This window comes from Dipodomys merriami, unplaced genomic scaffold, assembly GCF_024711535.1.
Source record: "Dipodomys merriami isolate MVZ:Mamm:240054 unplaced genomic scaffold, mDipMer1.0.p SCAF_73, whole genome shotgun sequence".
Classification (NCBI taxonomy): Eukaryota; Metazoa; Chordata; class Mammalia; order Rodentia; family Heteromyidae; genus Dipodomys; species Dipodomys merriami.
Window position 1 is genome coordinate 2,101,275 of NW_027206324.1, and position 72,089 is coordinate 2,173,363.

Consider the following 72,089-nt stretch of genomic DNA (forward strand, 5'->3'; position numbering starts at 1 on the left):
ACACACATCCTAACCCTAATCTCCAACCTAATCCGATCCCTAACCCTAACGCTAACACTCACCCTAACCCTAACCTCCAACCTAACGCTAACGCTCACCCTAACCCTAACGTGAACCCTCACCCTAACCCTAACACTCAACCCAACCATTACCTTCACCCTAACCCTAAACCTCACCCTAACCCTAACTCTCACGCTCACAGTCACCCTCAGCCTAACCCTAAACTTAAGCCTAACGCCATCCCAAACCCTCACACACATCCTCACACTAAACCTAACCCTACGACTCACCCTCACCCTCAACCTCACCCTAACGCTAACCCAAACCCTCAAATTAACCCTCACCCTCACACTAACCCTAACCCTCACCCTCACCCTGAACATCACCCTAACCCTAATACTCACCCTTTCCCTCACCCTAGCCCTAACCCTCATACTAACCCTAAACCTCACCCTAACCCTAAACCTCAACCTAACCCTAACCCTAACCCTAACACTAAGACTAAACCTAACATAAACCCTCAAAGTAACCCTAAACCTCACCCTAACCCTAACCCTCACACTAACCCTAACCCTCACCCTAACCCTAACACTAAACCTACCCTTCACCCTACCCCTCACTCTAACCCTAAACCCAACCCTAACCCTCACACTCACCGTCACCCTAACACTCACCCAACCCTAACACTCAACCAAACCCTAACCCTCATACTCTCCCGAACCCTAAGCCTCACACTATCACTCACACTCATCCTCAACCTAAACCTCACTCTAACCCTAACCCTCACCCTAACCTCATCCTTACCCTCAACCTAACCCTCACCCTCAACCTAACACTAACCGTAACCCTAACACTAAACCTCACCCTAATCCTCACCCTAACCCTATGCCTAACCCTCACCATCACGCTAACCTTTAACATTACCCTCAGCCTAAACCTCACACAAACCCTAACACTCAACCTAACCCTAACTCTAACCGTCACCCTCACCCTCACGCTCACCCTCAGCCTAACTGTAAACCTAACCCTACTCCTAATACTAACATTCACCTTCACCCTCACACTAACCCTAATCCTAAACCTAACCCTAAGTCTAAGCCTCACACTCACCCTCACAGTCACCCTGACCCTAAGCCTCACTTTCACACTCACACTCACCCTCACCCTAACCCTAACCATAACTCTAAGCCTAAACCTCACCCTAACCCTAACCCTAACACTCACCCTCAATCTAACCTTTAACCTTACCCACACCCTAACCCTCACACTAACCCTAACCCTCACCCTAACCCTAACCCTCACCCTAACCCTCACCCTCACCATAGACCTCACCCTAACCCTAATCCTAACCCTAAACCTCACCCTAAACCTAACCCTCAACCTAACCCTAACCCTCACCCTCATCTAACCCTCACCCTAACCCAACCCTTACCCTCACCTTAACCCTCACCTTAACCCTAACCCTGACACTAAACAAACCCTAACACTCATCCTAACCCTCACACTAACCCTAATGCTAACCCTAATCCTAACCATAACCCTCACCCTAAACCTAAAGCTCAACCTAACCCTAACCCTCACACTCATCTAACCCTCACCCTAACCCAACCCTAACCCTCATCCTAACCCTCACCCTAACCCTAACCCTCACCCTAACCTAACCCTAACACTCACCCTAACCCTCACACTAGACCTAATGCTAACCGTAACCTTCACCCTCACACTAACCCTTCAACCTAACCCTTAAACTCACAGTAACCCTAACCCTAACACTAACCCTCAACCTCACCCTAAACCTCAGCCAAACCCTAACCCTCACCCCAACACTTACCCTCACCCTAACTCTCATCCTAACGCTAACCCTAACGCTAAACCTCACTTCACCCGCAACCTCACCTTAACCGTAACCCTAACACTAAACCTAACAATAACCCTCACACTAACCCTAACCCTCACACTAACCTTCACCCTCAACCTCACCCTCAACCTCATCCTCATCTTAACGCTAACCATAACCCTAACCCTGAACCTCACCCTAACCCTCACCCTAACCCTAAACCTAACCCTCACCCTCTCCCTAACCTTTAGCCTTAACCTCACCCTAACCCTCACACTAAACCTAACCCTCACCCTAACCCTAACCCTAACCGTCACCCTCATCCTCACTCTCACCCTCAGCCTAAATTTAAACCTAACGCTACTCCTAACACTAACCCTCAAATTCACCCTCACACTAACCCTAACCCTAACCCTAAGCCTAATCCTCACACTCACCCTCACCCACAACCTAAGCCTCACTGTCACATTCACGCTCATCCTCACCCTAACCCTAACCCTAACCCTCACGCTAAGCATATCTCTCACCCTAACCATAAACCTCACAATCACCCTCACCCTCACCTCACCCTAACCCTAAACCTAAACCTAACCCTCACTCTAAACATCACCCTAACCCTAATGCTAACTCTAACCCTCACACTCACCCTTAACCTCACGCTAACCCTTACTCTCAACTTTAATCTAAACCTAACCCTAACCCTCACTCTGACCGTAACCCTCACCCTAAACCTAATCCTAACCCTAGCCCTCACCCTCACACTCAACCTAACCCTACCCCTAACGCTAACCCTCACCCTAAACCTAAACTCCAACCTAACCCTAACCCTAACCCTACCACTAAGCCTCACCCTAAACCTAACCCTCATCCTAACCCTAACCCTCAACCTCACAGTCACCCTCAGCCTAACCCTAAAGCTAAGCCTAACCCTATCCCTAATCCTCACACTCACCATCACCCTAAACCTAACCCTAAGTCTTACCCTCACCCTCAACCTCACCCTAACCCTAACCCAATCCCTCAACTGAACCCTTACCCTCACCCTAACACTCACCCTAACCCTAACTCTCACACTCACCATAACCCTCACCTTAAACCTTACCCTCACCCTAACCCTGATCCCAACCCTCACCCTATCCCTAATCCTAACCCTCAACCTAACACTTACACTCACTCTAACACTAAGCCTAACCCTAACACTAACTCTCACACTAACCCTCACCCTAAATATCACCCTATCATTAACCCTAACCCTCACCCTCACCCTCAGCCTAACCCTCAGCCTAAAGCCTATCCCTAACCCTGACCCTCAGAGTCACCCTCACACTAACCCTAACCCTAAGCATCACCCTCACCCTCAAACTCAACCTAAACCTAACGCAAACCCTCAAACCAACCCTCACCCTCACCATAAACATCACCATAACACTAACACTCACCCTAATCCGCACCATAAACCTAACCCTCACCCTAACGCTAACCGTCACCTTCACCCTAACACTAATCCTCAAACTAACCCTCAACCTCACCCTCACCCTAAACCTAACCCTAATGCTCACACTCAACATAACCCTAACCCTCACTCTCCCCCTCACCCTCAGCTTAACCTTAAGCCTAACAATAACCCAAACCCTAACCCTCACACTCACCCTCACCCTAAACCTAAGCCTAACCCTAATCCTAACCCTCTCACTCACCCTCACACTCACCCTAACCCTAACCCAAACTCTCAACCTAAACATCACCCTAAACCTAACCTTCACACTAACCCTTAGCCTAACCCTCACCCTAACCTTAACCCTCACCCTCACCCTCACCCACAGGATCACCCTTAACCTAATCCTAACCCTAGCCCTCCCTCTCCCCCTCAACATAACCCTACCCCTAACGCTAACCCTCACCCTAAACCTAACCTCCAACCTAACCCTAACCCTAACCCTAACGCTAACCCTCAACCTAACCCTAACCCTCAACAAAACCCTAACCCTCACGCTCACAGTCACCTTCAGCCTAACTCTAAACCTAAGCCTAACCCTATCCCTAATCCTCACACTCACCATCACCCTAAACCTAACCCTGAGTCTCACCCTCACCCTCAACCTCACCCTAACCCTAAAACAAACCCTCAACTGAATCCTCACCCTCACCCTCACCCTCACCCTAACCCTAACCCTAACCCTCACACTCACCATAACCCTCACCCTAAACCTTACCCTCACCCTAACTGACATCACAACCCTCACCCAATCCCTAACCCTAACCCTCAACCTAACCCTTACACTCACTCTAACACTAAGCCTAACCCTAACACTAACTCTCACACTAATCCTCACCCTAAATATCACCCTATCATTAACCCTAATCCTAAAACTAACCTTCACCCTCAACCTAACCAACAGCTTAAGCCTAACCCTAACCTTAACCCTCAGAGTCACCCTCAAACTTACCCTAACCCTAAGCCTCACCTTCACCCCCAACCTCAACCTAAAACTATTGCAAACCCTCAAACCAACCCTCACCCTCACCATAAACATCAGAGTAACCCTAACACTCACCCTAATCTGCACCATAACCCTAACCCTCACCCTAACACTAACCCTCACCGTCACCCTAACCCGAACCATCACCACAACCTTAACCCTCACCCTCATCTAAACTTCACCCTAACCCAAACCCTAACCCTCAAACACACCCTCACCCTAAACCTAACCCTAATGCTCACACTCAACATAACCCTAACCCTCACACTCACCCTCATCCTCAGCTTAAACCTAAGCCTAACAATAACCCTAACCCTAACCCTCACACTCACCCTCACCCTAAACCTAATCCTAACCCTAAACCTAACCCTCTCACTCACCCTCACCCTCAACCTAACCCTAACCCTCAACCTAAACATCACCTTAAACCTAACCCTCACCCTAACCCTTAGCCTAACCCTCACCCTAACCCTAAACCTCACCCTCACCCTCACCCTCAGGCTCACCTTAAACCTAATCCTAACCCTCACCCTCAATCTCAAGCTCAACCTAACCCTACCTCTAACGCTAACCCTCACCCTAACCTAACCTCCAACCTAACCCTAACCCTAAACCTAACGCTAACCCTCACCCAAACCCTAACACTCACCCCAACACTTACCTCACCCTAACCCCAACCCTAATGCTCACCATAATACTAACACTCAAGCTCACAGTCACCCTCAGCCTAACCCGAAACTAAGCCTAACCCTATCCCAAAACCTCACACTCAACCTCACCCTAACACTAATCCAAACCCTCAACTGAACCCTCACCCTCACCCTCACCCTAAGCCTCACCCTCACCCTAAACATCACCCTCAACCAAACCATCACCCTTACCCTCAACTTAGCCCTAAACCTCATACTAACCCTAAACCTCACCCTAAACCTGACCTTCAACCTAACCCTTACCCTCACCCTAACACTAAGTCTAAACCTAACATGAACCCTCACAGTAACCCTAAACCTCACCCTAAACCTAACCCTCACACTATCCCTAACCCTCACCCCAACCCTAACCCTAACCCTCACCCTAACTCTAAACATCACCCTCACCCTCAACTTCAGCCTAACCCTCAGCCTAAAGCCTAACCCTAACCCTCACAGTCACCCTCACCCTTACCCTAACTCTAAGCCTCACCCTCACCATCAACCTCACCCTAAACCTAATGCAAACCCTCAAACCAAACTCACGCTTACCCTAAACATCACCCTCACCCTAACCCTCACCCTAATCTGCACCAGAACCCTAACCCTCACCATAACGCTAATCCTCACCCTCACCCTAACCCTAACCCTCACCCTAACCCTAACCCTCACCCTCATCTAACCCTCACCCTAACCCAAACCCTAACCCTCACCCTAACCCTCAACCTCACCCTCACCCTAAACCTAACCCTAATGCTCACACTCAACATAACCCTAACCCTCACCCTCAGCTTAAACCTAAGCCTAACAATAACCCGAAACCTAACCCTCCCACTCACCCTCACCCTAAAACTAACCCTGACACTAATCCTAACCCTCTCACTCACCCTCACACTCACCCTAACCCTAACCCAAACCCTCAACCTAAACATCACCCTAAACCTAACACTCACCCTAACCCTTAGCTTAACCCTCACCTTAACCCTAACCCTCACCCTCACCCTCACCCTCAGGCTCACCTTAAACCTAATCCTAACCCTCACCCTCACGCTCAACCTAACCCTTATCCTAACGCTAACCCTCACCCTAACATTAACCTCCAACCTAACACTAACCCTAAACCTAACGCTAACACTCACCCAAACCCTAACACTCACCCGAACACTTACCCTCACCCGAACCCCAACCCTAATGCTCACCATAACCCTAAACCTCAGGCTCATAGTCACCCTCAGCCTAACCCTAAACCTAAGCCTAACCCTATCCCTAAACCTCACACTCACCCTCACCCTAAACCTAACCCTAAGTCTCAATCTCACCCTAACCCTAACCAAAACCCTCAACCTAAACATCACCCTAAACCTAACCCTCACCCTAAACCTTAGCCTAACCCTCACCCTAACCCTAACCCTCACCCTCACCCTCACCCACAGGCTCACCCTAAATGTAATCCTAACCCTAACCCTCACCCTCAACCTAACCCTCACTCTAACTCTAACCCTCAACCGAAGCCTAACCCTCACGCTCACAGTCACCCTCAGCCTAACCCTAAACCTAAGCCTGACCCTATCCCTAATCCTCACATTCACCGTCACCCTAAACCTAACCCTAAGTCTCACCTTCACCCTCAACCTCACCCTAACCCAAACCCACAACTGAACCCTCTCCTTCACCCTCACCCTAATACTCACCCTCACCTTAAACATCACCCTAAACCTAACCCTCACCATTGCCCTCACCCTAGCCCTAACCCACATATTACCCCTAAACCTCACCATAAACCTAACCCTCAACCTAACCCTTATTCTTACCCTAACACTAAGCCTAAACCTAACATGAAACCTCACAGTAATAGTAAACCTCACCCTAACCCTAACCCTCACCCTAAACCTAACACTACCCCTCACCCTAACCCTCACTCTGACCCTAAACCAAACCCTAACCCTCAACCTCACCATCATCCTAACACTCACCCAATCTTAACCCTCACCCAAACCCTAACCCTCATACTCTCCCGAACCCTAAGCCTCACTCTAACCGTTACCCTCATCCTCACCCTAACCCTCACCCTAACCCTAACCCTATCAGTCACGCTCACCCTCACCCTCACACTCAGCCTAACTCTAAACCTATACCTCACCCAAACCCTCAACTTAAACCTAAACCTAACCCTCACCTTCACCCTAACCCTAACCCTCACTGACAACCTAGCATTCACCCTAAACCTAATCCAAACCCTAACCCTCACCATAACACTCACCCTTACCCTCACCCTAAACCTCACCCTCACCCTAACCCTAACCGTAACCCTACCCCTAATCCTCACCCTAACCCTAACCCTAACCCTCACCCTAACCTTTAACCTTACCCTCACCCTAACCCTCACACTAACTCTAACCCTCAACCTAACCCTAACCCTAACCATCACCCTCACGCTCACCCTCAGCCTAACTTTAAACATAACCCTACTCCTAACACTAACCTTCACCTTTACCCTCACACTAACCCTAACCCTAAACCTAAACCTAATCCTAACCCTCACACTCACCCTCTCCCTCACCCTAAGCCTCACTGTCACCCTCACGCTCACCTTCACCCTAAACCTAACCCTCACTTAAAACCTATCCCTCACCCTAACAATAAACCTCACAATCACCCTCACTCTCACCTCACCCTAAACCTAAACCTAACCCTAACCCTCACCCTAAACCTACCCTAACCCTTATGTAACTCTAACCCTCTCACGCTAAACCTCACGCTAACACTTACTCTCAGCATAAATCTAACCCTACCCCTAACCCTCGCACTGACCCTATCCCTTACCCTAACCCTAACCCTAACCATAACCTTCACCCTAACCCTCACCTTAACCCTCACCCTAAACCTAACCCTCATCCTAAACCTCACCCTAACCCTAACTCTATCCCTAACCCTAAAGCTAACCCTAATGCTCAATCTAACTGTAACCGTACCCCTCAAACTAACTCTCATCCTAAACTTAACCCTAACCCAAACCCTTACGTTAACACTAACCCTAACACTCAACCTAACCCTAATCCTCACCCACACCCTCAGCCACATCCTCAGCCTAAACCTAACCCTAACCCTAACCCTAACCTTAATCCTCACCCGCATCCTATCTCTAACCCTAACCTTCACTCTCACCCTCACCCCCACCCTCACCATAACCCTAACCCGAACCCTAAACCGAACCCTCACCCTAACCCTCATCCTAACCTTCTCCCTAACCCTCATCCTAACCCTAACCCTAACCCTTACCGTAACCCTAAACCTCATCCTAAACCTCACCCTAACCCTAAACCTATCCCTAACCCTAACGCTAACCCTAACGCTCACACTAACTGTAACCGTACCCCTCAACCTAACCCTCATCCTAAACTTAAGCCTAACCCAAACCCTCACGCTAACCTTAACCCTAACACTCACCCTAACTCTAATCCTCACCCACACCCTCACCATCACCCTCAGCCTTACCCTCAGCCTAAGCCTAAACCTAACCCTAACACTAACACTCACCCTCACACAAACCCTACCCTAAGCCTCACCATCACCCTCAACCTCACCCTTACCAAAACCCTAACCCTCACACTATCCCTAACCCTCACCCTAATGCTGACCCTCAACCTAAACCTTACACTCACCCTAACACTAAGCGAAACCCTAACACTAATTCTGACAATAACCCTCACCCTAAACATCACCCTATCCCTAACCCTAACCCTAACCCTCACCCTAACCCTAACCCTCACACTCACCCCCACCCTCAGCCTAACCCAAAGCCTAAGCCTAACCCTAACGCTAACCCTCAAACTCACCCTCACACTAACCCTAAGCCTAATTCTCACCCTCACCCTCAACCTCACCCTAACTCTAACCCATACCCTCAAACCAACCCTCACCCTCAACCTCAGCCTAACCCTCACCCTAAACATCACCCTAACCCTAAACCTCACCCTAATCCTCACCCTTACCCTAACCATCACCCTAACCCTAACCCTCACCCTAAACCTAAACCTCAATCTAAACATTACCCTCAACCTAACACTAAGCCTAACCCTAACACTAACCCTCACTAACCCTAAACCTCACCCTAACCCTAATCCTCACCCTAACATAACCCTAACACTCACCCTAACCCTCAACCTATCCCTTAATCGCACCCTAAACCTAACCCTAACACTAACCCTCAACCTCACCCTCAACCTCACCCTAACCCTAACCCTCACCCCAACACTTACCTTCACCAAAACCCTCACTCTAACGCTAACCGTAACGCTTAACCTCACCTCACCCGCAACCTCACCTTAACCGTAAACCTAACCCTAACCCTAACAATTACCCTAACCCTAACCCTAAACCTAATCCTTACCCTAACCCACACCATCACCCTCACCTTCACCCTAAACCGAACCCTAATCCTCTCCATAAACCTAAACCTATCCCTAAACCTAACCCTCACACTCACCCTAACCCTCACCCTAAAACTTACCCTCACCCTAACCCTCAGCCTAACCCTAAACCTAACTCTAACCCTCACCTTATCCTTCACCCTAAACCCAACCGTAACGTTAACCCTCAAACTAACCCTGAACCTCACCATAACCCTAACCCTGCCCCTCATCGTAACCATCATCCTAACCCTCACCCTAACCCTAAATCTAACCCTAAAACTTACCCACACCCTAACACTCACCCTCACACTCACCCTAAGCCTCACCCTCACACCCACCCTAACCATCACCCTATCCCTAACCCTCACCCTAACCCTAAGATTAACACTCACCCTAATCATAACCCTCACCCTCACCCTCACCCTCAGCCTAAACCTAACCCTAATCCTAACCCTAAATCTAACCCTCACCCTAACACTTACCCTAACAATCACCCTAACCCTAACCCTAATGCTCACACTCAACATAACGCTAAGCCTCATACTCACCCTCACCCTTAGCTTAATCCTAAGCCTAACAATAAAGCTAACTCTAACCCTTACACTCACCCTCACCCTAAAACTAATCCTAACCCTAAACCTAACCCTTAAGCTCACCCGCACCATAACACTCACCCTAACCCTCACCTTAACACTCACCCTCACCCTAACCATCAACCTATCCCCAACGGTCACCCTCACCCTAAGCCTAAGCCTCAGAGTAACCCTAACCCTCACCCTCACCCTCACCCTCAGCCTAACCCGAACCCTAATCCTAACCCTAACCCTCACCTTAACCCTCACCCTAACTCTAAACCTAAAACTCACACTCACCCTAACCCTAACTCTCACACTCACCCTCACCCTCAGCCTAAACCTAAGCCTAATATTTACACTAACCCTAACCCTCACACTCACCCTCACCCTGAACCTATCCCAAACCTTCAACCAAAACCTCACCCTCACTCTCACCCTAAACATCACCCTCACCCTAAACATCACACTAAACCTAAGCCTCACCGTAAGCCTTAGTCTAACCCTCACCCTAACCCTCACAGTCACCCTCAGGCTCACCCTAACCCCAATCCTAATCCTAACCCTCACACTCAACCTTATCCTCACCCTCACCCGAACTTTAACCCTAAAAATAACCCTAACCCTAACCCTGAACCTAACTCTCAACCTAACCATAAACCTCACGCTAACCCTCACCCTCACCCTCACCCTCATCTTAAACCTAAGCCTAACCCTAACCCTCACCCTTACACTCACCTTAACACTAGTCCTAACCCTAAACCTCACCCTAACAGTAAACCTAACCCTCACCCTTTCTTTATCCTCACCCTAAACCTAACCCTCACATTAACCTTTATGCTCACCCTAACCCTAACCCTACCCTTCACCCTAACCCTCACCCTAATTCTAACCTTAACCACTAACCTAACCCTCACTCTAACCCTAACCCTAACCCTCACTCTCACCCTAACTCTCACCTAATCCTCACCCTAACCCTAACCTCTACCTAACCAAGACCCTCACCCTCAACCTCGCCCTCATCTTTAACCTAACACTCACCCTCACACTACCCCTCACCCTAACCCTACCCCTAATCCTAAACCTCAAATTCACCCTCACCCTCACCCGCAGCCTAACCCTAACTCTAAAGCTAATACTAAACATAACCCTCAGCATAACCCTAACCCTCACCCTAAACCCTTACCCTCACCCTCACCCTAACCCTAACTGTAACCCTCACAATAAACCTAACCCTCACCCTAAACCTAACCCTAACCCTCACCCTAACCCTAACCATCATCCTAATCTAGCCATCACCCTAACCCTCACCCACACCCTAAACCTGACCCTAACCCCACCCTCAAATTAACACTAAGGCTAACTCTCACCCTAAACCTAACCCTTACCCTAAAATTAACCCTCACCCTATCCCTCAACCTAACCCTAACCCTAAGCATCACCCTCACTCTCACCTTAAACAGAACCCTAATCCTAACCCTCAACCTAAACCTAACCCTCACCCTAACCCTAACCCTCACCCTAAAAGTTACAATCACCCTAACAGTTACCCTAACCCTAACACTAAACCTCACACTAACCCTAACAATCACCCTAAGCCTAACATTAACCCTAACCCTAATCCTCACCCTCACCCGAAACCTAACCCTAACCCTAACCCACACCCTCACCCTCACCCTCATCCTCACCCTCACCCTAAATCTGACCCTAAAAATAACCCTAACCCTAACCCTAAACCTAACCCTCACCCTAACCCTAACCCTCACTCTAACCCTCATCCTCACCATCACCCTAACCTTAACCCTAAGCCTAACCCTCACCCTCACCCTCACCCTCACTTAATACTCAGCCTAACCCTAACCATTATCTAAAAAGGCCCTCACCCTCACCTTCACCCTAACCCTCACCCTCACCCTAGCACTCACCCTAAACGTAACCCTACCCGTAAACCTCACCCGCACTATCACCTTCATGCTCAGCCTTACCCTAACCCTATCCCTAATCCTAACCCTAACCATCAACCCATCATAACCCTCACCATAACTCTTACCCCCACCCTCACCATATGCCTAACTGTAACGCTCTCACGAAACCTAAAACTAACCCTAAACCTAACCCTACCCCTCACCCCAAACCTCAACCTAAACCTAACCCTGACCCTCACACTAATGCTAACCCTAACCCTCACCTTAGCCCTCACCCTAATCCTAACCATCATCCTAAACCTCACGCTCACACCACCCACAAACTAACCCTAACCTTAAACCTCACCCTAAGCCTAACCCTCACCCTAACCCTAACCCGCACCCTAGCCCTCACCCTAAACTTAACCCTAACCCTCCCCGTCACCCTAACCCTAAACCTAACCCTAACCCTCACCCTAACCCTCACCCTAACACTAACCCTAACCCTAACCCTCACCTTTACCTTAACCCTCACCCTAACCCTTAACCTCATCCTCACCCTAAACCTCACACTAAACCTAACCCTCACCCTAACTCTAACCCTAACCGTCACCCTCACCCTCACTCTCAGGCTAACCCTAACCCTAACCCTCACCCTCACCCTCACCCTCACCCAAACCCTACTAATAACTCTAACACTCACCCTAACCCTCACGCTATCACTTAAACACACCATAAACCTAAACCTGACCCTAACCCTCACCCTCACCATAAACCTCACCTTAACCCTAACAGTAACCCAAACACGAAACCCTTAACCTAACCCTAAACTGAACCCGAACCCTCACCAGAAACCTTAAACCTAAACCTAAACCAAACCCTCAAGCTAACAGTCACCCTAAACCTAACCCTATCCCTAACCCTACCCCTCAATCTAAACCGCACCCTAAACCATATCCTCACCCTCACCCTGACCCTAACCCTAACGCTAACCCTCACAATAAATCTAACCTCACTCTAAACCTAAACTTTCCCCTCACCCTAAGCCTCATCCTAACCCTAAACCAAACCCACAACCTCTCCCTAACCCTAATCCTAACCCTAACTCTCAACTTCACCCTCACCCTCAGCCTAACCCTAACCCTCACACTAAACCTAACCGTCAAGCCAACCGTCAACCTAATCCTCACACTAACCCTAACCCTAACCTGTACACTAACCCTAAACCTAAACCTCAACAAAACCCACAGTTACCCTAAACCTAGACCTTACCTAAACCCTTACCCTCACCCTAACCCTAACCCTCACCCTCAACCTAACTCTAACCCTCACCCTAAACCTAACCCTCACCTTAATACTAAGCCTAAACCTAACACCAACACTCACACTAATCCTAACCCTCAGCCTAAACCTAACCCTCAACCTAAACCTAACCCTAACCCAAATCCTCACCCTCACCTTATCCCTCACACTAACCCTTTTCCTAACCCTAACTCTAACCCTCACACTAACACTAACCCTCTCCCGTTCCTTAACCCTCACCCTCACCAAAAACCTCACCCTTACCCTTACATTACCCTCACCCTAACCCTCACACTAACCCAAAACCTCACCCTAAACTAACCAAAACACTCACACTAAACCTCACCCTAACCCTAATGCTAACCCTAACACTCACCCTCACCCTAAACCTCAACCTAAACCTTCACTTCAACCTAACAGTAACCCTAACCCTCAACCTCACCCTAAGCCTAACAATAACCCTAACCCTTACCCTCACCCTAACCGTAAACCTAAGCTAACCCTTAACGTCACCCTAACCCTCACACTCACCCTAACCCTAATCTAAACCCTAACCTAACCTCAACCTAAACCTTCACCTCAACCTAACACTAACCCTAACCCTCAACCCCAACCTAAACCTCATCTTAACCCTATCCCTAATCTTCACACTAACCCTAACCCTCACCCTAACCTTAACCCTACCCCTCACCCTAAACCTCATCCTAAACCTAACCCTAAACCTAACCCTAACCCTAAACCTCACACTAACCCTAACCCTCACCCTCACCCTCACCCTCAACGTAACCATAAACCTAACCCTAAACCTAAAAATAACCCTATTCCTAGCCCTTATCCTAACCCTCACCTTCACCCTTATCCTAACCCTCACCTTCACCCTCACCCTAACCCTAACCCTCAACCTTAACCTAACCATCAACCTCACCGTAACCCTAAACCTAACCCTAAAACTTAGTCTCATATTAACACTAACCCTAAACCTAAAACTAGCCATTACACTAACCCTAATCCTCAGCCTAACCCTAACCCTCAACCTATCCCTGTCCCTAACCCTAACACTCACCCTCACCCTAGCCCTCACCCTAAACCTAATCCTAATCCTAACCCTCACCCTAAACCTAACCCTCACCCTATTCCCAACCCTCAATCTCACCCTCACCCTAACCCTAACCCCAAACCAAACACTCACCCTAACCCTCACCCTTATTGTAAACCTAAACCTAACCCTCACCCTAACCCACAAGCTTACCATAATCCTAACCCTCACACTTAACATTACTCTGACCCTCAACCTAACCCTCACCCTAACCCTAACCCTCACAGTAATCTTACGCTAACCCTCACACTAACCATAATGCTAACCCTAACTCTCACTCTGACCCTAAACCTCACCATAACCCGAAACCTCACCCTAAACCTATCCTTATCCCTAACCCTCAACCTAACCTTTACCCTCAAACTAACACTAACACTAAGCCTCACACTAACAATAAACCTCACCCTAACTCTAACCTCACCCTAACCCTAACCCTCACCCTAACAGTAACCCTAACCCTCACCCTCACCCTAACCTTTAACCTTACCCTCACCCTAATCCTCACAACAACCCTAACCCTAAGACTAACCGTTACCCTCTCCCTCACGCTCACACTCAGCCTAAATTTAAACCTAACCCTACTCTTAACCCTAACCCTCACCTTCACCCTCACACTAACCCTAACCCTAAAGCTAACTCTAAGCCTAACCCTCACAATCACCCTCACCCTCACCCTAAGCCTCACTGTCACCCTCACGCTCACCCACACCCTAAACCAAAGCCTAACCCTCACCCTAAACCTATCGCTCACCCTAACCATAAACCTCACAATGACCCTCACCCTCACCTCACCCTAACCATAAACCTAACCCTAACACTCACCCTAAACCTCACCCTAACCCTAATGCTAACTCTAACCCTCACACTCACCCTAAACCTCATGCTAACCCTTACGCTCACCGTAAAGCTAACCCTGACCCTACCCCTCACCCTAATCCTAACCCTAACCCTAATCCTAACCCTCATCCTAAACCTCACCCTAAACCTAAACCTATCACTAACCCTAACGCTAACCCTAGCGCTCACCCTAACCCTAACCCTAACCTAATCCTAACACGAACCCTCACCCTAAACCTCACCCTTAACCTTAAACTAACCCTCATACAAACCATCACCCTAATTCTAACCCTCACCTTAACCTACCCCTAAACCTCACCCTAAAACTCACCTTCACCCTATCCCTATTCCTCACCCTAACCCTCACACTCACACTCAACCCCACCCTATTCCTAACCCTAAACCTCACCCTCACCCACACCCAAAACCTCACCCTCACCCTCACACGAACCCTAACCGTAACCAACACCCTAACCCTAACGCTAAACCTAGCCCTCACCCGAACCCTAAACCTAACCCTCACCCTCACACTCACCCTAACCCTAAACCTAAACCTAACCCTCACGCTAACTCTAACCCTAACCCTAATGGTAACCATAACCCTCACCCTCACCCTAACCCTCACCTTAACACTTTCCCTCTCCCTAACCCTCATCTTAACCCTCACCCGAACCCTAACCCTAACCATCACCCTAAACATAATCCTCAACCCCACCCTCACCCTAAGCCTAACTCTAAGACTAAGACTAACCCTAACCCTACCCCTCAGCCTAATGCTCACCCTAACCCTAATCCTAACTCTAATACTCACCCTATCCCTAACCCTAACCATAACCCTCACCCTCACCCTAGACCTGACCCTAACCCCAAACCTAACCCTCACCATAACCCTAACACTAATGCTAACCATAAACCTCACCATCAATCTAACCCTCACCCTAACCCTTACCGTCCGCCTAACCCTAACACTCACCCTCACCCTAACCCTCACACTAATCCTTACCCTCAACCTAACCCTAAACCTAACCCTCATACTAACCCTTACCCTCACCTAACCCCACACTTAATCCTCAGCCTAAACCTCTCCCTCACCCTAAACCAAATCCTCACCCTAACCCTCACCCTAACCCTAATCCTAAAACTCACACTCACCCTCACCCTCACCATCACCCTCAGCATAACACTAACCATAACCCTAATCCTAACCCTAAACCTCACCCTCACCCTAAAAGTCACCCTAATTCTTACCTTCACACTAATCCTAACCCTAACCCTAACCCTAACACTCACACTAAACCTAACCCTCACCCTAATCATAACCCTACCCCTTACCCTAACCCTCACCCTAAACCTAAACCTATCCCTAACCCTAACCTTCACCCTAACCCTCACCCTCACGCTAACCCTAACCCTAACACTCAACCTTACCCTAAAGCTCACCTTAAGCCTTAACCTCATCCTCACCCTAAACCTCACACAAAACCAAACCCTCAACCTTACTCTAACCCTAACAGTTACCCTCACCCTTACCCTCACACGAACACTAACCCTAACCCTCACCCTAACCCTAAAACTCACCCTAAACCTAACCCTAACCCTCACCCTCAAGATCACCTTAAACCTAACCCTAACCCTCACCCTAAACTTCACTCTAACCCTAATGCTAAATCTAACACTCACCCTGACACTCACACTATCACTTACCAACACGATAAACCTAAATCTAATCCTAACCCTCACCCTCACCGTAACCCTCAACCTAACCCTAACCCTAACCCGAAACCCTCACCCTAACCCTCACCCTAACTCTAACACTAATCCTAACCCTAACCCTAACCCTAATGCAAACCATTACCCTAACCCTAACCTAACACTCAGCCTACCCCTAAACCTAACCCTGACCCTCACCCTAACCCTTAACTTCACCCTAACTCTAACCCTCACCCTAAGCCTTACCCTCACCCTAACACTAAGCCTAACCCTAACACCAACCCTCCCAATAACCCTACCCTCAGCCTAAGCCTAAGCCTCACCCTAAACCTAACCCTACCCCTAAACCTCACCCTCACCTTAGCCCTCACACTAACCCTATTGCTAACATTAACCCTCACCCTAACACTAACCCTCACAATAAACTTCCTCCTAACACTAACCCTGAGCCGAACACTGAGCCTCACCATAACCATAACCCTAACACTAATCCTAAACTCCACCCCAACCCTAACCCTCACCCTAACCCTAACCCTAAACCTCACCATAACCCTCACCCTCACCTTAACCCTAACCAAAACCCTAACCCTCAACCTAACCCTAACCCTAACCCTCACCCTAACCGTCACACTAACCCTATCCCTCACCCTAACCCTAACCCTACCCCTCACCCTAAACTTCCTCCTAACACTAACCCTAACCCTAAACATAAACCTCACCCTAATCGTAACCATATCCCTCACCTTCAACCTCACCCTAAACTGAACTGTAACCCTAACAATAACCCTAACCCTAACACTAATCTTAACCCTCACCCTCACCCTAACACTAACCCTAACCCAAACCCTCACCCTCACCCTAACTCTCAGCCTCACCCTCAACCTCACCTTCACCTTAACCCTCACCCTCACCCTAGCCCTCACCCTAACTCTAACCCTAACCCTAAACCTCACCCGCATCATCACCCTAACCCTCAGTCTAAACCTAACCCTATCCCTAATCATAACCCTCACCCTCACCCTCAACCTAACCCTCACCCTAACCCTTACCCTCACCCTCACCCTAACCTTAACCGTAAACCTCAAATTAAAGCTAACCCTCACCCTAACCCCCACCCTAAACATAACCCTAACCCTCATCATAACCCTAAAGTTCACCCTCAACCTAGCCCTCACCCTAACCCCAAGCCTCACCCTAAAACTCACCCTCACACCAGCCTCAAACTAAACCTAACCCTAACCCTCACCCTATCCCTAACCCTCACCCTAACCCTAACCCTCAGCCTAGCCTTCACCCTAACCCTAAATAACCCTCACCATCACCCTCATCCTCACCCTCAGCATAACACTAATCCTATCCATATTCCTAAATCTAAACCTCACCCTCACCCTAACCACCAAGATAATTCTTACCCACAAACTAATCCTAACCCTAACCCTAACCCTAACTCTCACACTAAACCTAACCCTCACCCTAACTGTAACCCTACACGTTAGCCTAACTGTCACCTTAACCCTAACCCTAAACCTCAAACTAAACCTCACCCTAAACCTCACAGTCACCCTAAACCTGACCCTAACCCTAATGCTAACCCTAACCATAACCCTCACCCTCACCCTAACCCTCACCCTACACCTCACTCTAATCCTAACCCTAACCCTCAGCCTAACCCACACCCTAACAATAAACAAAACCCTCACCATAAACCTCAAACTAACCCTAATACTAACGTCCACCCTAACCCTAACGTTCACCCTAACCCTAACCCTAACCCTAGCCCTCACGCTCACCCTCACCCTCTCCGTAACCCTAAGCCTAACCCAAACCCTCACCTTAACCCTAACCCTAACCCTAATACTAACCTCCACCCTAACCCTAAAGTTCACCCTAACCCTAATCCTAACCCTAAGCCTCACGCTCACACTCACCCTCTCCTTAACCCTAAGCCTAACCCTAACCGTCACCCTAACCCTCCCCTTAACACTAAACCTAACCCTAAACCTCACTCTAATAGTAACCCTAAACCTCACCATCACCCTAACTCTCAACCTTACTTTATCCTCATCCTAACCCTAACCCTCACATTAACCCTAATACTCACCCTAACCTTAACCCTACCCCTAACCCTAACCCTCACCCTAACTTTTAGCCTAACCCTAACCAGCTCCTAACCCTCACCCTCACCTAACCCGGTTATGGTTAATAACCCTCAACCTCATCCTAACCCTCACCATCACCTGAACCTGCACCCTCACCCTAACCCTCACCCAATCCTCACCCTAACCCTAACATTACCTAACCAAGACCCTCACCCTCACACTCACCTTCACCCTAACCCTCACCCACACCCTAGCCCTCACCCTAACCGTAACCCTAACCCAAAAATTCACCCGCACCCTCATCCTCACCCTCAGCCTAACCCTAACACTATCCCTATTCCTATCCCTAACCCTCGCCCTCACCCTAACCTTCACCATAACCCCTAACCTCACCCTCACCGTAACCCTAACAGTAACCCTCACACTAAACCTAACCTCACCCTAAACCTAACCCTACCCCTCATCATAACACTTACACTAAACCTAACTCAAACCCTCACCCTAACCCTAACCCTCACACTCACCCAGGCCCTCAATCTAACCCTTTCCCTCACCCTAAACCTCACCCTCATATCACCCTCAAATTAACCCTAACCCTAAACCGCACCCTAACCCTAAATCTCACCCTAACCCTAATCCTCACCCTAACCCTCAACCTAACCCTAACCCTAAAACTCACACTCACCCTCACCCTCACCATCACCCTCAGAGTAACACTAACCATAACCCTAATCCTAACCCTAAACCTCACCCTCACCCTAAACGTCACCCTAATTCTTACCTTCACACTAATCCTAACCTTAACCATAACCCTAATACTTACACTAAACCTAACCCTCACCCTAACCATAACCATACCCATTACCCTAACCCTCACCCTAACCGTAACCCTATCCCTATCCCTAACCCTAACCCTCACCCTAACACTAACGCTAACCCTCACCCTTACCCTAAACCTCAAAATAAGCCTTAACCTCATCCTCACCCTAAACCTCATACTAAACCTAACCCTCAGCCTAACTCTAACCCTAACCGTCACCCTCACCCTTACCCTTGCCCTCATGCTAACACTAACCCTAACCCTCACCCTAACCCTAAAACCAACCCTAACCCTAACCGTAACCCTCACCCTCAAGCTCACCTTAACCCTAACCATATCCCTCACCCTAAACTTCACTCTAACCCTAATGCTAACTCTAACACTCACCCTAACACTCACACTATCACTTACCCACACGATAAACCTAAAACTAACCCTAACCGTCACCCTCACCTTAACCTTCAACCTAACCCTAACCCTCACCCTAACCCGAAAGCCTCACCCTAACCCTAACCATAACTCTTACACTAATCCTAAACCTAACCCTCACCCTAACGCTAACCCTTACCCTAACCCTAACCCTAACTCTCACCTAAACCTCAGCCTAACCATAACCCTAACCCTGACCCTCACCCTAACCCTAACCCTCACCTGAAACCTAACCCTCACTCTAACCCTTATCCTCAACCTAACACTAAGCCTAACCCTAACACCAACCCTCCCACTAACCCTAACCCTCAGCCTAAGCCTAAACCTCACCCTAAACCTAACCCTAACCCTAACCCTCACCCTCACCTTAGCCCTCACACCAATCCCATTGCTAAACCTAACCCTCACCCTAACTCTAACCTTAACCCTAAACTTCAACCTAAGCCGAACCCTCACTTTAACCCTAACCAATACCCTAACCCTCACCCTATCCCTAACCCTACCCCTCACCCTAAACTTCCTCCTAACACTAACCTAACCCTAGCCCTAAACCTCACCCTAACCGTAAACATATCCCTCACGTTCACCTTCACCCTAAACTGAACTGTAACCCTCACTCTAACCCTAACAATAACTCTAACCCTAACCCTAATCTTAACCCTCACCCTCACCCTAACACTAACCCTAACCCAAATCCTCACCCTCACCCTAACCCTCAGCCTCACCCTCAACCTCACCTTCAACCTAAACCTCACCCTCACACTAGCGCTCATCCTAACCCTAACCCTAACACTAAACCTCACCTGCACCCTCACCCTCACCCTCAGCCTAAACCTAACCCTATCTCTAATCATAACCCTAACCCTCACCCTCACCCTAACCCACACCATAACACTTACCCTAACACTCACCCTAACCTTAACCGTAAACCTTACACTAAAGCTAACCCTCACCCTAACCCTCACCCTAAACATAACCCTAACCCTCATCATAACCCTAAAGTTCACCCTCAACCTAGCCCTCACCCTAACCACAAGCCTCAGCCTAAACCTCACCCTCAGACCAGCCCCAAACTCAACCTAACCCTAACTCTCACCCTAACCCTAACCCTAAACCTAACTCTCACCCTCACCCTCATCCTCACCCTCAGCGTAACTCTAATCCTATCCATATTCCTAAACCTAAACCTCACCCTCACCCTAAACATCACCCTAATTCTTACCCTCACACAAATCCTAACCCTAACCCTAACCATAACTCTCACACTAAACCTAACCCTCACACTAACTGTAACCCTAACCCTCACCTTAACCCTAAAACAAATCCTCACCCTAAACCTCACAGTCACCCTAAACCTGACCCTAACCCTAATCCTAACGCTAACCCTCACCCTAACCCTAACCCTCACTCTGACCCTAACCCTCACCCTAAACCTCATCCTAATCCTAACACTATCCCTCAGCCTATCCCACACCCTAACACTAACCCTAAACCTAACCCTCACCCTAAACATCATCCTTACCCTAATCCTAACCCTCACCCTAAACCTAACCCTAACACTCACACAAAAACTCAACCTCACCCACACTCTAACCCTAACCCTCACCCTAACCCTCACCATCACCATAACCTTCACTCTTACCGTAACCCTCAATCTCACCCTAACACTCGCCCTTACCCTTATTCTTCCTCTCACCCTAACCCTCACCCTAACCCTAACCCTCACCCTAACCTAACCTGAACCCTCACCCTAGCCCTCAACCTAAAGCTAATGCTAACCCTAACACTCACCCTAACCGTAACCCTTAACCTCACCCTAAACCTAACCCTAAAACTAACCCTCACTCTCACCCTAAACCTCACCCTAAGCCTAACCCTCACCCAAACACTTACCCTCACCCTAACAGTAACCCTGACGCTAAACCTCACCTCACCCGCAAACTCACCGTAACCGTAACCCTAAACCTAACCCTAACAATAACACTAACCCTCACCCTAACCTTAACCTCACACTCACCCTAACCCTCACCCTAAAACCTATCTTCACCCTAACCCTCACCCTAACTCTAAACCTAACCCTAAACCTCACCCTAACCCAAACACTAACCGTAACCATTAAACTAACCCTGAACTTCACCCTAACCCTAACCCTGCCCCTCATCCTAACCATCATCCTAACCCTAACTCTAAACCCTCACCCTGACCCTAAACTTAATCCTAAACCTCACCAACACCCTAAGAGTCACGCTCACCGTCACCCTCACCCTAACCCTCAATCTCACCCTAAACATCAACCTATACCTAACCCTCACCCTAACCCTAAGCCTAACACTCACCCTAACCCTAACCCCCACGCGCATCTAACCCTCAGCCTATCCCTAACCCTAACCCTAACGCTCACACTCACCCTAACCCTAACCCTCAAACTCACCCTCACCCTCAGCTTAAACCTAAGCCTAACAATAACCCTAACCATAACCCTCACAATCACCCTCATCCTAAGCCTAAGCCTAACCCTAAACCTAACACTCAAACTTACCCTCACCCTAACCCTAACCCAAACCCTCAACCGAACCCTCACCCTCAACCTAAACATCACCCTAAACCTAACCCTCAAACTAACCTTTAGCTTAACCCTCAATCTAACCTTAACCCTCACACTCAACCTCACCCTCAGGCTCACCCTAACCCTAATCCTCACCCTAACCCTAACCCTCACCCTCAACCTCAACCTAAACCTATTTCTAACACTCACCCTCACCCTATCCCTAACCCTAACCCTAACCCTCACATAACCCTAACCCTAACCTTCAACGTCACCCTAACCCTCACCATTACCCGAACCTGAACCCTAACCCTAAACCTCACACACACCCTAACGCTCAAGCTCACCCTCACCCTAAACCTCAACTAATCGTCACACTAACCCTCACCCTAATCCTAACCCTAAACCTCACCCTAACCCTAAGCTTAACCATAAACCTAACCCTCACCCTAACACTCACCCTAAACCTAACCCTCACCCTAACCCTAAAACTCACCCTAATCCTGACCCTAACCCTCACTCTCACACTCACCCTCACCCTAACCCTCACCCTAACCCTAATGCTAACTCTAACACTCACCCTAACCCTCATGCTATCACTTACCCACACCCCAAACCTAAGCCTAACCTTAAACCTCACCCTCACACTAAACCTCACCCTAAGCCTAAACCTAATCCTAACCGTCACCCTCACCCTATCCCTAACCCTAACCCTCACATAACCCTAACCCTAACCTTCAACATCACCCTAACCCTCACCATTACCCGAACCCGAACCCTAACCCTAACCCTCACCCACACCCTAACGCTCAAGCTCACCCTCACCCTAAACCTCATCTAATCGTCACCCTAACCTAACCATTACCTAACCAAGACCCTCAGCCTAACCCTCAACTTCACCCTAACCCTCACCCTCACCCTAGACCTCACCCTAACCATAAACAAAACCCTAACCCTAAACCTTACCCTCACCCTCAGGCTCACCCTCAGCCTAAACCTAACCCTATCCCTAATCATAACCCTAACCCTCACCCTCAATCTAAGCCTCACCATAACCTTTACCCCCACCCTCACCCTCGCCCTAAAGGTAACCCTCACACTAAACCTAAACCTCATCCTAAACTTAACCCTACCCCTCACCCTAAACATAACCCTAACCCTAAAGCTCACCCTCACACTAGACCTCACCCTAACCCTAATACTAACCCTAACCCTTATCCTCACCCTAAACCTCACACTAGCCCTAACCCAAATCCTCAGTCTAACCCTAACCCTAACCCTTACCCTAACCCTCAACTTCAGGCTAACCCTCTTACCGTCATTCTCATCCTAACCCTCACCCTAAACCTAACCTAATCCATCACTATAACCCTAACCCCCACCCTCACCATCACCCTCATCGTAACCCTATGCCTAAGCCTAACCCTAACCCTTTCCCTCACCCTCACCCTAGCCCTCACCCGAACCCTAATCTAACCCTAACCCTAACCCTAACTCTCACCCTAACCCTAAGGCTAAACATCACCCTAAGCCTAATCCTCTCCCCAACGATCACCCTCAACCTTACCCTAAGCCTAAGCCTAATACTAATCCTAACCCTCACACTCACCCTCTCCCTAAACCTAATCCTAACCCTAACCCTACCCTAAACCTCAACCTAACCCTCACCCTAAACCTAACGCTAACACTAACACTAGCACTAACCCTAACAGTGACCATATCCCTCAGCCTCAACCTAACTCTAACTCTAAACCTCACCCTCACCCTATCCCTAATCCTAACCTTATCCTTAAACCTCACAATAACCCTAACCCTAAATCTCACCCTCACCCTCACCCAAACCGTAACTCTAACCCTAACCCTAACATTAACACTAATCCTAACCCTAAAACTAACCCTAACCCTAACGCTAAACTTTACCCTCAGCCTCACCCTAATTGCAAATGTAAACCTAACCATAACACTTACAATGATCCTAACCCTGATCCTAACCATCACCCTCACCCTAACCCTAATCCTCACCCTAACCCAGACCCTAACCATAACCCTGACCCTCACTGTAACCCTCACCATCATCTTAAGCCTCACCCTCACCCTAACCCTTAACCTCACCCTAATCCTAACACTAAGCCTAAACAAAAACTCACCCTAACCCTCACCCTCAACCTAACTGTAACCCAAAACCTAACGATCAACCTAACCCTCACCCTAACCCTAACCCTAAACCTAACCCTAAACCTTACATTAACCCTAACTCTCACCCTAACCCTAACCCTGACACTTATCTTAACCCTCAGCCTCAGCCTAACCCTAATCCTCATCCTCACCCTAAACCTCACACTAACCCTAACACTAATCCTCAATCTAACCCTCACCCTAACCATAACCCGAACCCTTACCCTAAACCTCACCCTAACCATAACCCTAACACTAACTCTAACTCTAAAACTAATCCTAAATCTAAACCTCATCCTAACCCTAACCCTAACCCTCAGCCTCACCATCACCCTCTGCCTAACCCTCAGCCTAATGCTAACCCTAACCCTAACCCTCATAATCACCCGCACCCTCACCCTCACCATAACTCTAAACCTAACCCTGTCCCTAAACCTAACCCTAAACCTCAACCTAAACCTCACCCTCACCCTAACGCTAACACTAACCCTAACCCTAAACCTCACAGTAACCATCCCCCTAACCCTAACCCTAACAATAACACTAACCCTAACACTAACCCTATTCCTAACCCTAAGCATAACTTAACTGTAACCATAACACTAACAATCACCCTGACCCTAACCCTAACCCTAACCCTAACCCTCAACTCACCCTCACCGTAACCCAAATCATAAACCTAACCCTATCCCTAACACTAAACCTCAACCTAACCCTCAGCCTAGCCCTCACCCTAAACCTAATCCTAACCTTAAACCTCATCCTAACACTCACACTAACCCTAACCCTAATCTGAACCCTAACCTGAACCCTAACACTGACCCTCATGCTCGGCCTAAGCCCAAGCCTAAGCCTAATCCTACCCCTAAACCTAACCCTCACCCTAACACAAACCCTAACACTACCCCTAATCTCACCCTCACCATAACCCTAACTCAAACCCTAACCCTAAACTGAACCTCATCCTAACCATAACTCTAACACTCAACCTCACACTAACCATAAACCTCACCCTAACCCTAACATTTAACCTCACCCTAACACTAACGGAAACGCTAACACTAACGCTCACACTAACCCAAACATCACCCTAACCCCAAACCTCACCCTAACACTAACCCTAACCCTCAACCTCACCCTAGCCCTCACCCGGACCCTAAACCTAATTCTCACCATAAACTTCACACTAACCCTAACTCTAATACTCAATCTAACTCTCACCCTCAACCTAACCCTAATCCTAACCCTCACCATTACCGTAAACCTCACCCTAAGCCTAATCCTCAACTTTACCCTTAGCATCATACCCACCATAACCCTCACCCTAAACTTAACCCTCATCCTAACCCTAACTCAACCCCTAAACCTCACCCTCACCTTAATCCTAATTCCAACCCTAACCCTAACGCTAAATCTAACCCTCACCTTCCCCCTAACCATAACCCTCACCCTAAACCTAACCCTCACCCTAACATTTACCCTCACCCTAACCCTAACCCTCACACTAATCCAAACCCTCACCCTAATCCTAAACCTCACCCTAACCCTAACTCTAACCCTCAACCTCACACTAGCCCTCACCCTAACCCTAATTCTAACCCTCAACCTCACCATAACCATAAACCTCATCCTCACCATAACCCTCACACTAACCCTAACCCTAACCCTAATCCTCAGTCTAACCCTAAACCTAAATCTAACACTAACACTTACCCTAACCCTAACCCTAAACATAACCCTCACCCTTATCTTAACCCTCACCCTCAGCCTAAACCTCACCTTTACACTTACCATCATCCTCACCGAAACCCTCACCCTAAACATAAACCTCATCCTAACACTCACCCTAACCGAAAACCTAACGATCACACTAACTCTAACCCTCACCCTCAACCTCACAGTCAGCCAAAACCCTAAGCCTAAGCTTAAACCTCACCCTAAATCTCACCCTCACCCTAGCCCTCACCCTAACCCTAATCCTAACCCTAACCCTCATCCTAACCCTCACCCTAACCCTAACCCTAACCATAACCCTAACCCTAATCCTCACCCCCACCCTCCCGCTCAACCTAAACCTAAGCCTAAGCTTAACCCTAACCCTAACCCTCACACTCACCCTCACCCTAAACCTAATCCTAACTCTTACCCTAACCCTAATCATAAACCTCAAAGTAACCTGCACCCTAATCTTAACCCTAACACTAACCCTAACCCTAACCCTAACCCTGGACATAAATCTCCCCCAAACCCTAAATCTAACCCTAAAACTAACCGTCACCCTAACCCAAATCCTAACCCTAACCCTCAACCTAACCCTAACCCTCACCCTCACTGTAAATATAACACTCATCCTAACCCTCACCCAAACTCTAACCCTAACCCTAAACCTCACCCAAACACTAACAATAACCCTCACCCTCACCCTAGCTCTCACAATAACACTAATCCTAACCCTAATCCTCATACTAACCCTGACCCTAATCCTAAACCTAACCCTCACACTAATCCTAAGCCTAACCCTAACCCTCAACCAAAACCTAACACTCATGCTCACCATAACCCTAACCCTAAAACTCACCTTAACCCTAAACCTAACCCGAACCCTAATTCTCACCCAGACCCTAACCCTAACCCTAACCCTAAACCTAAACCTAACCCTAATCCTAACCCTACCCCTAACTCTAACACTAACCCTAACCTTAACCCTCATCCTCAGCCTCACCCTAAAACTAACCCTAACACTAACTCTTACACTAACCCTAACCCTAAGTCTCACCATAAATCTAACACTAAAAACCTAACCCTAAATCTAACACTAACCCTCACCCTCACCCTCTCAGTAACCGTAACCCTAACCCTCACCCTAACAATAACCTTAACCCTAACCCTATTCCTAACTCTCACCCTCACCCTAAACCTAATCCTAACACTAACCCTCACCCTAACCCTAATCCTCACCCTTACCATAACACTAACCCTTATCCTAACCCTCACCCTAAACCTAAACCTCACCCTAACACTAACCCTGACCCTCAACCTAACCCTAGCCCCCACCCTAACCCTAATCTTAACCCTAATCCTCATCCTAAACCTCACCCTAACCCTAACCCTAAACCTCACCCTAATCCTAAGCCTAACCCTAACCCTCAACCTAACCCTAACCCTCAGCTCAACTTAACCCTAACCCTAACCCTCACCCTAACCCTAAATTTAACCTGAACACTAACTCTCACCCTAATCCTAACCCTAACCCTCACCCTAACCCTTAAACTCACCCCAGTGTAACCCTAAGCCTAACCCTAAACCTTACGCTAACCATCACACTCACCCTAAACCTTACACTAATACTATTCCTAAAGCTAACCCTAAACCTCACCCTCAGCGTCAAATTAACCCTAACTCTTACCCTAAACCTCACCCAAACCCTAACACTAAACCTAACCCTAACCATAAACCACACCCTAAACCTCACCCTAAACATAACCCTCAACCTAGCCCTCACCCTAACCCTAATCCTAACCCTAAACTCAATCTAACCCTCACCATAACCCTAACACTAACCCTCACCCTAACCCTAATCCTCACCCTCAGCCTAACCCTAAGCCTAACCCTAAACCTAAACTTAACCCTCACACTCACCCGCACACTCACCCTAAATCTAAAATTAACCCTAACCCTAACCCTCACCCTAAAGTTCCCCTAACCCTATATCTAACCCTAAAACTCACCCTCACCCTAAACCAAACCCTAACCGTAACCCTAAACCCCACCCTAACCCTAACCCTAACCCTAACCCTAACCATCACCCTAAACCTAATCCTCACCCAACCCACACCCTCAGCCTAACCCTAAGCCTAAGTCTAACTCTAACCCTAACCCTCACACTCACCCTCACCTTAACCCTTAATCTAACCCTAACACAATCCCTAAACCTCACCCTAACCCTAACCCTAACCCTCACCCTCACACTCACAGTAACCTTAACCATGAACCTAACCGTAAAAATAAGCCTAACCCTAATCCAAACCCTCACCCTAACCATAACCCTCAACCTAAACCATTCCCTCACCCTAACACTTACCCTCACACTAACAGTAACCCTAACCCTAACCCTCACACTAACCCTAACCCTAACCTTAAACCTCAATCTAAACCTCACTCTCAACCTAACACTAACACTAACCCTAAGCCTCACCCTAACCCTAATCCTCACCCTAACCTTAACTCTACTCCTAAACCTCACCCTCACTCTACCCCTAACTCTAACCCTAACCCTAACACTGAACCTCACCCTAAACCTAACCCTAACCTTCACCCTGAACCTCATGCTCAGCCTAAGCCTAAGCCTAAGCCTAACACTTACCCCACCCCTCACCCTCACCCTAGCCCTCACCCTAACTCTAATCCTAAGCCTAACCCTCATCCTAAACCTCTCTGTAACCCTAACCCTAACCATCACCCTAACCCTAACCCTCACACTCACCCTCCCCTAACCCTAATCTTAATCTTAAGCCTAACCCTAACCTTAAACCTCAACCTAAACCTCATCCTAACCTTAACCTTAACACTAACTCTAAACCTAACCCTCTACCTAACCCTCCAAATAACCCTAAATCGAACCCTAAACCTCACCCTCACCCTAACCCTAATCCTAACCTGAACCCTAAATTTCACCATAACCATAATCCTAACCCTCACACTCACCCTCACCATAACTCTAACCCTAACCCTAAAAATAACGCTAATCCTAACCCTAAACTTAACCCTAACACTAACCCTAAAACTAATGCTAGCACTCACCCTCACCCTAATACTAATCCTAACCCTCACCCTCACTCTACCACTAACCCTCACCCTGATCATTACCTTAACCCTCATCCTAACCCTCACCCTAACCCTAACCCTAAACCTTATCCTAACACTAACCCCAACCCTCAACTTCAACCTCAGCCTCACCCTTACCCTAACTCTAAAACTAAACCTCACCCTCACCCTAAACCTTACCCTAATCCTAATCCTAACCCTAAGCCTAGCCCTAACATTCACCCTAACCCTAAACTTCACCCTCACCTTCATGCTCAGTGTAATCCTTATCCTAAACCTAACCCTAACCCTAGCCCTCACACTCACCCTAACCTTTACAGTAATCCTAATCCTAATCCTAATCTTAAACCTAAGCCTAAACCTCACCCACTCAGCCTCACCCTAACCCTAACCCTACCCTCAACCTCACCCTCAGCCTAACTCTAAGCCTAACACCAAACCTAACCCTAAACCACGCCCTCACCCTCACCCTAATCCTAAACCTAAACCTAACCCTAGCCCTAACCCTCCTCCTATGTCTCACCATAACCCTAACCCTAACACTAATAGGAACACTAACCCTTAACCTCATCCTAAACCTAACCATACTCCTCACCCTCACCATTATTCTAACCCTAAACCTAATGATAACACTAACCCTAACCCTCACCCTCAGTTTCACCCTAACCCTAACCCTCACACTCAAACTCACCCTCAGCCTAACCCTAAGCCTAACCTCAACCCTAACCCTAAACCACACCCTCACACTCACCGTAACCCTAATCCTAACCCTAACCCTAACCCTAACCCTCCTGCTGACTCTCACGCTAGCACTAACCCTAACCCTAACCCTAACCCTAACCCTAACACTCACCCTAACCCTAATTCTAACCCTAACCATAACACTAAAAACCTCACCCTAACCATCATCCTCACCCTCACTGTAACCCTAACCCTAACCCTAACAATAACATTAACACTAACCCTAATCCTACCCCTCTCCTTCACCCTCACCGTAACCATAACCCTAACCCTAACAACAACATTAACCCTAATCCTAATCCTAAACCTCACTCTCACCCTAAACCTAATCCTAACCCTAACCCTCAACTTAACTCTAACCATAACCCTTACCGTAACCCTAACCCTCATCCGAACCCTCATGCTAAACCTAAACCTAACCTGAAACCTCACCCTATAACTAACCCTAACCCTCACCCTCACCCTAGCCCTCACCCTAACTCCAATCCTAACCCTCACCCTAACCCTAACCCTCACCCTAACCCTAATCCTAAACCTCACCCTAACCCTAAACCTAACCCTAACCCTCAACCTAACCCTAACCCTAAACCTCAACCTAAACCTAACCCTATACCTCACCCTAACACTAAACTTAAACTGAACCCTAACTCTCACCATAAAACTAACCCTAACCCTCACCCAAACACTAACTCACAACCGCACCCTCACCTTCAGTGTAACCCTAAGCCAAGCCCTAATCTTAACCCTAACCCTCACACTCACCCTAAACCTAACCCTAATCCTAAGCCTAACCCTAACTCTAACCCTCACCCTCAGCCTCACCTTAACCCTAACTCTAAACCTATACCTCAACCTCCCCTAAACCTAATCCTAAACCTCACCCTAACCCTAAGCCTAAACCTCACTCTCACCCTAGCCCTCACCCTAACCCTAATCCTAAAACTAACCCTCATCTTAACCCTCCCCATAACCCTAACCCTAACCCTCACCCTAAACCTAATCCTCACCCACACCATTACCCTCAGACTAACTCTAATCCTATCCCTAACCCTAACACTCACACTAACCCTAAACCTAAACCTCACTCTAACCCTAAAACTCTCATTCACCCTCACCCTCAGCCGAACTCTAAGCCTAATCCTTACTCAAACCCTAACCCTCACACTCACCCTAAGCCTAACCCTAACCCTAACCCTAACCCTAACCCTAAACCTTACCCTAACACTAACCCTAACCCTCAAACACACCCTCACTCTAAACCTACCCTTCACCCTAACCCTCACTCTAACCCTGACCCCAACCCTCACCATAACCCTAACCCTCACCTCACCCTCACCATAACTCTAATCCTAACCTTAACCCTAACCTTCACCATCAGTCTAATCCTAAGCCTAAGCCTAAAACTAACACTAACCCTCACACTCACCTTAACCTTTACCGTAATCCTAATCCTAATCCTAAGCCTAACCCTCACCCTCACCCTAACCCTCTCCCTCACCCTCACTCTCACCCTAACCTAACACTAACACTAACCCTAAGCCTCACCCTGAGCCTCACCCTAACCCTAACTAAAACTAAACCTTAAGCCTAAGCATAACATTCACCCTAACCCTAAACTTCACCCTCACCTTCACCATCAGTCTAATCCTAAGCCTAAGCCTAACCCTAACACTAACCCTCACACTCACCCTAACCTTTACCTTAATCCTAATCCTAATCCTAAGCCTAACCCTTACCCTCACCCTAACCCTCTCCCTCACCCTCACTCTCACCCTAACCTTACACTAACACTAACCCTTACCCTCACCCTCAGCCTCACCCTAACCCTAACTAAAACTAAACCTTAACCTCACCCTAACCCAAACCCTAAACATAACCCTAAACCTCACCCTAACCCTAAACCTAAACCTCACCCTCACCCTAGCCCTTACCCTAACACTAATCCTATCCCTAATCCTCATCCTTACCCTCCCCCTAACCCTAACGCTAACCCTCACTCTAACCCTAATTCTAACCCTAACCCTAACACTAAAAACCTCACTCTAACCCTAACCTTAACCCTCATCCTCACCCTCACCATAACTGTAACCCTAACGCTAACAATAACATTAACCCTAACCTTAATCCTAACACTCACACTCACCCTCACCTTAACCGGTACCATAACCCTAACAATAACATTAACCCTAATCCACATACTAAACCTCACCGTCACCCTAACTCTAATCCTAACCCTAAACCTCACTTTAACCCTAACCATTACCCTTACTGTAACCCTAACACTCATCCTAATCCTCACCCTAAACCTAACCCTAAACCTCACCCTAACCCTAAACCTAACCCTAACCCTCAACCTAACCCTAACCCTAAAGCAAAATGTAACCCTAACCCTAACCCTCACCCTAACCTTAAACTTAACTTGAACCCTAACTCTCACCCTAAATGTAACCCTAACCCTCACTCAAACACTAACCCTTACCCTCATCCTCACCCTCAGTGTAACCCTAAGCCGAACGCTAAACCTAACCCTAACCCTCACACTCACACTAACCCTTACCCTAATCCTAATCCTAACCCTAACTCTAAGCCTCACACTCAGCCTCACCTTAAACCTAACTCTAAACCTAAACCTCAACCTCACCCTAACCCTAACCCAAAACCTCACCCTATCCCTAACCCGAAACCTCACCCTCACCTAGCCCTCACCCTAACCCTAATCCTAACCCTAACCATCATCCTAACTCTCCCCATAACCCTAACGATAACGCTCACCCTAAACCGAACCCTCACCCACACCATCAGCCTCAGCCTAACCCTAATCCTATCCCTAACCCTAACCCTCACAATCAACCTAACCATAAACCTAAACCATACTCTAACCCTAACCCTCACCCTCACCCTCATCCTCAGCCGAAGACTTAACCTAATCCTAATCCTAACCTTAACCCTCTCACTCACCCTAACACTTACCCTAATCCTAATCCTAATCCTAACCCTAACCATCACCCTCAACCTAACCCTCAACTTAAGCCTAACACTAACATTAATCCTAACCCCAACCCTTGACCTAACCCTCCAACAAACCCTAAATATAACCCTTAACCTCACCCTCACCCTAACCCTAAACCTAACCCTAACCCTAAACCTCACCCTAACCCTAACCCTAACCCTCACCCTCACCGTCACCGTCACCATAACTCAAACGCTTACCCTAAAAATAACACTAATCCTAACCCTAAACCTAACCCTAACCCTAATGCTAACACTCACCCTCACCCTAACCCTAATCCTAACCCTCACCTTAATGTAACCCTCAACCTCACTATAACCCTAACCCTCATCCTAACCCTCACCCTAACCCTAAACCTAACCCTAAACCTTACCCTAACACTAAACCTAATCCTCACCCTAGCACTCACCCTAACCCTAATCTTAAACCTAATCCTCATCCTAACCCTCACCCTAACCCTAACGCTAAACCTCAACCTAACCCTAACGCTCACGCTCACCGTAACCCTAACCGTAACTTTCACCCTAACCCTAAACTTAACAGAACCCTAACTCTCACACTAACCCTATCACTTACCCTCACCCTAACCCTAACCCTCACCCTCAGCCTAACCATAAGCTGAACCCTAACCCTAACCCTAACCCTCACATTCACCCTAACCCTTACCCTAATCCTAATCCTAACCCTAAGCATAACCCTCACCATCACCCTAAACCTCACCCTTACCCTAGCAATAACACTAACCTTAACCCTAACCCTCAACCTCAGCCTCACCCTTACCCTAACTCTAACCTTAAATCTCACCCTCACCCTAACCCTATCCCTAACCCTAAACCTCACAATAACCCTAACACTAAACCTCACCCTCACTCTAGGCCTCACCCTAACCCTAATCCTAACCCTCATCCTAAACCTCACCCTAACACTAACCCTAACACTCACCCTAACCCTAATCCTAACCCTATCCTTCACTCTACCCCTAACCCTCACCCTGACCGTAATCCTAACCCTCATCCTAACCCTCACCCTAACCCTAACCCTAAACCTTACCCTAACACTAACCCTAACCCTCACCTTCAACCTCAGCCTCCCCCTTAACTTAATTCTAAAACTAAACCTCACGCTCACCATAACCCTTACCCTAATCCTAATCCTAACCCTAAGCCTAACCCTAACACTCACCCTAACCCCAAACTACAACCTCACCTTCACCCTCAGTCTAATCCTAAGCCTAAGCCTAACCCTAACCCTAACCCTCACACTCATCCTAACCTTTACCATAATCCTAATCCTAACCCTAAGCCTAAAACTCAACCTCACCCTAAACCTCACCCTCACCCTAACCCTAACACTAACCTTAACCCTAACCCTCACCCTCAGCCTCATGCTAAAACTAATTCTAACACTAAACCTTACTCTCACCCTAACCCAAACCATAAACTTAACCCTAAACCTCACCCTAACCCTAACCCTAAACCTCACCCTCAACCTAGCCCTTACCCTAACCATAATCCTAATCCTCATCCTATCCCTCCCCTTAACCCTAACCCTAACCATCAGCCTAACCCTAATTCTAACCCTAACCCTAACATTAAAAACCTCACCCTAACCCTAACCCTAACCCTCATCCTCACCCTCACCGTAACTGTAACCCTAACTCAAACAATAACCCTAACACTAACCCTAATCCTAACCCTACTCTTCACCTTAACACTCATCTTAAACTTAACCCTAACCCTAACCCTCACCCTCATGCTAGCCCTCACCCTAACCCTAATTCTAACCCTAACCCTCATTCTCAATCTAAACCTCACACTATCCCTAAACCTAATCCTCAATCTAACCCTAACCCTAACCCTTACCCTAACACTCACCCTAGCCCTAAGCCTAACCCTTACCATAACCCTCACCCTCAGTCTCACCCTCACCTTTGCTCTTACTGTCACTCTCATCCTAAACCTCACCCTAAACCGAACCCTCATCCTAACCCTCACCCTAACCCTAACCCTATCCATCACCATAACCTTAAGCCCCACCCTCAGCATCACCCTAATCCTAACCATATGCCTAAGCCTAACCCTAACCCTAACCCTCACCCTAAACCTAGCCCTCACCATCACAGTAACCCTAACCCTAACCCTAAGCCTCACCCTAAACCTAAACCTAACGTTAACCCTGACACTAACACTCCCCCTAATCCTTAACCTCACCCTAACCCTAAGCCTAACCTTCACACTAAACCTAATCCTCACCCTAAACCTAACCATACCCCTCAGCCTAACCCTCAACCTAACCCTAAACCTAAGCCAAACCCTCAACCTAAGCCTAACCTTAACCCTAACCCTAAACCTCATACTAACCCTAACACTCACCCTCAACCTCACCCTCACCCTCACCCTAACCCTAACCCTCACACTAACCCTCACCCTCACATTAACCCTAACCCTAACCCACACCCTCACCCTCACGCTAATCCTAACCCTAACACTATACCTAAACCTAACGGTAACCCTCACCCTCACCCTAAACCTAACCCTAACACTAATCCTAACCCTAACAATAACCCTGACCCTAACTCTAATCCTAACACAAACCCACACCTTAACCCTAACCCTAACCCTAAACCTCACCCTAAACCTAACCCTCACCCTCACTATAACACTAACCCTAACTGTAACCCTCACCCTCACCCTAACCCTAACCCTAATCCTAATCCTAAAACTCACCCTCACCTTAACCCTTACTCTAAACCAAACCCTCACCATAACCCTAACCCTCACCCTCAGCGTAAACCTAACCCTAACCCTAAACCTAACTCTCAACCTAACCATAACCCTAACCTTAATCCTAAACTCCACCCTAACCCTAACCCTCACCCTTACCCTAAACCTCATCCTAACCCTCACCCTCACCTTAACACTAACCAAAACCCTAACGCTCAACCTAACCCTCACCTTAACCCTAACCCTAACCCTCACTCTAACCGTCACACTAACCCTAACCCTCACCTTAACCCTAACCCTACCACTCACCATAAACTTCATCTTAACACTAACCCTAACCCTAAACCTAAACCTCACCCTAACCCTAACCATAACCCTAACGTTCACCCTCACCCTAAACTGAACTGTAACCCTCACTCTAACCCTAACAATAACCCTAAACCTAATCTTAAACCTCAACCTCACCCTAAGCCTAACCCTAAACCAAACCCTCACCCTCACCCTAACGCTCAGCCTCATCCTCAACCTCACCTTCAACCTAACCCTGACCCTCACCCTAGCCCTCACCCTCACCCTAACCCTAACCCTAACCCTAAACCTCACCCGCACCCTCACTCTCACCCTCAGCCTAAACCTAACCCTATCTCTCGTCATAACCCTAAACTTCACCTTCACCCGAAACCTCACCATAACCCTTACCCGCAACCTCAACCTAACCTTAACCGTAAACCTCACACTAAACCTAACCCTCACCCTAAACCTAACGCTAATCCTCATCATAACCCTAAAGTTCACCCTCAACCTAGCCCTCACCCTAACCCAAAGCCTCACTCTAAACCTCACCCTCACACCACCCTCAAACTAAACCTAACCCTTACCCTCACCCTAACCCTAGCCCTCACCCTAACCGTTAATAACCCTCACCCTAGCCCTCACCCTAACCCTAAACCTAACGCTCACCCTCACCCTCATCCTCACCCTCAGTGTAACATTAACCCTATCCCTATTCCTAAACCTAAACCTCACCATCACCCTAACCATCACCCTAATTCTTTCCCTCACTCTAATCCTAACCTTAACCCTAACCTTTACTCTCACACTAAACCTAAACCTCACCCTAACCGTAACCCTACCCCTTACCCTAGCCCTCACCTTCACCCTAAACATAACCCTCACTCTAAACTTCACCCTAAACCTCACAGTCACCCTAACTATGACCCTAACCCTAATCCTAACCCTAAGTCTCACTCTAAACCTAACCCTCCCCCTCCCCCTAACCCTCACCCTAAACCTCACCCTAATCTTAACCTTAACCTTCAGCCTAACCCAAAACCTAACCCTCACCCTAACCCTAATCCTAACCTCCACTCTAACCCTAACATTCACCCTAACCCTAAACCTAACCTTAAACCTCACACTCACCCTCACCCTCTCCTTAACCATAAGCCTAACCCTAACCCTCACCCTCAACCTTACCTTAACACTAAACCAAACCCTAACCCTCACTCAAACAGTAACCATAAACCTCACCCTCACCCTAACCTTAACCCTTACTTTATCCTCACCCTAACCCTAACCCACACATTAACCCTAATACTAACCATAACCGTAACACTACCAGTAACCCTAAACCTCACCCTAATTTTAACCCTAACCCTAACCCTCACCCTAAACCTCACCCTCATACCACCCTCAAACTCACCCTAAACCTAACCATAACTCTAAACTTAACCCTCACCCTAACCCTATACCTCACCCTAACCTTAACCCTCATCCTCGCCCTCACCCTAACCCTAACCCTAAAACTCACCCTCACCCTCACCCTCACCATCACCCTCAGCGTAACACTAACGATAACCCAAATCCTAACACTAAACCTCACCCTCACCCTAACCATCACCCTAATTCTTACCTTCACACTAATCCTAAACCTAACCCTAAACCTAACACTCACACTAAACCTAACCCTCACCATAACCTTCACCCTAACCCTAATGCTAACTCTAACACTCACCCTAACCCTCACACTGTCACTCACCCACATGATAAACCTAAACCTAACCCTAAACCTCACCCTCACCATAACCCTCACCCTAAACTTAACACTAACTCTAACACTAATGCTAACCATAACCCTCACCCTAACGCTAACCCTTACCCTAACCCTAAACATAACCCTCACCGAAATCCTCAAACTAACCCTAACCCTAACCCTAACCCGAAACCCTCATCCTTACCCTAACCCTAACTCTAACACTAATCCTAACCCTCAACCTAACCCTAACCCTAACCCTAACCCTCCCCCTAACCTTAACACTACCACTCATCCTAAACCTCATCCTAACCCTAACCCTAAACCTAACCCTAATGCTAAACCTCACCATAACCTTAACCCTCACCCTCAACATAACCATAAACATAAACATAATTCTAAAAATAACCCTAACCCTAAACTTTATCCTAACCATCACCCTCACCTTAACCCTAACCTAACACTAACCCTCACCCTAAACCTAACCCTCACCCTCACCGTAAACCTAAACCTAACCGTAACATTTACCCTCACCCTAACACTAACCATAACCCTAAACCTCACACTCACTCTAACCCTCACCCTAAAACTTACCCTCACCCTAACCCTCATCCTAACCCTCACCCTATCTCTAACCGTAACCCTCAAACTAACCCTTACCCTCACCCTAACCTTAACCCTACCACTTACCCTAAACCTCATGCTAACCCTAACCCTAAAACTAACCCTAATCCTAAACCTCAACCTAACCATAACCCTCACCGTCAACGTAATCATAAACCTAAACCTAAACCTAAAAATAACCCTAACCCTAAACTTTATACTAACCCTCACCCTCACCCTAACCCTAACCCTAACCCTCACCCGAAACCTATCCTTCACCCTCACCGTAAACCTATACAAAACCCTAACACTTACCCTCACCCTAACACTAACCCTAACCCTAAACCTCACACTCACTCTAACCCTCACCCTAAACCTAACCCTAACCCTCAACCTTATCTTACCCTCACCCTAACCCTAACCCTTACCCTCACCCTAACCCTCAATCTCACCCTCACCCTAATCCTAAACCTCAACCTAAACCTCACCCTCATCATAACCTTCACTCTTACTGTAACCCTCAAACTCACCCTAACCCTCACCCTTACCCTTATTCTTACCCTCACCCTAATGCTCACCCTAACCCTAACCCTCACCCTAACCTAACCCTATCCCTCACCCTAGTCCTCAAGGTAAACCTAATGCTAACCCTAACCCTCAACCTAACCCTAACCCTAACCCTTAACCTCACCTAACCCTAACTCACACCCCAACACTTACCCTCACCCTAACCCTCACCCTAACGCTAACCCTAACGCTAAACCTCACCTCACCAGCAACCTCACTGTAATCGTAACCCTAACCCTAACAATAACACTAACCCTAACCCTAAAACTAATCCCTAACCCACACTCTCACCCTCAACTTCATCCTAAATCTAACCCTAAACCACTCCATAACCTAACCCTAACCTCACACTCACCCTAACCCTCACCCTAAAACTTACCCTCACCCTAACCCTCACCTTAACACTAAACCTAACCCTAACCCTCACCTTAAACCTCCCCCTAACCCTAACCCTAACGGTAACCCTAAATCTAACCCTGAAGCTCACCCTAACCCTAACCCTACCTCTCATCCTAACCATCATCCTAACACTAACACTAAACCCTCACCCTAACCCTAAACCTAACCCTAAACCTCACCTGCACCCTAACAGTCACGCTCACCCTCACCCTCACCCTTACTCTAAACCTCACCCTAACCATCAAACTATCCCTAACCCTCACACTAACCCTAAGCCTAACACTCGCCCTAACCCTAAGCCTCACCCTCATCTAACCCTCAGCCTATCCCTAACCCTAACCCTAACGCTAACACTCACCCTAACCCTAACACTCACACTCACCCTCAGCTTTAACCTAAGCCTAAAAATAACCCTAACCCTAACCCTCACAATCACCCTCACCCTAAGCCTAACCCTAACTCTAAACCTAACCCTCACGCTCACCTTCACCCTCACCACCCTAACCCAAACCCTCAACCGCAACCTCACCCTCAACCTCACCCTAACCCTCACCCTCAACCTAAACATCACCCTAAACCTAAACCTCACTCTAACCCTTAGCCTAACCCTACCGTAACACTAACCCTCAACTTAACCCTCAACCTCAGGCTCACCTTAACCCTAATCCTAACCCTAACCCTCATCCTCACCCTCAAACTAAACCTATCCCTAACCCTAACCCTCACCCTAACCGTAACCTCCAACCTAACCCTAACCTTCACCATAACCCTAACCCTAACCCTAAACCTCAGCCTCACCCTCACCCTCAGCCTAAGACTAACCTTATCCGTAACCCTCACACACAACCTTACCCTAAGCCTCACCCTCACCCTCAACCCCATCCTAACCCTAACCCAAACACTCAACCCAACCTTCACCTTCACCCTCACCCTAAACCTCACCCTCACCCTAAACATCACCCTAACACTAACCCTCACCCTAACCTCACCCTAAACCTAACACTCACATTAACCCTAACCTTCAACCTAACCCTAACCCTCAACCCAACCCTTACCCTCACCCTAACACTAAGCCTAACCCTAACTTGAACCCTCACAGTAACCCTAAAACTCATCTTAACGCTAAACCTCACAGTAACCCTAACTCTCACCCTAAACCTAACCCTACCCCTCACCCTACCCCTCATTCTAACTCTAATACCAACCCTAACACTCACCCTCACCATCACCCTAACACTCACACTAACCCTAACCATCACCCAAACCCTAACCCTCACACTCTCCAGAACCCTCATCCTCACTCTAACACTCACCCTCACCCCAACCCTCACCCTTAGCTAATCCTCACCCTAAACCTAACCCTCACACTAACCCTAAACTTAACTTTAACCCTACTCCTCACCCTACCCATCTCCCTAACTCTAACCGTAACCCTAACACTAACCCTCACCCTAATCCTAACCCTTACCCTCACCCTCAACCTAAACCTTACCCTTACCTTAAATCTCACCCTAACCCTAACCCTCATTCTACACATCACCCTAACCATAACCCTCACTCTAACCCTAACCCTATCACTCACACGAAACCTGACACTCACCCTAACCCTCAACCTAACCCTAACCTCCAACCTAACATTAACCCTCACCCTAACCCTAACGCTAACCCTCACCCTACCCTAACCCTCACCCTAACCTTTATCCTCACTCTAAACCTATCCCTCACAGTAAACCTAATCCACACATTAACCCTAACTCTACCCCTCACCCTAACACTCACTCTAACCCTAACCCCAACCCTCACCCTCACCCTCACCGTCACCCTAACACTCAGCCTAATCCTCAACCTTATCCTCACCCTAACTCTAACCCTAAGCCTAACCCTCACCCTAACCCTCATCCTAAACCTTAACCTCACCCTCGCCCTAAACCTAAACCTCACCCTAACCCTAAACCTAACCCTAAACCTCACCCTAGCCCTCACCCTAACCCTAATTCTAACCCTAACCCTCAACCTAATCCTAAACCTAGCCCTAACCCTTACTCTATCTCTAACCCTCACCCTCACCCTAGCCCTCACCCTAACCCTAATAGTAACCCTCACCCTCACCCTAACCCTAACCCTCATCCTCACATTAACCCTAACCCTAATAATCAGTCTAACCCTCACCCTAACTCTAACCCGAACCCTTACCCTAACCCTCACCCTAACACTAAAACTCACGCTTATATTAAACCTCACCCTCAGCCTAACCCTCACCTTTACCCTTACCATCACCCTCACCCTAACACTCAACCTATCCCTAACCCGCACCCTAGCCCTCACCCTAAACCTAACCTTAACCCTCACCCTCACCTTCACCCTCACCCTCAGCCTAACACTAACCCTATCACTATTCCTAACCCTAAACCTCACCCTCACCCTAACCATCACCCTAATTCTTACCCTCACACTAATCCTAACCCTAACCCTAAATCTAACTCTCACACTAAACCTAACCCTCACCATAACCTTAACCCTACCCCTTATACTAACACTCACCTTAACCCTAACCCTAAACCTCACCCCAACCCTCAGCCTAAACCTCCCCGTCAACCTAAAGCTGACTCTAACCCTAATAATAATCCTAAACCTCACCAGAATTCTAACCTTCACCCTCACCCTAACCCTCACCCTAATCCTAAGCCTAAACCTCAGCCTAAACCTCAGCCTAACCCTCACCCTAACCCTAAGTATAACCCTAATCCTAACACACACCCTAACCCTCACCCTCACCCTAACCCTAAACCTCACCCTAATCCTCACCCTAACCCTCACTCTCACCTGCATCCTCACCCTCACCCTCACCCTAGCCCTAATGCTAATTCTAACCCTCACCCTAACCCTCATGCTATCACTTACCCACACCACAAACCTATCCCTAACCTTAAAACTCACCCTCACCCTAAACCTCACCCTAACCCTAAACCTAATCCTAACCCTCACCCTAACACTTACCCTCACCCTAACACTAACCCTCATACTAACCCTAAGACTTACTATAACCCTAAACCTCACCCTCACCATAACCCTAACCCTAACCCTAACCCTAACACTCACCCAAACCCTAAACCTAACACTAACCCTAACACTAACCATCACCCTAACCCTAACTCTAAACCTAAACCTCAACCTCAACCTAACCCTAACCCTAACCCTAAACCTCACCCTAAACCTAACCCTAAACCTCACCTTCATCCTAACCCTCATCCTAACCCTCACCCTAACCCTAATCCTAAACATCACCCTAACCCTAATCCTCAAGCTCAACCTCACCCTCAGCATAACCCTAACCCTAAACCTAAACCTAACCCTAACCCACACAATCACCCTCACCCTAACCTTAACCCTAAGCATAACCTATCCCTAACACTAACCCTCACCCTAACACTTCCCCTCACCCTAACACTAACCCTAACTCTAACACTAACCCTCACACTAACCCTCTCTCACCTTAACCCTAAACCTCACCCTAACCCTAAAGCTAAACTTCACCCTCACCCAAGCCCTCACTGTAACCTTAATTCTAAACCTAACCCTCAACCTAATCATAACCCTCATCCTCACCCCAAACCTCACACTAACCCTAACCTAATCCTCAATCTAACCCTCACCCTATCCCTAACCCTTAACCTAACCCTCACCCTAACCCTATCCCTCACCCTTATCTTAACTCTCATCCTCAGTCTAACCCTCAATTTTATCCTTACAATCACCCTCACACTAATCCTCACCCATACCCTAACCCAAACCATAGCCCTCACCCAACCCTAAACAAAACTCTCACCCTCACCCTCACCCTCAGCGTAACATCAACCCTATCACTATTCCTAACCCTAAACCTCACCCACACCCTAATTCTTAACCTCACATTAATCCTAACCCTAAACCTATCCATAACCCTACCCCTTATCCTAATCCTCACATTAACCCTAACTCTAACCCTCACCCTAAACCTCACCGTCACCCTAAACCTAACCCTAACCCTAATAATAACCGTAACCCTCACCCTAATACTAACCCTCAACCTCACCCTAACCCTCAACCTAACCCTCACACGAATCCTAATCCTAACCCTCAGCATAACCCTCAAACTAACCCTAAGCATAACCCAAACCCTAACCCTAAATCTAAACCTCACCCTAAACCAAACCCTAACCCTAACCCTCACACGCAGCCTAACCCTCACACTAACCCTTAACCTCATACTCACCCTAAACCTCACACTTAATCGAACCCTCACCATAACTCTAACCCTAACCGTCACCCTCACCGTCACCCTCACGCTAACTCTAACCCTAACACTCACCCTAACCCTAAAACTCACTCTAATCCTCAACTTAAACCAAACTCTCACCCTCACCCTCACCCAAACACTAAACTTAACCCTCACCCTAATCCTAATGCAAACTCTAACACTCACCCTAACCCTCATGCTATCACCAACACCACAAACCTAACCCGAACCTGAACCCTCAACCTCACCCTAAACCTCACCCTAACCCTAAACCTAATCATAACCCTAACCCCCACCCTCAACCTAACCCTCACCATAACCCTTACCCTCACCCTCACCCTCACCCTAACCATAACCCTCACACTAAACCTAACCCTCACCCTAAACCTAACCCTACACCTCACCCTAACCCTCACCCTAAACTTAGCCCTAACCCTAACCCTCACCCTCATGCTAGCCCTCACCCTAACCCTAATTCTAACCCTAACCCTCATCCTCACACTAACCCTAACCCTAATCCTCAATCTAACCCTAACCTTAACACTTACCCTAACCCTCACCCTAACACTAACCCTCACCCTTACTGTAACCCTCACGTTCAGTCTAACCCTCAACTATACTCTTACCATCACGCTCATACTAACCCTCACCCTAACACGAACCCTCATCCTAAACCTCCCCCTAACAATAAAAATATCCATCACCATAACCCTAACCCTCAACCTCACCATCACCCTCAGCCTAAACCTATGCCTAAACCTAACACTAACCCTAACCCTCACCCTCACCCTAGCCCTCACCCTAACCCTAATCCTATCCCTAACCCTCATGCTAACCCTCACACTAACCCTAAGGATAAACATCACAAAAAGCCTAATACTCATATCCACCCTCACCCTCAGCCTAACCCTAAGCCTAAGCCTAATCCTAACCCTAAACCTCACACTCACCCTCACCCTAACCTAATCCCAAACCTAACCCTAAACCTCAACCTAACCCTAACACTCACCCTAACCCTGACCCTCACCCTAACCCTCCCCCTCAACCTAAATCTAACCCTAAACCTCACCCTGACCCTATCCCTAATCCTAACCCTAAGCCTCAACCTCACCCTAACCCTAAAATTAACCCTCACCCTCACCCTCACCCTCACCCAAACCGAAAGTCAAACCCTAACCCTAACATTAACACTAATCCTAACCCTAAAACTAACCCTAACCCTAAAACTAACCCTAACCCTAACCCTAAACTTCACCCTCAGCCTCACCCTCACTGGAAATGTAACAGTAACCATAACACTTACAACAACCCTAACCGTAATCCTAACCATCACCCACTCCCTAACCCTAATCCTAACCCTAACCGTCACGCTAACATTAACCCTCACCCTCACTGAAACCCTAACCCTCATCTTAACTCTCACCCTAACCCTAAGCCCAACCCTCACCCTAACCCTTAACCTCATCTTACTCCTAACACTAAGCCTAACCTAAATCTCACCCTAATCCTCACCCTCAGCCTAATCCTAACCCAAACCCCAACCCTCCACCTAACCCTCACCCTAACCCTAACCATAACCCTAAACCTCACATTAACCCCAACACTCACCCTAACCATAACCCAAACCCTCACCCTAACCCTGATGCTAACTCTAACCCTCACCGTTACCAGAACCCTAAACCTAACCATAAACCTCACCTTAAGGCTAACTCTAACCCTAAACCTAACCCTAACCCTCACCCTAACCCTAACCCTCACCTTCACCATCACCCTCAGCTTAATTCTAAGCCTAAACTTAGCACTAACCCTAACCCTCACACTCACCCTCACCTTAACCCTAATCCTAAATTTACCCTATCCGTCCACCTAACCCTCACCCTAACCCTCACCCTAAGCCTAACCCTAACACTAACCCTAACCCTAACACTCACCCTAACCCTCACCCTAACCCTAAATATAACCCTAAACCTCAACTTCACCCTAACCCTAAATCTAACCCTAACCCTAACCCTAAATCTCACCCTAACCCTAACCCTAAACCTCACCCTCACCCTCAACCTCACCATAAATATAAACCTAACCCTAACCCTAACAATAACCCTAACCCTAACCCTAAACCTCACCCTAACCATAACCCTCACCCTAACGCTAAACCTCACCCTAACATTTACCCTCACCCTAACACTAACCCTCACACTAAACCTAACCCTCACCATAAACATAAACATCACCCTAACCCTAACCCTAACCCTAACCCTCACCCTAACCCTAATTCTAACACTAACCCTCACCCTAACCCTAACCCTAATCCTCAATCTAACCCTAACCCTAACCCTTACACTAACCCTCAACCTAAACCTAACCCTCACCCTTACTGTAACCCTCAGGCTCATACTAACCCTCACCCTAACACGAACCCTCATCCTAACCCTCACCCTAAACCTAACCATATCCATCACCATAACACTAACCCTCACCCTCACCATCACCCTCAGCCTAAACCTATGCCTAAGCCTAAGCCTAACCCTAACACTCACTGTCACCCTAGCCCTCACCCAAACCCTAATCCTTCTGCTAAACCTCATCCTAACCCTCCCCCTAACCCTAATGCTAACCATCACCCTAAGCCTAACACTCACCCCCACCCTCACCCTCACCCTAACCCTAAGCCTAACACTCACCCTAACCCTAACCCTCACCCTCATCTAGCCCTCATCCTATCCCTAACCTTAACCCTAATGCTCACAGTCAACCTAACCCTAACCCTCAAACTCACCTCAACCTCAGCTTAAACCTAAGCCTAACCATAACCCTAACCATAAAACTCACAATCACCCTCACCCTAAGCCTAACCCTAACCCTAAACCTAACCCTCACCCTCACCTTCACCCTCACCTTAACCCTAAACCAAACCCTCAACCTAAACCTCACACTCAATCTCACCCTTACCCTCACCCTCAAACTAAACATCACCCTAAACCTAACGCTCACCTTAACCCTTAGCCTAACCCTCACCCTAACCCTAAACCTCACACTCACCCTCACCCTCAGGCTCACCCTGACCCTAATCCTAACCCTAACCCTCACCCTCATCCTCAACCTAAACCTATCCCTAACCCTAACCCTCACCCTAACCGTAACCTCTAACCTAACCCTAAGCCTCAACATAACCCTAACACTAACCCTAAACCTAACATTAACCCTAACCCTCACCCTCACCCTTAGCCTAAGCCTAAGCCTATCCCTAACCCTCACACTTAGCCTTACCCTAAAACTAACCCTAAGCCTCATCCTCACCCTCAACCTCTACCTAAACCTAACCCAAACACTCATCCGAACCTTCACACTCACACTCACACTAACCCTCAACCTCACCCTAAGCATCACCCTAACCCTAACCCTCACCCTAACCCTAACCCTCACATTAACCCTAACCCTCACTCTAACCCTAACCCTCAACCTAACCCTTACCCTCACCCTAACACTAAGCCTAATCCTAACTGGAACCCTCACAGTAACCCTAAACCTCACCCTAACCCTAACACTCACAGTAAACGTAACACTCACCCTAACCCTAACCCTACACCTCACCCTACCCCTCATTCTGACCCTAACCCCGACCCTAACCTCACCCTCAACGTCACCCTAACACTCACCCTAACCCTAACCCTCACCCAAACCCTAACTCTCACACTCTCAAGAACACTCATCCTAACTCAAACACTCACCCTCAAAATAAACATAACCCTAAGCCTAACCCTCACCCTAACCGTATCCCTAACCCTCACACTAACAGTAACCCTAAACCTCACCCTCACTCCAACCCTCACGCTTACCTTCTCTTCACCCTAACCCTAACCCTCACACTAACCCTAACCTTAACTCTTTCCCTACCCCTCACCATACCTCTAAACCTCACCCTCACCATAAACCTAACCCTTACCCTCACCCTCACCCTAACACTCACTGTAGCATTAACCCTCACCCTAACACTAACCCTCATCAATACCTTAACCTTCACTGTCACCCTCACCCTAAGCCTCACCCTCATTCTACACATGACCCTAAACATAACCCTCACCCTAACCCTAAACCTATCACTTAACTTAACCCTAACACTCACCCTAACCCTCACCCTAACCCTAACCTCCAACCTAACACTAAACCTAACCCTAACACTAAACCTCACACTAACCCTAACCATCACCCTAACCCTAAACCACACCCTAACACTAACAATAACCCTCACCCTCAACCTCGCCCTCACCCTAACCCTAACCCTCATCCTCACCCTAAACCTCACACTAACCCTAACATTAATACTCAATCTAACCCTCACCCTCACCATAACACTTTCCCTAACCCTCACCATAACCCTAACCCTCACCCTTACCGTAACCCTCACCTTCGGCCTAACTCTCACCTTTAACCTTACCGTCACCCCCACCATAAACCTTTCTCTAAACCTAACCCTCACACTAACCCCCAACCTAAACATAACTCTACCCCTAAACCTCATCCTCACACTAACCCTAACTCTAACCATAACCCTAACACTAAACGTCACCCTAGCCCTAACCCCCACACTCACCCTCACAGTAACGGTAAGCCTAACCCTAACCCTAACAATAACACCTCACCCTAACCCTTAACCTCATCCTCACCCGAAACCTCAAACTTAACTGAACCCTCACCGTAACTCTAACCCTAATCGTCACCCTCACCGCTTCCCTCACACTAACCCTAACCCTAACCCTCACCCTAACCCTAAACCACACCCTAATCCTGACCTTAAACCTCACTCTCACCTGCAACCTCACCCTAAACCTAAACCTAACCCTCACCCTAACCCTAATGCTAAATGTAACACTCACCCTAACCCTCAGGCTATCACTTACCGACACCATAAACCTAACCCTAACCTTAACCCTAAACCTCATCCTAAACTTCACCCTAACCCTAAACCTAATCCTAACGCTCAACCTCACCCTAAACCTCACCCTCACCCTAACCCTCACAATAACCCTTACCCTCACCCTCACCCTCACCCTAACCGTAACCCTCACCCTAAACCTAACCCTCACCCTAAACCTAACCCTATCCCTCACCCTAACCCTCAAACTAAAGTTAACCCTAACCCTAACCCTCAGCCTCATGCTAGCCCTCACCCTAACCCTAATTCTAACCCTAAACCTCACCCTAACCCTCATCCTCACCCTAAACCTCAACTACCCCTAAACCTAATCCTCAATCTAACCCTAACCCTAACCCTTACACTAACCCTCAACCTAAACCTAACCCTCACCCTTACTGTAACCCTCAGGCTCATACTAACCCTCACCCTAACACGAACCCTCATCCTAACCCTCACCCTAAACCTAACCATATCTATCACCATAACACTAACCCTCACCCTCACCATCACCCTCAGCCTAAACCTATGCCTAAGCCTAACCCTAACCCTAACCCTAACCCTCACATTAACCCTAACCCTCAGTCTAACCCTAACCCTCAACCTAACACTTACCCTCACCCTAACACTAAGCCTAATCCTAACTTGAACTCTAAGAGTAACCCTAAACCTCACCCTAACCCTAACCCTCACAGTAAACCTAACTCTCACCCTAACCCTAACCCAAACCTCACCCTACTTCTCACTCTAACCCTAATTCCAACCCTAACCCTCACCCTCACCATCACCCTAACACTCACCCTAACCCTAACCTTCACCCAAACCCTAACTCTCACACTCTCAAAAACACTCATCCTAACTCAAACACTCACCCTCAAAATAAACATAACCCTAAGCCTAAACCTCACCCTAACAGTAACCGTAAACCTCACCCTCACTCCAACCCTCACGCTTACCTTATCCTTACCCAAACCCTAACCCTCACACTAACCGTAACCTTAACTCTTTCCCTACCCCTCACCCTACCCCTCACCCTAACTCTAACCCTAACCCTCACCATAAACCTAACCCTTACCCTCACCGTCACCCTAACCCTCACCGTAATATTAACCCTTACCCTAACACTAACCCGCATCCATACCTTAACCTTCATTGTCACCCTCACCATAACCCTCAACCTCATTCTACACATCACCCTAAACATAACCCTCACCCTAACCCTAACCCAATCACTTACCTTACCCCTAACACTCACCCTAACACTCACCCTAACCCTGACTTCCAACCTAACATTAAACCTGACCATAACCCTAATGCTAACCCTCACCCTAACCTTAAACCTCACCTGACCTTAACCCTCACTCAAACCCTAACACTCACACTATCCCTAATCCTCACCCTTAACCTAACACTACCCCTCAACCTAACCTTCACTCTAACCTTAACCCCAACCCTAACCCTCACCCTCACCGTCACCCTAACACTCACCTTAACCCTCAACCTTACCCTCACCCTAACCCTAACCCTAACCCTAACCCTCACCCCCACACTAACCCTCACCCTAAACCTTAAACTCACCCTCACCCTAACCTTAAACCCTACCCTAACCCTAACCCTAAACCTAAACCTCACCCTAGCCCTCACCCTAACCCTAATTCTAACCCTAATCCTCAACCTAACCCTAAACCTCATCCTCACCCTAAACCTCATATTAACCCTAAACCTAATCCTCAATCTAACCCTCACCCTAACCCTAACCCTACCCCTTATCCTAACCCTCACCTTAACCCTAACCCTAACCCTCACCCCAACCCTCACCCTAAACCTCACCGTCACCCTAAACCTGTCCCTAACCCTAATAATAACACCAACCCTCACCAGAACCCTAACCTTCACCCTCACCCTAACCCTCACCCTAATCCTAACCCTAACCCTCAGCCTAACCCTCACCCTAACTCTAAGGATAACCCTAACGCTAACCATCACCCTAACACTCACCCTAACACTAACCCTCACCATAACCCTAAAACTCACTCTAATCCTAACCCTAAACCTCATCCTAACCCTCACCCTCACCCTAGCCCTCAACCTAACCCTTATCCTAACCTTCACCCTAATCCTAACCATCACCCTTATGGGAACATTCACCCTCAGCCTAACCCTCACATTTACTCTTACCGTCACGCTCATCATAACACTCACCCTAACCCTAACCCTATCCATCACCCAAACATTAACCCTCACCCTTACCCTAACCATCAGCCTAACCCTAAGCCTAAGCCTAATCCTAACACTAAACCTCACCCTCACCCTAGACCTAAACCTAAAACTAATCCTAACTCTAATCCTCATCTTAACCCTCACCCTAACCCTAACCCTATCCACCACCCAAAACCTATTTCTCACCTCCAACCTCACCCTCAGCCTAACCCTAAGCCTAAGCCTAACCCTAACCCTAACCCTCATACTCACCCTAGCCCGCACCCTAACCCTAATCCAAACCATAAGCCTCATCCTAACCCTCATCCTAAACCTAACCCTAAACCTCAACCTAACGCTAACCCTAACCCTCAGCCTAAACCTAAACTTAAACCGAACCCTAACTCTCACTCTATCCCTAATCCTATCATTCAACCTAAACCAAATCCTCACCCTCACCCTCGCCCTCAGCAAAACACTAAGCCTAACCCTATCCCTAAACCTAACCCTCACACTCACCCTTATCCTAATCCTAATCCTAACCCTAAGCTTAACCATCACCCTCACCCTAACCCTCACCCTATCCCTAACTCTAACACTAACCCTAACCCTAACCCTCACCCTCAGCCTCACCCTAACCCTAACTCTAACCCTAAAACCAACCATAAAACTAACAATAACCCTAACCTTCCCCCTAACCCTAAGTCTAACCATGAACCTCACCCTCACCATAACCCTAATCATAACCCTAATCCTAAACCTAACCCTAACCCAAAACCGAACCCTAACACACACACTCACCCTCACCCTAACTCTAATCCTGACCCTAACCCTACCCCTGAACGTCACCCTAACTCTCACACTAACACTAACCCTAACAGTAATCCTAACCCTTAACCTCAACCTAATCTTCACCCTAACCCTAACTCTCACCCTAACCCTAACTCTCACCCTCACCTTCACTGTAACCGTAACCCTAACCCTAACCCTAACAATAACCCTAACACAAACCCTCACCTTCACCATAACAATTACGCTCACCCTAACAATTACCCTCACCCTAACACTAACCCTAAACCTAACTCTAACACTCACACTAACCCTAACCCTCACCCTAATCCTAAACCTCACCCTAACACTAAATCTAACCCTCACCCTCACTCTAACCCTAACCCTAATCCTCAATCTAACACTCATCCTAACCCTAACCCTCATCCTTACCCTAAACCTAAATCTAACCCTTACCCTCATCCTAAACTTAATCCTCACCCACAGACTAAACCTCACATTTACCCTTACCATAAACCTCATCCTAATGCTAACCCTAAACATAAACCTAACCATCACCCTAACCCTAACCCTCACCCTCAACTTCACACTCAGCCTATCCCTAAGCGTAAGCCTAAGCCTGAACCTCACCGTCACCCTCACCTTAAATCTAACCCTAAGCCTAACAATAACACTAATCCTAAACCTAAACCTAACCCTAACCCCAAACCTAACCTAACCCTAACCCTCACACTTACCTTAACCCTAAACCTCATCCTAACCCTCACCCTAACCATAACCCTAACCCTAAACCTCACCCTAACACTAACTCTAACCCTCACCCTCACCGAAGCCTTCACCCTAATCTTAATCCTAACCCTAATCCTCATCCTAACCATCACCCTAAACCAAACCCTAACCCTCACCCTAACCTTAACAATAGCCCTCAATCTTAGCCTAAACCTCACGTTCACCATAACCCCAACCCTATACCTCACCCTAACCCTAAACGTAACTCTCATCCTCATGCTCTCTGTAACTCTAACCCTAACCCTGACAATAACACTAATCCTAACCCTAAACCTAACCTTAACCCTAACCCTAACCCTAATCCTAACACTCACCCTCACCCTAACCCTAACCCTAACCCTCACACTAAACCTTACCCTCACCCTCATTGTAACCCTAACCTTCATCCAAAACCTCACCCTAACCCTAAACCTAACCCAAAACCAAACCCTAACACACACACTCACCATCACCCTAACTCTAATCCAAACCCTAACCCTATAACCCTGAACGTCCCCCTAACTCTCACACTAACCCTAACCCTAACACTAACCCTAACCCTAACCCTCAACCTAACCCTCACCCTAGCCCTAACTCTAACCCTAACCCTAAACCTCACCCTCACCTTCACTGTAACTGTAACCGTAACCCTAACCCTAACATTAAACCTAACACAAACGCTAACCCTCACACTAACCATAAGCCTCACCCTAATCCTAAATCTCACCCTAACCCTAATCCTAACCCTAACCCTTACCCTCACCCTAGACCTCACCCTAATTCTAACCCAGACCCTCACCCTAACCCTAACCCTTACCAGAACCCTAAACCTAACCCTAACCCTCAACTTTATCCTAACCCTCACCCTAAGCCTTAACCTAACCATTACCCTTAACATAAACCTCACCCTAACCCTCACCCTAAACCTAAACCTCATTCTAACCATCAACCTAAGCATCACCCTAAACCTAACCCTCAACCTCAAACACACACTCAGAATAAGCCTAAGTCAAATCCTCAGACTTACCCTAATCCTCACCCTAGCCCTCACCATAACCCTAACCCTAACCCTAACCCACAAACTAACCCTCACCTTAACACTAACCGTAACCATCACCCTAGCCCTAATCCTCACCCCCAACCTCACCCTCAGCCTAACCCTAAGCCTAAGCCTAACCTATCACTAACCCTCACACTCACCCTCACCTTAATCCTAATCCTAACCCTAACCCTAACCCTAACCCTAAACATCAACCTCACCCTCACCCTCACCCTATCCCTAATCCTAACCCTAACCCTAAACCTCACCCTAACCTTCACACTCACCCTCAACTTCAACCTCACCGTAACTCTAAACCTAACACTAATCCTAAACCTAAACCTAAGCCTAACTTTAAACCTCAACATGAACCTCACCCTAACCTTAACCCTAACACTAACCCTAACCTTAACCTTCGACCTAACCCTCCCCCAACCCTAAATCTAACTATAAACCTCGCTCTCACCCTTACCCTAAATCTCACCCTAACCCTAACCCTAACCCTCACCCTCACCCTCACCCTCACGGTAACTCTAACCCTAACCCTAAAAATAACACTAATCCTAACCCTAAACCTAACCCTAACCTTAAACCTAACCCTAATCCAAAAACTCACCCTCACCCTAACCCTCCCCCTCACCCTCACCCTAACCCTAAACCTAACCCTAACCCTCAACATAACCCCAACCCTCACCCTCACCGTAGCCCTTACCCTAACTTACACCCTAACCCTAAACTTAACCCGAACCCTAACTCTCACCTTAAACATAGCTCTAATCTTCAACCTAACCCTAACCCTCACCCTCACCCTCACCCTAACCCTAACCCTAATCCTAACCCTAACCCGAACCCTCACCTGAACCCTCACCTTAACCCTAACCCTAACATTAACCCTAAACCTAACCCACACCCTCAGATTCACCCTAATCCTAACTCTAACAATAAACGTCACCCTGACCCTCACCCTAACCCTAACCCTAAACCTAAACCTCACCCTAACCCTAAAACTCAAACTCACCATGAGCCTAGCCCTCACCATAACCCTAATCCTAACCCTAAACCTCATCCTAAACCTCCCCATAATCCTAAGCCTAACCCTCACCCTAACCCTAACTTTCTCACCCTCAACCTCACCCTCAGCCTAACCCTAAGCCTAACCCTAATCCTAACCCTCACCCTCAACCTCACCCTCAGCCTAACCCTAACTCTAACACTAACCCTCACCCTAACACTAACCCTCATCCTCACCCTCACCCTAACTCTAATCCTAACCCTAAACCTAACCCTTACCTTCACACGCACCCTCAGTTTAACCCTAATCCTAATCCTAACCATATCACTAAACCTCACCCCCAAACTAAACCTCACCCTAACCCTTACCCTAACACTAACCCTAACCCTAATCCTAACCGTCACCCTAACCCTAACTCTATCCTTTAACCTCACCCTCACCCTAACCCTAACCCTAACCATAATCCTAAACCTCACCCTAAACCTAAACCTTAACCTAACACTTACCCTTTTCCTAACACTAACACTAATCCTAACACTAACCCTCACACTAATGCTAACCATCACCCTAAACCTAAACCTCACCCTAACCCTAACTCTAACCCTCAACTTCAACTTAGCCCTCACCCTAAGACTAACCCTCACCCTCACACTAAAACTCACACTAACCCTAACACTAATCCTCAATCTAACGCTGTCCCTCACATTAACCATAACCCGAAACCTCACCCTTACCTTAAACTTCACCCTCAGCCTAACCCTCACCGTTATTCTAATTGTCACCCTCATCCTAACCCTCACCCTAACCCTAACCCTCATCCTAACCCTCACCCTAACCGTAACCCTAACCCTCACCCTAACCTTCAACCTCAGCCTAACCGTAAGCCTAAGCCTAAACCTATCCCTAAACCTCACACTCACCCTAGCCCTCACCCTAACTCTAATCCCAACCCAATCCCTCATCCTAACACTAAATCTAACCATAAACTAAACCAGCACTCTAAACCTAATCCTCATCCCCACACTCACCCTCAGCCTAACACTAAGCCTAAGCCTAAGCCTAACCCTAAACCTAACCCTCACACTCACCCTCACCCTAACCCTAATCCTAACCCTAACGCTAACCCTAAACCTAAACCTCAACCTAACCCTCACCCTAAAACTAACCCTAACCCTAAACCTCACCCTTACCTTATTCCTCACCCTAACCCTCACCCCAAACCTAAGCCTCACCCTCACCCAAACCTGAACCTTAACCCTCACCCTAACCCTACCCTTAATATTAGCCCTAAACCTCACCCTAACCCTAACACTAACACTCACAATCTCCCTAGCCCTCACCCTAACCCTAATTGTAACCCTAAACCTCATCCTAACCCTCACCCTAACCCTAACCCTAACCCTCACCCTAACCATAAACCTGATTCTAACCCTCAAACTAGACCTAACCCTGAGCCTCACCATAACCCTAACCCTAATCCTCACCCTAACTCTAAACTTAACCCGATCAATAAACCTCAACCTAACCCTAAACCTAATCCTCACGTTCACCCTAGCCCTCATCCTAAACCTAATCCTAACCCTAACCCTCACACTCACCCTCACCCTAACCCTAAACCTCACCCTCACCCTCTCCCTCAGACTACCATTAAGCCTAACCCTAACACTAACCCTAACCCTCACACTCACCCTCACCCTAACACTCAGCCTTAAACTAAGTCTAAGCTTAAGCCCAACCCTAACACTAACCCTCACCCTAACCATAACCCTCACCCTAACCCTAACACTCACACTAAGCCTAACACTAACCCTCACCGTCACCCACAAACTCACCCTAACCCTAGCCCTCACCCTGACCCTAACCCTAAGCCTCAACCTCATGCCCTGCCTAAGCCTAAGCCTAAGCCTAAGCCTAAGCCTAACCGGAACCCTGACCTGACCCTAACCCGAACACTAACCCTAACTCTAACCCTAAACCTCACCCTCAACCTAACCCTATCCCTAAGCATAACTCTAAACCTCATCCTAACCCTAACCCTCACCCTCACCCTAGCCCTCACCCTAACCCTAATCTTAACATTAAATCTCATCCTAACCCTCACCCTAACCCTAACCCTAACACTCACACTAACCCTAGCCCTAACCCTAACCCTAACACTCAACCTAATCCTAACCCTCACTCTCACCGTAAACCTAACCCTAACCCTCACCCTAACCCTAAACTTAACTAGAACCTTAACTCTCACCCTAGCCCTAAACCTAACCCTCAGCATAACCCTAACCCTCACCCTCACCATCATCCTCAGCCTAACCCTAAACCTAATCCTAATTCTCACACTCACCCTAAACCTTACCCTAACCCTAATCCTAACACTAAGCCTAACCCTCACCATCACCCTAACCCTTACCCTAACCCTAAATCTAACACTAAACCTAACCCAAACCCTCAGCCTCACCCTAACCCTAACTCTAAACCTAAACCTCCTTCTCACCCTAACTCTAAACCTAAACCTCACCCTAACCCTAACCTTAACCCTAAACCTCATCCTCACCCTAGCCCTCACCCTCACCTTAATCCTAAGCCTAACCCTCATTTTAACACTCACCCTAAACCTAACCCTAACCCTAACCCTCACCCTATGCCTAAACCTCACCCTCACCCTCACCCTCAGCCTAAGCCTAAGCCTAACCGTAACAATAACCCTCACACTCACCCTAACCCTTACCCTAATCCTAATCCTAACCATAACCCTAACCCTCACCCTCACCCTATCCCTCACCTTAACCCTAACCCTAACACTAACCCTAACCCTAAACCTCACCCTCAGCCTCAACCTAACCCTAACACTAACCATAATCTCACCCTCAACCTAAACCTAACCCTATACCTCACCCTAACCCTAAACATAAACCTCACCCTCAGCCTAGCCCTCCCCCTAACCCTAATACTAAGCCTAACCCTCATCCTAACACTCCCCCTAACTCTAATCTTAACCCTCACCCTAACCCTAACCCTAACCCTCACCCTCACCCTCACCCTCAGCCTAAGCCTAAGCCTAACCTTAACCCTAACCCTCACACTCACACTAACCTTAAAACTAATCCTAATGCTGACACTAACGCTAACCCTCACCCTCACCATAACCCTCACCATAACCCTAACCCTAATATTAACCCTAAACCTAACCCACACCCACAGCCTCACCCTAACCCTTACTCTAACCCTAAACGTCACCCTGACCCTAACCCTAAACCTAATAATAAACCTCACCCTAACCCTAAACCTAAAACTCACCCCCACCCTAGCCCTCACCCTAACCCTAATCCTAACCCTAATCCTCATCCTAACCCTCCCCATAAACCTAAGCATAACCCTCACCTTAACCCTAACGCTCTCACCCTCAACTTCACCCTCAGCCTAACCCGAAGCCTAACCCTAAACCTAACGTTAACACACAAACTCACCCTAAGCCTAACCCTAAGTCTAACTCTCAACCTAACCCTAACCCACACACTCACCCTCACCCTAACCCTAATCCTAAACCTAACCCTAACCCTCTCCCTCCCCCTAACACTCACCGTAACCCTAACCCTAACACTAACCCTAACCCTAACCCTCAACCTAACCCTCACTCTAACACTGACTCTAAGCCTAAACCTTACAATCACCCTAACCCTAACTCTAACCCTAATCCAAACCCTAAACCTCAGCCTAACCCTACCCCTAACCCTCACCCTCACAGTAACCGTAAATGTAAACCTTACCCTAACAATAACCCTAACCCTAACCCTAACAATAAACCAAAACCTAACCCTAACCCTCATCCTAACCATATCCTTCACCCTAATCCTAACCCTCACCCTAACACTTACCCTCACCCCAACCCTAACCCTAACCCTCACACTCACCCTAACCTTTACCCTAATCCTAATGCTAACCCTAAACCTAACCCTCACCCTCACCCTAACACTCACCCTAACCCTAACTCCAACACTAACCCTAAACCTAACCCTCACCTCAGCCCCACCCTAACCCTAACTCTAAAATTAACCTCACACTCACCCTAACCCTAAACCCAAAAATAACCCTAACACTAACCCTAACCCTCACACTAACCCTCACACTAACACTAAGCCTAACCCTCACACTCACACTCACCCTAACCCTAAAGCTAACCCCTATCCCTCAACCTAGCCCTAACCTTCACACTCACCATGATCCTTACCCTAATACTCAACCTAACCCTAAACTTAACCTGAACACTAACTCTCACCCTAACCATAACGGTAACCCTCACCCTAACCCTAACCCTCACCCTAGCCCTCACCCTAAGCCTAACACTAATCCTAACCCTAACCATCACCCCAACCCTCACCCTAACCTTAAATCTAACCCTAAACCTCACCCTCACCCTAAACCTAACTCTAACCCTAACCCAAACCCTAACCCTCAACCTCACCCTAACCCTAACTCTAACACTCACCCTCACCCTCACCGTAACTGTAACCCTAAACCTAACCCTAACAATAACCCTAACCCTAATCCTAACCCTCAACCTAACCATCAACCTCACCCTATCCCAAACCCTCACCCTAAATCTTACCCTCAACCTAACACTAACCCTAACCCTAAAGCTAACCCTCACACTAACCCTAACCCTAACCCTAACCCTAAACCTCAACCTAACCCTCACCATCACCCTAACCCTATCACTAACCGTAACCCTAAACCTCACCATCCCTCTTCCCGTAACCCTATATCTAAACGTAAACTTCACCCTCACACTAACCCTAACCTTAACCCTAAACACCAGCGTAACCCTAACCCTAATCCTCACCCGCACCCTCAACTTCACCATAACTATAACCCTAACCCTAACAATAACCCTAACCCTAACCCTAACCATCACCCAAACCTAATCCTCACCTCCACCCTCACACTCAGCCTAACCCTAAGCCTAAGCCTAACCCTCACACTAAACCTCACACTCAACCTCACCCTAAGCCTAAAACTAACCCTAACCCTATCCCTAAACCTCAACCTAACCCTCACCCTCACCCTAACCCGAACACTAACCCTAACCCTAAACCTTACCCTAACTGTCCCCCTAACCATAACGCTAACCCTAAACCTCACCCTCACCCTAAACCTAACCCTAAACCTAAACCTCACCCTAAAGCTCACCCTCACCCTCACCCTCCTCCTCATCGTAACTCTAACCCTAACCCTAACAATAAAACTAACCCTAACACTAACCATAACCCTAACACTAACCCTAAACCTAACCATAACCCTCATCTTCAGCCTCAACCTAACCGCAATCTTTTTTTTTTTTTTTTTTTTTTTTTTTTTTTGGGTCCGGTCGTGGGGCCTGAACTCTGGGCCTGGGCGCTGTCCTTCAGCTCTTCAGCTCAAGGCTAGCACTCTACCACTTGAGCCACAGTGCCACTTCCGGCTTTTTTCTTTTTGCTTATGTGGGGCTGAGGAATCGAACCCAGGGACTCGAGCATGCAAGGCAAGCGCTCTACCACTGAGCCACCTTCCCAGCCCCCATAACCACAATGTTAACCCTAACCATAACACTAACAATAACCCTAACCCTAACCCTAATTCTCACCCCCACCCTCATCCTCAGCCTAACCTTAAGCCTAAGCCTAACCCTAACCCTAACCCTCACCGTAACCCGAAACCTAACCCTAAACCTAAACCTAAACTTAACCCTAACACTAAACCTAACCCTAATCCTCAGCTTCACCCTCGAGCTAACCCTCAACCTCATGCTCGGACTAAGCCTAAGCCTAAGACTAAGCCTAACGGTACACCTGATCCTCACCCTAACACTAACCCTAACACTAACCCTAACTCTAAACCTAAACCTAACTCTCACCATAACCCTAACTCTAACTCTAAACCTAAACCTAAACCTCATCCTAACCCTAACCCTAACCTTCACCCTCACCCTCACCATAACCCTCAACCTAACCCTAACCCTCACCCTAATACTTACCCTCACCCTAAAACAAACCCTAACACTAACACTGATCCTCAAACTAACCCTAACCATCACCCTAACCCTAAAACTAAGCCTAACCCTAACCCTCACCCTCAGCCTAGTCCTCACCCTAACCCTAACACTCATCCTCCCCCTAAACCTCACCCTAACCCTAACACTAATCCTCAATCTAACCCTCAGCCTCACTCTACCCCTCACCATAAACCTCACCCTAACCCTAACCCTCACACTTTCAGTAACCCTCACCCTCAGCCTAAACCTCACGTTTACCCTTACCGTCAACCCCACCCTAAACCTCACCCTAACCATTAATCTCACCCTCATGCTAACCCTAACCCTAACACTAACCCTAACTCTAAACCTAAACCTCACCCTCACCCTCACCCTCAGCCTGAACCTAAGGGTAACCCTAACCCTAACATTAACCCTCACACTCATCCTAACCCTCACACTAACCCTAACCCTAACACTAACTCTAACCCCTAAGCCTCACCCTCAGCCTCACCCTAACCCTAATTATAACCCTAAACCTCACCCTCACCCTAACGCTAAACCTAACCCTAACCCTAACCCTCCCCCTAACACTCAACCTAACCATAACACTAATCACTAAACCTAACTCGAAACCTAACCCTAACACTAAACCTCACCCTCACCCTAACCCTAACCCTAACACTAACCCTAACCCTAACCCTCACCTTCAACCTCACCCTCAGCCTAAACTTAAGCCTAACCCTAAACCTAACCTAACACACACACTCAACCTTAACATAACACTAATCCTCACCCTAACCGTAACCCTAATACTAACCCTCCCCCTAACTCTCACCCTCACACTAACCCTAACCATCAACCTAAACCTCACCCTAACCCTAAATCTAACCCTAAATCTCACCCTCACCCTAACCCTAACTCTAACCTTAACCAAACCCTAAACCTCACCCTATCCCTAACCCTAACCCTAAACCTAACATTCACCCTAACCTTATCTCTAACCCTAAACCTCCCCCTCCCCCTAACCCTAACCCTAAGCCTGATGCTAAACGTCACCCTAAACCTAAACCTTACCTTAACACTTACCCTCACCCTAACACTAACACTAACAATAACCCTCCCCTTAACCCTAACCATCACCCTTACCGTAACCCTAACCCTCATCCTAACCCTCATCCTAAACGTAACCGTAACCCAAAACCTCACCCTAACATTAACCCTAACCCTCACCCTCACCCTAGCCCTCACCCTAAACGTAAACCTAGCCCTAATGCTCAACCTAAACCTAAACCTCAAGCTCAAGGTAACCGCAATCCTAACCCTCACCCTAACCCTAAACTTAACCTGAACCCTAACTCTCACCCTAAACATAACCCTAACCCTCACTCAAACCCTAAACCTCACCCTCACCCTCACCCTCATTGTAACCCTAAGCCGAACCCTAACCCTAACGCTAACCCTCACACTCACCCTAACCCTTACCCTAATCCTAATCCTAACCTTAACTCTAACCCCCAGCCTCAGCCTCACCTTAACCAAAAACCTCAACCTCACCCTAACTCTAACCCTAAACCTCACCCTATCCCTAACCCTAAACCTCACCCTCACCCTAGCCCTCACCCTAACCCAAATCCTAACCCTAACCCACATCCTAACCCTCAACCTAACGATAACCTGAACCATCACTCTAAACCTAAACCTCAACCCCACCCTCACCCTCAGCCTAAACCTCAGCCAAAGACTAACCCTAACCATAACCCTCACACTCACCCTCACCCTAACCCTAATCCTAACCCTAACCCTAACCCTTAACCTAAACCTCAACCTAACCCTCACCCTAAGCCTAACCTTAACCCTAACCCTCACCCTCACCTTCGTCCTCACCTTAACACTCACCCCAAACCTAACCCTCACCCTCACCCAAACCCGAACCCTAACCCTCACCCTCATCCTAACGCTACCCCTAACCCTAATCCTAAACCTCACCCTAACCCTAACACTAACCCTCACAATCATCCTAACCCTAACCCTAACCCTACCTCTAAACTTCATCCTAGCCCTAAACCTGACCCTCAACATCACCCTCACCCTCACCCTTACCTTAACCTTAACCCTAACCTTAAACCTAAGAATAAAACTAACCATAAACCTAACCCTAAACCTCACCCTCACCGTAACTCTAACCCTAACCCAAACCTTCACCCTAACCCTAACACTGACCCTAACCCTAACCCTAAACCTCACCCTAACCCTAAACCCAACCCTCACCCTAGCATATATCCTAACCCAAATCCTAAACCTATCACTCACACTAACCCACACTCTAACCCTAAACCTAACCCTCACCCTTAATCTAACCCTCACCCTCAGCCTCAGACTCAGCCTAACACTAAGTTTAACACTAACTCTATCTCTCACACTCACCATCACCTTAACCCTAATCCTAACCCTAACCCCAACCCTAAACCTAACCCTAACCCTAACACTAACCCTCAACATGAACCTAACCCTAACCCTAACACTCACCCTGGCACATACCCTAACACTAATCCTAACCCTAACGCTCACCCTAACCGTCACTCTAAACCTAACCCTAAACCTAACCCTCACCCTAACACTAACCCTCGTCCTAACGCTAACCCTCACCCTACCCCTACCCATAACCCTCACACTTACCTTAAATCTCACCCTCACCCTAAACCTCACCCTCACCCTAACCCTAAAGCTCACCCTCACCCTAGTGCTCACCCTAAACCTAACCCTAACCCTAACACTCTCCCTAACCCTAAAGCTCACCCTCACCCTAGTGCTCACCCTAAACCTAAACCTAACCCTAACACTCTCCCTAACCATAATCCTCACCATAACCCTAACACTCACACTAAACCTAAATCTAAACCTCTCCCTCACCCTCACCCTAACCCTAACCCTAACCCTCCCCCTCACCCTAAACCAAACCCTAACACTAACACTCACCCTAACACTAACCCTAACCCTAACCCTCACACTCACCCTCAACCTACACCTAATCCTAAACCTAACCCTAACCCTCACAGTAACCCTCAAACTAGCGCTCACCTTAACCCTAATCCTAACCCTAAATGTCATCTTAACCCTCACAATAACCCTAACCCTAACCCTCACCCTAACCCTAACCCTAACCCTAACCCTCATGCTCGGCCTAAGCCTAACCCTAAGCATAAGCTTAAGCCTAAACCTAACTTTCACACTAACCCTCAACCTAACCCTAACCCTAACACAAAAGCTAACTCTAACCCTAAACCTAACCCTCACCCTAACCCTAAATCTAACCCTAACCCTAAACATAAACCTAACCCTCAACCTAACCCTAAACCTCACCCTCACCGTAACTCTAACCCTAACCCAAACCTTCACCCTAACCCTAACACTGACCCTAACCCTAACCCTAAACCTCACCCTAACCCTAAACCCAACCCTCACCCTAGCATATATCCTAACCCAAATCCTAAACCTATCACTCACACTAACCCACACTCTAACCCTAAACCTAACCCTCACCCTTAATCTAACACTCACCCTCAGCCTCAGACTCAGCCTAACACTAAGTTTAACACTAACTCTATCTCTCACACTCACCATCACCTTAACCCTAATCCTAACCCTAACCCCAACCCTAAACCTAACCCTAACCCTAACACTAACCCTCAACATGAACCTAACCCTAACCCTAACACTCACCCTGGCACATACCCTAACACTAATCCTAACCCTAACGCTCACCCTAACCGTCACTCTAAACCTAACCCTAAACCTAACCCTCACCCTAACACTAACCCTCGTCCTAACGCTAACCCTCACCCTACCCCTACCCATAACCCTCACACTAACCTTAAATCTCACCCTCACCCTAAACCTCACCCTCACCCTAACCCTAAAGCTCACCCTCACCCTAGTGCTCACCCTAAACCTAACCCTAACCCTAACACTCTCCCTAACCCTAAAGCTCACCCTCACCCTAGTGCTCACCCTAAACCTAAACCTAACCCTAACACTCTCCCTAACCATAATCCTCACCATAACCCTAACACTCACACTAAACCTAAATCTAAACCTCTCCCTCACCCTCACCCTAACCCTAACCCTAACCCTCCCCCTCACCCTAAACCAAACCCTAACACTAACACTCACCCTAACACTAACCCTAACCCTAACCCTCACACTCACCCTCAACCTACACCTAATCCTAAACCTAACCCTAACCCTCACAGTAACCCTCAAACTAGCGCTCACCTTAACCCTAATCCTAACCCTAAATGTCATCTTAACCCTCACAATAACCCTAACCCTAACCCTCACCCTAACCCTAACCCTAACCCTAACCCTCATGCTCGGCCTAAGCCTAACCCTAAGCATAAGCTTAAGCCTAAACCTAACTTTCACACTAACCCTCAACCTAACCCTAACCCTAACACAAAAGCTAACTCTAACCCTAAACCTAACCCTCACCCTAACCCTAAATCTAACCCTAACCCTAAACATAAACCTAACCCTCAACCTAACCCTAAACCTCACACTCACCTTAACAGTAAACCTAATCCTAACCCTAACAGTAACCCTAACCCTAATCCTCATTCTAACCATAATACTCACGCTAAACCTAACCCTCACCCTAACACTTAAATTCACCCTAACACTAAACCTAACCATAACACTAGCAATCACACTAACCCAAACTCTCCCCCTCACCCTAAACCAAATCCTAACGCTAACCCTCACCCTAACCCGAAGCCTAACCCTAACCCTAACCCTGACACTCACCCTCAACCTACACCTAATCCTAAACCTAACCCTAACCCTCACAGTAACCCTCAACCTAGCCCTCACCCTAACCGTAATCCTAAACCTAAACCTCACCCTAACCCTCACCCTAACCCTAATCTAACCCTCACCCTCATGATCGGCCTAAGCCTAACCCTAATCCTAAGCTTAAGCTTAAACCTAACTCTCACACTAACACTCAACCTAACCCTAACCCTAACACAAAAGCTAACTCTAACCCTAAACCTCACGCTCACCCTAACCCTAACTCTAACCCTAACACTAAACATAAACCTAACCCTCAACCTAACCCTAAACCTCACACTCAACTTAAAAGTAAACCTAATCCTAACCCTAATAGTAACCCTAACCCTAACCCTAACCCTAACCCTCATTCTAAACATAACACTCACTCTAAACCTAACCCTCACCCTAACACTTAAATTCACCCTAACACTAAACCTAACCCTAACAGTAGCACTCACACTAACCCTCACCCTCACCCTCACCCTAGCCCTCACCCTAACCCTAACCCTCATTCTCATCCTAAACCTCACACTAACCCTAAAACTAATCCTCAATATAAACCTCACCCTCACCTTAACCCTAACCCTAACACTCACCCTAAACCTAACCCTCACCCTTAACTTAATCCTCACTCTCAGCCTAACTCTCACCTTTACCCTTACCTGCACCCTCACCCTAAACCTCACCCTAAGCCTAACCCTCATCCTAACACTCACCCTGACCGTAACCCTAAGCCTAACCCTAACCTTAACCCTCACCCTCACCCTAGATATCATCCTAACCCTAATCCTAACCCTTAACCTAACCCTAACCCTAACCATCACCCTTAAAATAATCCTCAACCCAACCCTCACCCTCAGCCTAACCCTAAGCCTAAGCCTAATCCTAACCCTAACCCTCACACTCAGCCTCACCATAACCCTAATCCTAAACCCAACCCTAACACTAACCCTAAACCTCAACCTATCCCTCCCCCTAACCCTCCCCCTAACTCTAACTCTAACCCTAAACTTCATCCTCACCCTATCCCTCACCCTAAACCTAAATCTAACCCTCCCCCTCACCCTCACCATAACTCTAAACCTAACTCTAACAATAACACTAACCCTAACCATCACCCTAACCCTAACCCTAACCCTAAACCTCACCCTAAGCCTAACCCAAAACCTCAACGTCAGCCTCAACCTAACCGTAAACTTAACCTTAACCATAACACTAACAATAACCCTAACCCTAATCCTAACACTGATCCTCACCCTAACCCTAACCCTCACACTCAACGTAAGCCTAACTCTAACCCTCACCCTAACCCTCACCCTCAGGTTAAGGCTAAGCCTAACCCTATCCCTAAGCCTAACACAATCACTCACCCTAACATTAACCCTAATCCTAATCCTAACCCTAACCCTAACACTCATCCTAACCCTCACCCTCACCCTAACCCTAACACTAACCCTAACACTCAACCTAACCCTAATTCTAACCCTAAACCTCACCCTCAACTTCACCCTAACCCTAATCCTAACCCTAAAACTCACCCTAACCCTAACCCTTATCCTCACCCTCAGTGTAACTCTAACCATAAACCTAACAATGACACTAATCTTAACCCTAAACCTCACCCTCACCCTCACCGTAACCCTAACCCTAACCCAAAACCTCACCCTAACCCTAACCTTAACCCTAACATAAACCTCACCCTAACCCTAACCCTAACCCTCACCCTGAGCCTCAACCTCACCATAAACTTAAACCTAACCATAACACTAACAATAACCCTAACCCTAACCTAATCTAACCCTCACCCTCACCCTAACACTAACCCTAACCCTCACCCTAACCCTAACCCTCACCCTCACCGTAACCCTCACACTAACACTCACCCTAACCCTAAACTTAATCCTAACCCTAAACGTCACCCTAATGCTAACCCTAACCCTCACCCACAACCTAGCCCTCACCTTAGGCCTAATCCTAAACCTAAACCTCACCCTAACCTTCACCCTAACCCTAAAACCCTAACAATCACCCTAATCCTAACCCTTAACCTCACCCTCACGCTAGGACTAAACCTAAGACTAAGGCTAACCCTAACCCTAACTTTCACACTCACCCTCACCCTCATCCTCACAGTAACTCTAACCTTACCCCTAACAATAACACTAACCCGAACCTTAACCCTAACCCTAACCCTCACCTTGACAGTAAACCTCAACCTAAACCAAGCCCTCACTCTAACACTAACACTAATCCTAACCCTAAACCTTACCCTAACCTAACCCTAAACCTCACCCTCAGCCTCAACCTCACTGTAAACTTAACCTTCATGATAACACTAACAAAAACCCTAACCATAACACTAATCCTAACCCTCAGCCTCACCCTAACACTAACCCTCACTCTCACCGTAACCCTAACCTAACCCTCACCCTAACCCTAAACCTAACCCTAATCCTAAACCTCGCCATAATGGTAACCCTAACCCTCACCCTCACCCTTGCCCTCATACTAACCCTAAACCTCATCCTAACCCTGACTCTAACCATAACCCTAACCCTCAACCTAACCCTAACCCTAACCTTGAAGCTAACCCTAACACTCACCCTCACCCTCACACTCAGCCTCAGCCTAACCATAAACCTAAGCCTAACCCTAACCCTCACACTCACCCTCAACAAAACCCTAATCCAAACACTAACCCTAACCCTAACCCTCAACCTAACCCTCCCACTAATCCTAACCCTAAACCTAAACCTCACCCTCACCCTAACCCTAACTCTAACACTGAACCTAAACCTAAACCTCACCCTAACCCTAACCCTAACCCTCACCCTCACCGTAACAGTAACCCTAACCCTAACAATAACCCTAACCCTAACGCTATCACTAACCCTAAACATAAACCTCACCCTAATGCTAACCCTCAAACTAAAACTAACCCTAATACTAACACTAACTGTCACACTAACCCTAACCATCACCTTAACCCTAAACTTCAACATATCCCTAAACCTAACCCTCACCCTCACCATAGCCCTCACACTAACCCTAACCCTCATCCTCACCCTAAACCTCACACTAACCCTAACACTGATACTCAATTTAACCTCACCCTCATCCTAACCCTAACCCTAATCCTCACCCTATCTCTCACCCTAACCTTAACCCTCACCTTTACCCTTACTGTCACACTCACCCTAACCCTCACCCTAACCCTAAACCTCATTCTAACCCTCACCCTAAACATAACCCTAACCATCACGCTAACCGTAACCCTCAACCTCACACTCAGCCTCAGTCTAAACCTAAGCATAAGCCTAACCCTAACCCTAAACCTCACCCTCACCCTAGACCTCACCCTAACCATAATCCTAACCCTAACCCTAAAAATAACACTAACCCTAACCCTAACCCACATTCGAACCCTAAACCTCACCCTAACCCTGATCCTCACCCAAACACCTTACGCTAACAATAACCCTAACCCTAAATCTAACCCTCATTCTAACCCTAACCCTCACCCTAACCCTTACCCTCACCCTAACACTTACCTTACCCTAACACTAACCGTAACCCAAACACTAAACCTCACACTAACCGTAACCATCACCCTACCCTAACCCTAACCCTAAACTTCACCCTAACCCTAATTCTAACCCTCACCCTCACTCTCCCCCTCACTCTCACCCTCACCATAACTCTAACCCTAACCTTAACAATAACACTAATCCTAACCCTAACACTAACCCTAATCCTAATCCTAACCCTTATACCCACCCTCAGCCTCACCCTCACCACAAACTTAACCCTAACCATAACACTAACAATAACCCTAACCATCACCCTAACCCTAACATTAACCCTCACCTTAACCCTAACCCTAACCCTAATCCTAACCCTATACCTCATCCTAAACCTCACCCTAAACCTAAACCTAAACCTCAACCTAACCCTAACCCTCACCCTCACACTCAGCCTAACCCTAAACCTAACCCTAACACTAACCCTCACACTCACACTCAAGCTAACCCGAATCCTAAATCTAACCCGATCCCTAACCATAACCCTCAACCTAACCCTCACCCTAACCCTAACAATAACACCAATCCTAACACTAACCTTCACACTAACCCTAACTCTAACCCTAAACCTCAACCTCACCCTCACCTTAATCCTGACCCTCAACCTCAGCCTAAACCTAAGCCCGACCCTAACCTGAATCCTCACACTCACACTCACCCTCACCCTAACACGAATCCTAATCCCAGCCCTAACCCTAACCGTCACCCTAACCCTAACCCTCACAATAACCCTAAACCTAAAACTAACCCTAATGCTAATGCTCACCCTAACCCTAAATCTAAACCTAAACCTCACCCTCAACTTAACCCTAACCCTAACCCTTACCCTAACCCTAAACCTCACCCTAAACATAACCCTAAACCTCACCTTCACCCTAGCCCTCACTCAAACCCTAATCCTAACTCTAACCCTCATCCGAACCCTAACCCTAACCCTAACCCTAACCATCACCCTAACCCTAACACTCAGCCTCAACCTTACCCTCACCCGCAGCCTAACATTAAGCCCAAACCTAAACCTAACCCTAACCCACACACTCACCCTCACCCTAACCCTAATCCTAATCCTAAACCTAACAATAACCCTAACCCTAAAGCTAACCCTCACCTTAAATATAAACCTCACCCTAACCCAAACCCTCACCCTAACACTTACCCTGACCCTAACACTAGCCGTAAGCATCAGCCCAACGTTCACACTAACCCTAATCCTCACAGTAACCCTAAACCTCATCCTAACCTTAACCCTAACCCTAACCTAAACCTCAACCTCATCATAGCCCTCAGCCTAACCCTAATTCTAACCCTAACCCTAACACTCAACCTCACCCTAAACCTCACACTAACCCTAACCCTAATCCTCAATCTAACCCTCACCCTAACCATAACCCTAACCCTCACCCTAACCCTAACCCTCACCCTTATTTTAACACTCACCCTCAGCATAACCCTCACCTTTACCCTTACCATCACTCTCACCCTAACCCTCAAACTTACCTAACATTCACATTAACAGTCAGCTAATTCTTAACCTCACACTAATCCTAACACTAACCCTAACCCTAACTCTCACACTAAACCTAAACCTCAACCTAACCGTAAACCTACACCTTACCATAAACCTCATCTTAACCCTAACTCTAACCCTCACGCTAACCCTAACCCAAAACCTCAACATCACCCTAAATCTGACCCTAACCCTAATAACAACCCTAACCCTCACCCGAACCCTAACCCTCACCCTGAACCTAACCCTCAACCTAACCGTCACCCTAATCATAACCCTAACCATCAGCCTAACCCTCATCCTAACCCTAAGCATAACCCTAACCCTAACCCTCACCCTAACCCTCACGCTAACCCAAAACTTAACCCTAACCCTCACCCTCACCCTAACCCTCATCCTAAAAATTAACCTCATACTCACCCTAAACCTCACACTTAACCGAATCCTCACCGTAACTCTAACCCTAACAGTCACCCTCACCGTCACCCTCATACTAAGCCTAACCCTAACCCTCACCCTAATCCTAAAACCCACCCTAATCCTCATCCTAAACCTCACCCTAACTCTAATGCTAAGTCTAACACTCACTCTAACCCTCATGCTATCACTTATCCACAGCACAAACCTAACCCTAACCTTAACCCACACCCTCACCCTAACCCTCACCCAAACCGTAAGTCTAACCCTAACCCTAACATTAACACTAATCCTAACCCTAAAACTAACCCTAACCCTAATGCTAACACTCACCCTCACCCTAATCCTAATCCTAACCCTAACCCTCAACCTAACCCTAACCCTCACCCTCACTGTAACCCTAAACCTCATCCAAAAGCTAACCCTAAACCTAACCCTAACCCTAAAACTCACCCTAACACTAACCCTAAACCTCACCGTCACCCTAGCCCTCACCCTAACCCTAATCATCACCCTAATCCTCATCCTAACCCTCACCCTAACCCTAACCCTAAAACTCACCCTAACCCTAACTAAAACCCTAACCTAAAACTAAACCTCACCCTAACCCTAACCCTCAGCCTCATCCTCACTGTAACCCTAACCCTAAACTTAACAATAACCCTAAACCTAACCCTAAACCTCACCCTAAACATAACACTCACCCTAACCCTAACCCTCACCCTAACACTTACCCTAACCCTTACCCTAACCCTAACTCTAACACTAACCCTCACAGTAACCCTAACTCTCACCCTAATCCTAAACTTCACCCTAACCTTAACCCTAACCCTAACCCTCACCCAAACCCTAGCCCTCACTCTCACCCTAATGCTAACCATAACCCTCACCCTAAGCCTAACCCTCATCCTCACCGTAAACCTCACACTAACCCTAACCCTAATCCTCA